Here is a 72,089-nt window from a genome sequence, read left to right as displayed (position 1 = left end):
TTTCTTGTTTTTTGATGTGAGCTTCTATTGCTATATATTTTCCTCTTATTACTGCTTTTGCTGCATCCCATACATTTAGGATATTGGTGTCCTCCTTGTCATTCAATTCAAAGAATTTTTTAATTTCTTTTTTGATCTCCTCGTTAGTCCGGTGGTCTTCCAGTAGTGTGGTTTTTAATCTCCATGAGGTAGGAGAGTTCCTTGCCTTCTTTTATGGTTTATTTTTAGTTTGATGCCTTCATGGTCAGAAAAGATGGTTGGTATGATTTCAATCTTGGTGTATCTGTTGATGTTTGACTTGTGCCCCAGTATGTGATCGATCCTGGAGAATGATCCGTGTGCGCTTGAGAAAAAAGTGCACTCTGTTTTTTTTTGGGTTTAGTGTTCTATAGGTGTCTGTTAAGCCCAAATGCTCTAGGTCCTTATTTAGAGCTTTAGTTTCTTTACTTATTTTTTGTCTTGTTGATCTATGTATTGTTGATAGTGGTGTGTTGAAGTCTCCCACTACGTATGTGTTTTCTCTGATGTCTGTTTTCAGAGAGGTCAACAGTTGTCTGACATATTTTGGTGCTCCTTCGTTTTGTGAGTATATGTTAATGAGTGTTATTTCTTCTTGAAGTATTGTCCCCTTGATCATAATGTAGTGACCATTGGGGTCTCTTTTTATTTTTTTGAGTTTGAAGTCTGTTTTATCTGATATAAGTATAGCTGTTCCTGCTTTCTTTTTGGGTCCATTTGTTTGTAGGATTGTTTTCCATCCTTTAACTTTGAGCCTATTTTTATCTTTTGTAGTTAAATGTGTTTCCTGGAGACAGCAAAATGTTGGGCTTTGTTTCTTAATCCAAGCTGCAACTCTGTGTCTTTTTATTGATGAGTTTAGTCCATTTACATTTAGAGTTAATATTGATATGTTAGCATCTGTATTTGCCATTGTGTTTGTCTTTCCTTTGATTTTATTTATTTATTCTTTTAATAACTTTTTTTTTGGTCTTCTTTCATTGTTATTCGTCCCTCTGAGGTTCTGGCTTTAGGATTCCTTGTAGTATTTTTTGGAGTGGGTGTTTAGTTGTAATGAAATTCCAGAGTTTCTGTTTGGGAAGGTCCTTATTCTTTCTTCATAGAGGAAGGAGAGCTTTGCGGGATAGAGTATTCTTGGTTGGCATCTGTTTTCTTGGAGTCTGTTGACTATGTCCCTCCACTCTCTCCTTGCCCGTAGTGTTTCTTCAGAGAAGTCTGATGTCAGCCTGATTGGTTTTCCTTTGAATGTTATCTGTTTCTTCCCTCTTGTCAGCTTCATTATTTTTTCCTTGTCCTGGATTCTTGGGAGCTTTACTATTATGTGTCTTGCTGTATTTTTCCTTTCGTCGTGGAAGTTTGGTGTTCTTTTTGCTTCTTGCATATCAATTTTCAGCTCCTTCTTCACATTTGGCAAGTTCTCTTCAATTATCTCTTTGAATATTTTCTTTGTTCCTACATCTCTCTCCTCTCCTTCTGGAATTCCTATAACTCTCATATTTCCTTTCCTCATGGAGTCAGATAGTTCCCGAAGTCTTTCTTCTTTCTTGTTCCTTTGTACTTCTCTTTCCTTTTCTGTTTTGGTTCTTTTTATTTCTGTGTCTTCAAGAGTACTTATTCGTTCTTCCATTTCATCTATTCTGCTTTCTTTGCTTTTCCCAGAATTCTTTAGTGCCTCCATTAATTCTTTGATCTCCTGCATTTCTTTTACTTCCCTCTTTAGGGACTCAATTTCATTCTTCTGATCGTTGATTATTTTTCCTTTATCATTGTTTTCCTTTATGACTTCTGTCAGTTTTTTAATCACGGCAATTTTAAATTCTCTTCTGGAAGGCTCAGAAGTTCTTCCAAGTTACTGTCGTTGCAATCTGGGGGCTGGTTTTCTTATTGTGGTGTGCTTTTTTCCTGAGGAGTTGCTAGGTTTCATGTGGTTCTTCTACTCCCTACTGTCTGTTTTCTAATTTGCTGTATGCATTGGGACACTGTGTTGCTGGGACTGGCCGGCATCTTGGTGAACTTCTCTGCTCCCCGCTGGTTCCTCCGGGAGCCATCTGTCAGTTTCAAGCAGTGTTTACTGAAGAAAGTTCCCTGTTCTAAAATGCCGATGTGGGGACACACTCCCCTGTGCGCCTGGTCTGCCCCAGCGGTGGGTTCCCGCTCCCCCTCTGGGCTTGGACTGCAGGTCAGAGGGGTTCTGGCGTGGGCTAACTTCCCCCGCTCACCTCTGGCTCCTGAGGGAGCCTTATGCAGGCAGTCTTTACTGAAGAAATGTCCCTGTTCTAAAATGGCGATGCGGGACACACTCCCTGCGCGTCCAGTCTCAGGCACACTCTTCTGCGCGCCTGGTATGCCCCGGCTGTGGGTGCTCGCTCCCCCTTTGGGCTCAGACTACTGGTCAGAAGGGGCCCGGCATGGGCTAACTTCCCAGCTGGCCACTGGCTCCTCCAGGAGCCTCTGCTGGTTTCAAGTCGCTAGGTGGCGCCAGAGATCTCTCCTAGAGCCCTTGGGGAGCTGGTTTTTTTTTCACCCAGTGGGACAGGGAATAGAGCGGGAATGGTAGGGTAAACCTCAACGGCTTTGGGGTGCTGTGTCTGCCTTGTGCCCCACCGTCGTGGAGAACCCACGCCCCGAATTTCGTGCCCCGGGTCTCAGTTCCAAAGCCCTCAGGTCCAGGAAGCGGGCTGTAGCCCAGTTCAGTGTCCACAGAATGGCGTCTTTTGCACCCCGCTCCCGTGCCTGGGTGCCTGGTTCCTGGTTACTCAGTGAGGGACTTTCACCTCAGTGAGGGTCTTCGCGAGCGTCTCCCCGCACGCCTAGGTCACAGGCGTGTGGACCTGGGCAGCCGCGATCCGGATCCGCATTTGCTTTTCAACTGCGCTGCTTTTCCCAGCGATCCCGATCCCGATCCACGTTTGCTTTTCCAGTGCGCCGCTTTTCCATGCAAGCTTACCGGGAGGTCTGGGGCTGTGTGCTGGTGCTGGTCTCCTCCTGGGGGAGGGGGCTCTGTTTAATGGCGCCAGGTGCTCACCTCCGCGGAGAATCCTGCAGGGTTCTCTGCAGCTCCAGTTCACAGGGTGTGGTGGCTGCAATAGTTCCTTTCCACTTACAGTCCCACTTGCTGCGTAGTTTGTTCTTGTTGGTCATTTTAGTTTGTTTTTTCCCTCCTCTCTGTTGGTGGGAGAGTGCCCACTCTGTGGGTGGGGGAGGGGAGCAGGGTTCTGTGCTTTCCTCCCTTCTAGTCCTCTTTTATGGCAACTTTCTTCATTGGGTAGTTTGCTGGAGTTGTCCTTTTATCTTCCGTGTGCCAGTTCTCACTGGGACCTGCCGCTTTTCCTCCCTATTAACTTTTTTTAATGGGAGATCTTACTCGCAGCGTCTCCTCGCCGCCATGTTGCTCCGCCCCCTGTACCACATCTTCTTGATCCAGTCATCTATTTTTGGGAATTTGGGTTGTTTCCAAAGCTTAGCTATTGTAAATAGTGCTGCTATAAACATAGGGGTGCAGGTGCTCTTTGGAATTGATGTTTCTGTGTCCTTTGGGTCAATACCTAGGAGTGGAATTGCTGGAAGCTCTATGTTTAGTAGGTCCAGAAATCTCCACACAGCTCTCCATAGTGGTTGGATCAGTTTGCACTCCCACCAACAGTGCAGGAGAGTTCCTTTTTCTCCACAACCCTGCCAACATTTGTTGTTGCTAGTTTTTTTAGTATGTGCCTTTCTCACTGGTGTAAGATGGTATCTCATTGTAGTTTTGATTTGCATTTCCCTGATTACAAGTGATGTTGAACATTTTTTCATATGCCTGTTGGCCATTTGCATTTCCTCTTCAGAGAAGTTTCTTTTTAGCCTTTGTATATTATTAATGGGAATGTAAATTATTGCTACCATTATGGAAAGCAGTGTGAAGATTGCTCCAAAAATTAAAATAGAATTTCCATATTATTTATGTATCCTGAAAACTTTTTAAGACATTAATTTAAAGAGATTTATGCCTCCCTTGCTCACTTCAGCACTATTTAAATAGCCAAGGGTTGGAAACAACCAAAGTGTCCATCAATGTATCAGTGGATATGATGTGTATGTATATATACAATGAAGTCTCACTCAGGTATAAAAAAAAGAACAATATCCTGCCATGTCCAAGGACATGCATGTGACCTAGAAGGTATTAAACTAAGTGGAACAATTCAAATGTAAAAAGAGAAACACCATATTATTTCACTTTTGTGTGGAATATAAAGAATGAAAACTAATAAATGAATTCAGTAAAACATAAATACACTTTTAGACTATAAGACCCAATTAGGATCACCAAAAGAGAAGGGGAAAAGGCCATTGGGTACAAGGGGTGAATTGTAAGGTGAAGGATAAAGTGGACTTTTAGTGGTGAACTTAAGGTAGTATATACAGACATTGATTTACAGCAGTGCACAACTGAAATTTAATGCTATAACGCAATGTTGCTTTAATTAAAAAGAAAACATACCTACAAAAAAGCAAATAATTTTTGTGGTAGCAAACAGGGCATTAAAAGAGGATAGAAAGAAGAAACAAAGAAAAATGTATGTGAGACATGAGAGTAAAGGTGGGACTTCCTCTACATGCACAGTGTTTGTGGTGTCAAAATCCTGGGTAGAGTGTGTTAAGAAGCCTGGGCTGTTCACAGTGATGATAGAGATCAGAGGATAATTAGATTTGACTTTTTTTATCCTTTTTTATTGGCAGTTTTCCCCTAATTACAAAAGCAGCACATGTTTAATATAATTGTCTAGAGAATTACCAGGTAGAATATCATTCACGATGATCACTTTAAACATTTTGATATATACCCTTCTACTCTTAGCCTCTTAGTCTATTAGTATCTATTATCTCTCACCTATACACATGGAGATAGGCACATACTATTTCAGCACTTCTAATACATTTGGTTTATAAGTTGTGTTTCCTATGCATTACTTAATGCAATCCTGAGAACACATTGTCTTCACTGTTCAGATTATAATAGGAATCTACACAACATACAGTATCTATTAAGTTTATTAGCACTATTCCTGGTTTTATTATTAATTAGAACAATATTGTACTTAAATAATTTAAAGTAGATTCTGAAGGAAGGATGTCTTAACATAACGTGAGAAGAAAAGATGGGGCTTCAATGAATAGACATAGGTACTAATAAAAATTGTGATGTTGGTAGTTGAAGGATAAATTAGTGCAGTAATCTGCATTCCAATTTCCCAAATATAGAAAAATGCATCTCACACATATAGAGGCACAGACATTCAGACTTACCTTGTATCTCCACAGTCCTCCAATGTCATCGCTTACTTCAAAACAGGTGGGCTCCAGTCCTACCTCCAGACAGTTTTTTATTTTTAAAGATTTATTTGTTTATACAAGCACTGGGTACAGTCAGAAGCACGGGAGGGCGAGAGAATTCACCAGAGCCAGAGTGGGGAGTAGAGCAGGCAGAAGGACCGAAGTACATTGCTCAGGGGAGCAGCGGGCGGCAGGAGAGGTCTGCGCGCCGTGCGGGACCCTCCTCTGGTGGCCGGGGAGCAGATGGGGATCGAACCGGTGCTGCAGAGGCTGCAGGCAGCCTCGCAACCCAGCGCTCAACCGCTGCACCACCGGGGAGGTCCTCCAGACAGTTCTTAATGGCACCTAACCCACTGACCCCTGCGCCAATGACTGCAATTCTTTTGCCTGGCATTGTGTCTTGTATCAGGAGGTTATTAGGAAAAACTCAGATGTTTGTCACCCTGTAATTTGTTCATGTGGTGCAATATCATTAGTTTTCTCTTAAAATCACTCAATTTAAACATTCAAGGAGCCGATCACTCAAAGCTGTGAGGTCATTGATTGAGTGACAGAAACTCCTACTTCACACAGGCTTTCTCATTTTCAAGTAGATTGTCTTCGCCTAAAAAAGGTTTGACTCTTAATTTATTTCTATGACTTCATTTTCACATATCTGTTTCTATAGTTCCTTCTATCTAATGCATTTGGCTGCGCGCGCGCCATACACACACACACACACACACACACACACACACACACAGAGCTCTGAAACACCTCTCCATGCACAGATTTTGCTCAAACTCACTCTTTTTATTTTTAAAGATTTAGTTTTTTTTTGTTATTTGTGCAGACAAGAACTGGGGTGCAGGCCAAAGGTGCAGGGGTGAGAGGATTCACCAGAGACAGAATGGAGAGGAAATCAGGCAGATCTATTGAAATCCTCTGCTCAGGCAGAGAGGAGAGGTTTGCTGGCCTTGTGAGTTAGCTCCCTGGCCAGGGATGGACTCATGCTGCAGTGGCTGGAGATTACTTGATAGTGCTGAAACTCTAACCCCTGCATCACCAAAGGGAGGCCCCCAAACTCACTTTTAATTCCCTCCCTTTCTACTCTCTCCTTGTTGAAACACTGATATTTCAATTCTCCTTGTTGAGAATCTCATGGGCATTGAAACAAGTCATGTTATTGCAAAACTTACCTTTTGTTTAGACCAGACAATTCCTACTTTTACCCCATGATAGGTTTTCAAGTTCAGTAAAAAAGAAACCCTGGTAGAGCATTTCATTGTGTAGGTATTAATAACGTTGGGGCAGAGTGAGAACTATGTAGGCTTAATTGATCTTCAGAAATGTAGCTCAAAAGCCTTCATACAAGAGATTAATTTTTTGAGATTTATCCATTCAATAAGTATTTACTGGTTACATACTATGTATCAGACAAGGCTTCAATGGGACAGATATAGCTGTGTGAAGGACAGAGACAGTGCCTAAAGAATATTCCAAAGAGGTGTAATCTAGGCAAATAAGTGAACACCTGGTAAGCCAGATAGTATATACTAAAGGAAACTTTATAGGAGATAATGATACGGACTAGGAAAAAGCTAAAGGGAATCCGGTAGGGAGGGTATTCTTTTATGTAACAGGCAAGGGCTTACTTTAAATATTTAAGCAGAAAGTGAGGGACCAAATCATGTGTATATCTGAAAGATCATTTTAGGCAGAATATGACAGGTACACACTGAACTTTTGAAGAAACAAGGGAAGCACAGTGAGTGGGTGGAAATGGTAAAAGTTATGTATAATGAGGCTGGAGGAGTATTAAGCAACAGTGTCATATAGAGTCAGAAAGTGTCAGCCAGCTGAACAGGCAGTGAGATTTTTAAAAAAATGGAACAAAAATAATCGATGGCATCACGGTATCAACAAGTATTACTACTTCTCTCCTCTCCTACATATTCTTACAAACTTATGTTTCATCTTCTCCCTCTCAGCTGAACCATAGGGTAATATTTTCTTAAGAGATGAATATTTTCTTTATCATCTGCTGATATATATTGCTCCCTGTATCTTTGCTCTCTACCTGAATGGAAGGCAAAGCTGAAGGAATTCTGTACTGCATTTTATAGCATATGGGCGTCTATTCTAATGGATTAGACAATTATTAGCATGAGACTATTTTTCAATCTAAAGCTCCTTGGTAATTTCTTTTAATTTAAGACCTATAACATCACCCTGGACCACTCTCTGATGCTACTTGAAAATGTCTGGAGAAGGCATAAGGAATGCATTTACCCCGCGCCCATGCATGCACCTAAATAACCCTGCCCAGCCTGAGCACATCAGTGATTGCACAGGTTTTCCAAAATTTTATCTGGATCATAGTGTCAGCCCACATCCTGGACTGCACAATGGCAGAATGAATCTCTATAAACAAGGAACAGAAATTGCAGAAACACATTGATAAAGAATATTACATTATTAATTTTGGAAAGTCAACCCGAATCGTCTGTTTTATGATGCCAAGGCTCCTTTTGTTTCCATATAGATATATAAATTTGCTTGAAAAACCACCTTTCAAATGTCAGAAATGTCTAATCAAATCCTTTTCTTCAGGGTATGTGGCTGTTGAAACACACACAATCTGCGCCTCGGGTATTATAGGTGTGTCCTTGATCATTTGTATGCTCCTGCTCCTCCAGCAGCTCCCCTCCACCTCCTGTTTGCCATCATCTGCCCATTTAGTCTGTCTTTTGAAAAAGCTCAAATAAAACTTCAGTGGGTCAAATCTCTCTCCACACATGCAGTGGACATTCTTCCCAACCTGCCTTCTGCTCTGTAGGAAATGGTAATGAATTGCTTTTTTGACGACTTCTGCTCTGTTTTTCCTTCCCTTGTGAATATTTCAACTAATTACTGTTTCTTTTGATTGTCTATATAGAACACAGGATATTTTTCTAATAGTGACTGCATGGCATAAAGTAGACATTAAAAAATCCCATTAAGCCCCTGGGGTCTTAGAGGTAATAAAGGTCATAAACTAACCTGTAGCAGGAAGAAAAATAAACGCAGATTTGCTCTGGGCGTCCCCAGGTGCTGATGTGAAGAAATGAACTCCAGAAAGCTTGTCTCCCAGAGAGACTACTGGTCTCCTCCTTGCTCTTTCCTATGCTGAGGTACCCACCAAGTTGAGTTTTATGCGATGGCTGATTTACCAAAGCTCCTCCCTGCTTTTCTCTCCTCTGCCTCTGGCTTTAAAATTGGGATTCAGGTAAAGTAACTGGCATGTGGTCAAAATTTTTTATACATAGTAATTGTTGGTCTCACAAAGTCTAAATCAAAGGTGCAAAGAAGCCTGGAGGGAACTCTAGAGACTGAATCAAATGGCTTTTAGGAACAATTTTCTAGATCTTTGATACATTGTCTCCCATGAAAATATTGCAAATTCATTATGAGTAAAAATGTTTGGGAAGACCATTTTCCTCCTCTTATTAATTACATAAATATTCCATTTTCTTAATGGAATTTGCAATGTTTTGAATGTTATTGAGTGTAAACTGCTCATACATTTTTGATCCATTAGTTTTTCTTCTTTAGGTGAATCTGATAAATACCCTTCCTACACTTTTCTATTCCTTTTGTTGAAAGAAATCTTTAACATGAACTTCATGCATTTCCCACATATTTTTTCTCATTTTGTCATTAGGTTTAAAAAAGTTGCAAGATTTTACGTACATTGCTGTCAAATGAAATATATTTTTCCCTCTCTAGCTACTGGCTCCTGGGCCATATATACTCATAGTTTTCCCTACCTCAAGATTGAAAAATTTTTCTTCTACACCAGTAATTTTTTGTATGTTTTAACGCATACAAACTCTGGCATCTCCAGAGTTTAATTTTGGACACTGTGAGGCAATACTTGAGTGTGACCCTTGGGTTTGGTGGCTCCCCAGGTGCCTCTGCCTGTTGTGGTGAACACCACCTTCAAGTCACCTTAATAATTAAACACTTGATTTTACTGTAGGTATTGATTTTCATTTTCACTGATGCCTCTTTATATTCAGATCTCAAAACCATTCTGTTTATTGCTACTTTAAAAGATTTTTTGCATTTCTATGTGTAGGCCCTCATTCTTCTTCTTTTTCTAGATTTTCTTGACTTTTTCTACCAAGTTTGTTTTTCTTGGTGAAACTTGGATTAGCTTTTAAGTCACAAGAAATACAATTTTATAAAACTTTTCAGTTAAATATGTGTATTTAGACAGTGTTCTATCTCAGGGTTTAAAGATATAATATTCCTTTGATCATTTTTTTACCAATGTGTATAGTTAAGGTTCAGATTTCCCTCTTTTTTACTTATTATCTTTTTTCTTTTCTTTTTTTTTTTTTTTTTTGGTGGGACCCTCGCCGGTCGCCAGGGATCCAACTGGCGCTGCAGAGGCTGTAGGCAGCCTCGCAACCCAGCACTCAACCGCGGCACCACCAGGGGAGGCCCCACATTTTTCTCTTTTATCTAAATTTTTTGCCACATCATTTACAAAATTTCATTTTGTTATTCTTTTGCTCTTTATTTCTCTATACACATCCAAAAATATTGCTGAGATATTTCAATGTGCTGCTATTTAATGAACAGTTTCTTTGAAGCATATGCATTTTTTATTTTATGTATGTAAATCATGAATTTTAGAAAGAAAGTTTTTCTAGGTCATTAAACTCTACATATTATTGTCTTTAATAATATTTACAAATACCTAATTTTTCTAATTTAATAATCCCTATTATCAGTTAAGATATAAAATATTTGAGTGTTTTTGCTAATATTTTCTGTATGTCAGTATCTGTTTTAAATTTGTTTCAGATTTTTCCTCAGATTTCTTGATTCTGTTATTCAGTACACAGTCACAATTATGACTGAAACCTCTCCATTGTAGATAAAGTTCTTTATTAAAATAAAATGTCCCATCAATCTTTTACCCTTTTTGAATGCATTCTACTTTACACAGGCTTTTGAAATGAATTGTTTACTTTTGTTCATATATTTTGCCTAAGTCTTTACATATACCTTTTCTGAGTCATATTATGATTATGGCATATTTGTTGTAAACAATTTATCCAGGTTGTTGGTCTGTAGTGTTTTAATTTGCGTTTCCCTGATAAGGGAAGACTGGAATTTCTTTCATGTACTTATTTGGCCATTTGCATGTCCTCTTTTTGGAAGTGTCTGTCTAAACCTGCTGTTCTTTTAATTGGATTTCTTCTTACTGATCTCTAGAAATTCTCTATATATTCTAGATATGAATCCTGATATTCTTATCACAAATATCTATTAGTCTGTGACTACTCATTTTTAAATGATATCTTTTGATGAACAACAACAGAAAAGACAGGGTAGAATGAAGCAAGACTGAGGAAGACAAGTCAAGATTCTTTTTCAACAATTTAGGAAATGAATAACTAGGATGTGAAATAATAATAATAACAGCAAGCACTTACATATTGTGTTGCAGGTACAGTTTTAAGTGCTCTGATTTTTTAAATCCTCACATCAACCCTGTGACATAGCTGTGCTATTCTTTTCCGTATTTTACAGATCACTAAATCAAGACTAAAGAGATGAAATGCTTGCTCAAGGTTGTCTACTGCTAATAACTGGCAGGAGGGAAAGAATTGGAGAGAACTAATTGATTGCTTAGGAATGATGTAGGAGAGTAAGAAGCCTAGGGTGACTTAAGGATTTTGACTTGGGATACTGCATATGACTTTAGGGGTCACAATATAATTCATTACAGGTCCCTCAAGCTCCTTGTGAAGAGATTTCCAGCAGTGAGGCCTAGGAGGTGGGATGCCTCCACATCTTAGCCTGGAACTCCTTGGCCCCTTATTAGATTCAGCACTTGAAGCCCAAGGAATGTCTCCCTTTTATAAAAAGAAAAAAAAAAGGAGCAAAATCTTCAATTAATAGAGAAAATTATTTATCGTCAATATCTGGCCTTCTCCATGACTGGATAGTGGACAGTTGACTGAGCCTCATGTTGTTCAGTTCAGGTGTCCTTATTCCCTGCAGGTGAATCCTGAAGGCCCACACCTGCGATTTGCATCTCTTCTCAGGAATGACAGCCTATACCCTCCTTCTGAGTGTTACCCCCACTCTTTGCACAACTCTGTAGTCATCATGTTTATGATGCCTTTTCACAGTTTCATCAATTCATCCCCAAGTTTCTGCATCCAAAATACTTCATCCAGCAACCACAAAGAGGTATGAATGACCCAATCTAACAGCTCATTTAAGCATTGGTGGCTCCACTCTGTTCTAACTGGCATTTTAAAAGGGTTATATAATGATGGTGAGACGAATTCTGCTCCATTTATTACTCAATCTTGAAAAATCCCCTCTCAGTTGTGACCAGTAACTATAGAGGTTAGCTAGAGAACTCACTTACCACACGTTCCTTGCTGAGGTTCCAGGTTCGGGTGCCTGTTTGGGCTCCACTGCCTCAGATAGTCAGACAACCGATGAAGTTCTCGGCTATTAACAAAAACTTGGAGTCTAAATGGATTTGCAGCAGGGGGAGTCTGGGGAGAGAGCCATCGAGAGCAGGTCTGCCTTTCACTCTCCTGGCCCAGGCTTTTATAAAAGATATGAACAATGGAACAAGAAAACAGTACACAATTGTGTTTATGCTTACACACATTAGTAAGTTAGAGCTGGAACAAAATTTTGTAGTTAGTAGGGACATGCACGCAAACCATACCAACCTCAGAGAACAGGAGTCTATTTTGGAAGAAGATCTATTTGCAGAACTTCTGAAAAAACAGAACTTCTAATCTGGAACTCCATATGCAAAGTAAACAGATATTCTTGAAGACTCCAGCTCTCTTAGGGTGACCCGCTGCCAACATAAAAGATCTAAAATAACCAGGGAGGAAGCCTGAAGGTGGCCGTAATGGGGGATGCACAAAACAACCCCAAAACGGATGAAAGAATAATATAGTAAAGGGATTTATAGGTGGGGAACTAAATGGGCAGTGGAGAGGTTGAGGCAAGAGCCTAGTGAACTGGCTCCTTAAAGGATGAGCAGGCAGCAGCACGCTTCCCTTAGACTTTCCTTCTGTGTCACCTGCAACAGAGCCCCAGCTTCCGGGAGAAGCCCTGACTCATCAGGGAGGATGCAGAGTCAGGTTCCCTGTGACTCTTCCAGCTCATATCCTCGCCATTGTAGTACGCGAAAGGGTGGATGTGTGCGTGGGGACTCAGCACTTCTTTAGTGGGCTGTCTGGTCAGCTTCTCAAGTTTTCAAGGCTGAAGTGTGGATGAGCAGGGGAAGGTGGAGGTGGGTGGGGGGGAAGGGTGTGTCAGAGAGTGGATGGAATGTGGATCACAGGAAGGCAGAGGTTAGATGGAGGTCGGATGTGGAGGTGAGAGGAAGCCTAGGAAGGCTCCAGGTGTACTTTATTACCACTAAGACACTTGCCTGTTTAGAGGGGCAGCAGCCAGATAGTGTTTCCCACTCAGATGATCTTTCTTGGTCTAGTGGGGTAAATTGTAAACCTAAACCTTGAATTGCTTCTTGTGTTGGACTGGCTCACAGGGTGTCTAAGTGATGATTGATAATGGAGGTGATGGCAGTGCTTTCAGGTAGAGGGAAATAGTAGGGAACCCATGGTTACTGTGAGGAGAGATCTGGATGAAGGACATAGTTAGCTAAGAGCAAACTGGCCAGCAGGACAACGGTCTTTGGAAGTCCATTCACAGGTTCTCCAGACTAGGTTTGATTTAAAGTCTTCCTTTTCTGCCATTTCATATGTTATAAATTTCAGTCCATTGTTGTTATAAATTCCAAGGTGTTGAAACAAACTCAATTCCAACAATAGGTGGGTTGCTGAAACAAGTTTTGGAAGTCTCCAAAAAAGTGCTATGGTATGTTCTAGTATTCACAGAAACATTGTTTGGGTATTGAAGCACATCAACAAGAGTCAGAGAGACTAGACACCAATCTGCTCTCAGTCGTTGTCTTCCTGACTTCATTCAGGTTTCTGCTGAAATGTTCTTCTTCAGAGACTCCTTCCTGACTATTCTGTTTAAAAAGGCAAGCCCCTTACTCCCCCATCTCCACCAAAGATCATCATCAATTGCCTTGTCTTGCTTTATTTTTCCTCTGGACCTTTATTCTCCTTGGCTTTGTTTCTGACTATCTGCTTAGTGTCGGTCCCTCCCCAGGCTTTGTAGTTTCACAAAGGCAGGGACTTTGGCTTTCTAGTTTCCTACTATATATATATATATATATATATATATATATATATATATATTAAGATTTATTTATTTATTTATACAAGCACTGGGTACAGTCAGAAGCACGGAAGGGTGAGAGAATTCACCAGAGTCAGAGCGGGGAGCAGAGCGGGCAGACTTGACGAAGTACACTGCTGAAGAGAGCAGCGGGCAGCAGGAGAGGTCTGCGCGCCATGTGGGACCCTCGCCCTATGGCTGGATATCGAACTGGCGCTACAGAGGCTGAGGGCAGCTTTGCAACCCAGCCTTCAACCTCTGAGCCACTGGGGAGGTCCTTCCTACTGTATTTTAGTGCCCAAGACAGGGACCTGAGTTCAGGACGTGTTTGTTGTGCTGGTGAATGGATAAATGAATGACCAAAATTATATAAATGGAAAGTGCTGCCAGCACAGGGTTCTGAGTCGGTTCACAAGTGAACTGGTTTTATCTGATAATTAAGCAAGATCCCAAAGTCAGCTAAGGGAAAGATTTTCTGAGCAGAGAAGAGCCTATTCATGATTTAAATTCTGGGGCACTAAGCTATGTGCCACCTATGGTAACTCCCAGTTAAAACTTGGGATCTGGGATTCCCTGTCACAGAAATATCCTTGCCTGAGTGAGGAGCTGCCCTGTGAAGGTCATTGCAAGGCAGCTGGTGCCCCCTCCCACAGGACTGGAGTCACTGATTGACGCTGGTTTCCCGCAAGGCTTTGGAACGAGTGACAGCACACTGTAATTCCACCATTGATTCCTCTGGATGTTCCTGGTTGTTAATCCCTGCTCACTGTGCTGCCTCAGGCCAGCCAGCTTCACGTATCTGTTTCATCACCCCTCACATGAAGGCAAATTAATGTTTCCTGGCATCTAAGTAGTGTTCTATAGAGTCATTGGTTCATGTTTCAAATCACTTCACTTTTATAAGTGTTATTATTTTGAAATGGATTCCTTTGAAGACGCAGGGAAAACCACAAGTCCAAAGTACTAAGCTGTAAGGTATCTCCTTGCTCATTCCTCCCCTCCAGCATGGGCCTGCTCCCCAGTTTGTTGATCTTTTACTGGGTGCAGTGTCTGCTGGGTATTGTCTGAGAGAAAAGAGGGTGTGAAGGCTTTCTCATGACTTACAAAAGGATCCATTTGTTCTGAGGGGTTCCCTGGAGCAGACCCAGCCAACTCAGTAATAAATGCAACTGATTGTATGAACTTGTTTGGGGCTTCCTAATGGAGTCTGAGAGTTTACTCATCTGAAAGGACAGATCCTAGAGGCCATTTCTAACTCTGGGTTTACAAAAATCTTGAGTACCTCCTTACCCTACAGCCTGAGACAGCTAGAGAGAATCAAGGGCAATAGAATACTCCTTAGAAGATCCCTGATTTCACACAAGGCTGCTTTGTGAAAATAAATGCTTTCGGACCTGAAAAGATGGGGATTTGATCCATGTCTTCCTTTTCAATAAAATCTTTATTTCTGGGGAATTTAAGGAATTTTTGTTTTCTTAACTTTCCTAATACAACTTATCAAGATTAAACATTTTTGATGGGCATTTTCAGTGTCCTAGAGAACTATAACTTTGGGAGAATAACTAGGACTCAGAAAACTGTTTGAGTAATTCCTATAAGTAGTCAAATTATGCATAGTGTAAAGCAAGTTAAAGTGTTTTTTGCTGGGCATTCCCAGGTTAGGCTGGATAAGCAGACGCATGTCCGGTGGGGTTCTGTGGCCCATGCCATCTCATAGTGTCATGCAAGCCATTTGTCAGACATCAAGATTGGAATTGCCTTTCTGACCTCCTCAGGAGAATAGGAAGTCACCATTTACATTTTTGGGAAATGAGAGTGAAAGAAGAGTTAAGGATGATGCTAGTACAGCTTTACTCAATGAAGGGCTGAGATGGGGCAACTGAAAACTATTTAAGAGGTAGCCTATACTGTATGAATTTTTGCTGTAACATAATGAGATATTAAACTATTATTTACTGTAGGTGAATAAGGAAATTCAAAAGGCTCACAAAAGAAAGAAAAAAGGGATACTTACCACCAGCCAATGGCACCAGGAGTTCTGTTTCAAATGGCACTGGCTTTCATGAGCTCCTCCTTCCCTTTTGCCACTCTGACTTGAAGACCTACCAGTCGCATTTTATGGTGCTTTTGAGGTGTCTAAGGTGTTCCCCATGCTTCTTTTTCTCCACTGATTCATAAATAGTAATTCTCAGAAAATAGTGGATTTGAACTGATATTCATGGGGAACTGGATGCTTGGGGTGGTGTCTAGAGTGAAGGATGGTACCCCAAGAAGTGTGGTATCCACAGAACTCAAGAGGGAGGCAAAAATACGCAGACATTCTTGACTTGTAGTTTCTCGTATAATTCATTGATTCAGCTCATCAGTGTTGGAAATCAGAAAAAAAGATGACAAAGTAGACTAAATTTTTACATTTTTTTCCCAAAGTGATACCTTTCGATTTCATTTCCACCATTGACTATGATTTTCCATTTTTTAAGTTTTCTATATTTTTATGTGAACAATGCTTTCTTTGCTGGTCTTTCTTTGCCATTAGAAAGTTGTATATATTGCTTTTTATTGTTGTATTGGGTAAATTATTCAGAAGTATTTTGTAACCTATACTTGTGTCCTAGCTCTCAGAGTCATTCAAAAATGTTCCAGTTCTTGGACATAAGACCTGAAACCAAAAAATATATAAAAGGAAATATAGGTAAAACATTACAAGGCATACATCTCAGAAGCATCTTTAAAGACTCATCACCCAAAGCAGTGATAGTGAAAGCAAAGATAAATACCTGGGATTACATCAAACTGAAAAGCTTCTGCCCAGCAAAAGAGACACTAACCAAAACAGAGAGTTACCCCGCTGATTGGGAAAAATCTTTGCACTCCATTCAACTGAGGAAGGGTTATCACAAAGATACACAAAGAACTCACACAGCTCAACAAAAACAAAATAAATAATCCAGTCAAGAAATGAGCAGAAGAACTCAAAAGACATTTCTCGAAAGAGGAAATGCAAATGACCCACAGGCATATGAAAAAATGTTCAACATCTCTGATAATCAGGGAAATGCAAATCAAAACCACACTGAGATACCACCTTATACCAGTGAGAATGGCACATATAAAAACAACAAGCAACAACAAATGTTTGCGAGGATGTGGTGAAAAAGGAACTCTCCTACATTGCTGGTGGGGGTGCAAACTGGTCCAACCACTGTGGAAAGCTGTCTGGAAGTTCCTCAGTCTACTAAAAATGTAGCTACCATGGGATCTGGCAATTCCACTACTAGGGATCTACCCAAAGGACACAAAAACAGTGATTCCAAAGAGCACCTGTGCACCTATGTTTATTGCAGCACTATTTACAACAGATAAACCTGGAGACAACCCTAATGCCCAAAAATAGACGACTGGATCAAGAAGATGTGGCATATATACACAACGGAATATTATTTAGCAATCAAAAAAGATAAACTCATGTCATTCCCAGCAACGTGGATGGAGCTAGAAGGAATTATGCTCAGTGAAATAAGCCAGAAGGAAAAAGAAAAACATCAGATGGTTTCACTTATAACAGGAATATAGGGGAAACAAATAAGACATCAGTGTAAATAAAAAAAATAATAATAACAGTACAAAGCACAAGCAAAAACAGACAATTGTAAGTCAGACACATACTGCAGGGGAGGAGGAGGGAGAGGGATCAGAGGGAGGGAGGGAGGAGCCCAGGGGAATGAGGTGATGGTGCACGGGTGCCTTGGGGAAGGAAATTCTATGGGGACTCAACCGCAGGGGGTGGGGGAAGCAAATATTGTTTAAAAAAATTTTTTAAAGGATAATTGTTAAAATAAATAAATAAAAACAAAAACAAAAATGTTCCAGTTCTGGCCTTCCTGGAAAATTATTTTATCTGATGGCAGTTTGTTCATCTCTTCTCCTTTGATGCTAGGTGTGGCCCGTGCTTGTTTGGGGCAATACTCTTTGAATGGTGGAGACACGTGTCACTTTCAGGAGGCGAGTGAAGAGTGACTGCATGGTTTCCCGTAACTGCTTTTTCCTGTCTCAACAATTTTGGAAGATGTGAAGAGGAGAAGCTTCCATAGACCAGGGTCATGAGTGGCTGAGATGTGTGGATACCTCCTGCTGACCTGCCTCAAGTAGAAATAAACATTTGTGATTCTGAGTCAGTGAGGGTTGGGGTCTGTTTGAACTCAGCAAGATTCATTTTACCGTGGGTCCCAGAACAATTGAAGTGGGATGCTGCCATGCCAAAAATCTACAAAGTGTTATTGATCCAAGTTAATCAAGGTTGGAGTTTTTTTGTAAAATGTTCAACTGTGATAATTTGGAAGGAAATGAATAACTGCTAAATCTAAATCAGAGTTAGCAAACTACAGCCCAATGGGCCAGATTTGGTCCATTGTGTTTTTTTGTTTGTTGACTCACTGTTTTTTTTTTTTTAAAGATTTATTTATTTATGCATACAAGAGCTGGGGTACAGGCCAGAGATGCAGGAGGTGAGAGAATTCACCAGACAGATGTACTCAAATACACTGCTGAGGGGAGCAGCGGGCAAGACAGGAGAGGTCTCCTGCACCATGTGGGTTGGTCCCTGGCTGGCGGCCGGATAGTGAACTCCTGCTGCAGAGGCTGTGGATTGCTTCATAGTGCGGTGCTTTACCCTTTGCGCCACCAGGCAGGCCCATTGACTGACTGTTTTTGTATAGCTTGGAAGCTAAGAATGACAATTATAATTTCAAATGATTACAAAAATAAAAATAAGATGCTATTTTATGAAATGTGCAAATTGTATGGATCTGAATGGCTGCAGAGGTCAAATATTTAATATCTCCACCTTTACAGAAAAAGTCTGCTGATTCCAGCTTGGACTTTAGAGAATGAGGAGGGGAAACAAGGTAAGGAGTGTGTGTGTGTTGCCAGGGTTGGTTAGTACTGCAGGAAAGAAGGAAAGCACAGACAAGGTTTGGCCAGCTTGCAAACAAGTATAAAAGGTAATGAGAATCTAACAATTGGGACTTATGGGACTAGAAGATGTTACTGTTTCTTAAAACAAGTCAAATAAAAATAATTGGGGAGATAAAGGTGGTCCGGGTGGAGTTTTAGGGCACAAACAACCACCAACCTTCCAGAAAGTAGTATCAGGGCCTGACCAATATTCCCGGGGAATTTCACAGTCACCAAAGTGTGGTCACAAGGAAATGATTAATTTATCCAGACAGGGTACTTAGCACAAGTTAGCCTCCCTTCAGCTCCTTCAGCTCAACTTGCCTCTACATGATTTAAGATTTTAGATCTATTTAGATTGATTGTTATATTTCAAAAACCATTGTCATTATGTAATATGTTTTTCCAGAAAATAGCACTGATTTCTCTCTTTCTGAGTTCCTAATTTAAAAAAAATTAATTTCTTCAAGTAATGTGGAGGAATTGTGAGTGAGCAGCTGTTGGTTGCAGGCACAACAAATAACTCTTAAGAGTTCTAGGTTTTTAATCTCCACACCCACCAGTGACTCAGTGTGCAGCTTCAGGCCAGACAGCTTAGTGTATCTGCTTCATTTCTTGAGGATGAAAGGATATTAAAACTTTCTGCCTCTGGAGGATTTTGTACAGAGTATTATCTGGTGTCAAAAATTATAACTTGCATGCAATTACTGTTTTTGAAATAGACACCATCAAAAATCCAGCATGAATATTTGGCAGGAATCAAAATTTGAAAGTACATTCCATTTGCACCAAATTCCTCCACAGTGTGGGGGTTCAGTGAAAATTGATCTTTCGGGTGTATTTATTGTGGGCTTTCACGGTGGGAGTTCTGTGTGAGTGTTGTGTGCAGCCGCTGATAGAGTTGGGGTTTTGTTGTCACTCATGGGCCATGTATAAGGCCAACTTCAGGCACCTGGCTGTGATGAAGGGGTCACCCCTCTCTGGGCCTTCCAGGTGAAGGTTAAGATGGAGAAGACCTCTTTGCCTCACTTAAAGAGGGTGCGGGGTTCTCCCTGGGTTCTGGAGGGTCTGGTATCTTCCATTTCTGTGAAATTGCTCCACAGTGAGTGAGAAGAATCTGCCACTTCTTAAGAACTTCCATGTTTTGACATTCTTGGATGAATTAAATTCCTAAGGACATCTAAAATGAGTATAGAACTTGGTTGTGAACATGACTATAAGTATTACAGAGCAACAGTGCTCAATAGCTTTTAAAAATCTTTCTAGGGAATTCTTGTGCACACTGAATTTTGAAAATCATTCTTGAAAAAGATTATTTGTTCTGAGGCCAGACCAAAATTATTAAAATGTGAAAACACAACTAAAAATTTCCTCTATGCATGTAATTACTCTTATGTGATTATATTTGTGTGATGAATTTCCTCATATGTGTGGTTACTGGTGCAATGTGGGGACATCGGACAAATGTATCTGATTAAAATTTGAATTCTAATACTGCCTTTTTGGATCAATAAAGCAAAGCAAACTGCTAATAGAAGAAAATTTCACTTCACTCACAACTTATAAAAAAGAAACTTTAAACTCATGCTAAGAGTTTGGACTAAGTTCCACAGACAATGAAAAGAGTATTTGGTTTTAAGCAGGGGATGATGTGACCCGATTGACACCAAAATTTGACAGGGTGGTAGTTTGGGAGACAGGATGTTGTGGAGGAGAAGTAGGGTAAGGGGAGCTCTGATTCTGGTTCTTTGGAACCAAAGGAGTGGAACACGTGTGGGGGGACAGAGGTTCTTCCAATAATGTGGCCAGATCACCTATTCAGATTCATCTCTGTGATTCACTCCTATATGCTGTGCTGTGGTCACTCCTGAGCATTTTGGCATTCCAGGTTGTTCTAGTCACCCACACATTGCATATTAGATCTTTCAGTTTTTCTTTTTACCTAGACAATGCCAGAGGGCTGCATATATAGAGAACTGCATGTTTCTTTTTGAAAGAGTGTTTTCAGTCTCCGGTAAGTACCCTGACATGGGATTATTGATTTTGTGGTAGTCCTATTTTTATTTTTTGAGGAAGGTCAGTACTGGGGTGACCCCACCTCCACACCAATCCCCTACACTGTGCACATACACAGAGACACCAAAGCAAGGTTCAGAACAAACCTGGAGGTATTGAATTTCTGGATTTCAAAGTCTTTTGCAAACTACCATAATCAAAATGGTATGGTACTGACATGAAAACAAACATATATACCATGGAATAGAATATAGAACCCAGAAAGTAACACATGCACAGAGTCAACTAATCTTTGACAAAGATCCCAGGAATGCACAATGGGGAAAGTGGGTAGCCTTTTCAATAAATGATGCAAGAAATCCTGGATATTCACATGCAAAAGGATCAAGTTGGACGCTTATCCTACCCCATAAACAAAAATCAATACAAAATGGATAAAATGTCAGATATGAAGCTATAAAAATCCTAGAAGAAAACATAGGGGAAAATACAATTTTTAACTCCAATTACACCAAAATAAATATGGGTAAAAAAGCAGAATATCATGTAGAATATTAGGTTAATTTCAGACATAACTTGATGATTCAGGTGACTGAATCAGAGATCACAATATTTCATCTCTGATTAATTATAAAAGTCTCTGTGAATGTGTTGTGAGTATTTATCCCCATTTTTCTTATTATTCTCCTGAGTCTTTTTTTATAGAATTTTGTAAGCTTACTAGAGTATTCAGTCCTTCTACTTTTTTGATTTCCTTAAGTTTATTAGATTTTTTTAAATTGAGGTTAACAATATTATGGAGGTTTCAGGTATACAGCTTTATAAATCAGTATCTTGTATAAGCTACATCATGTTCATCAACAAATGTCCTGTTTCCATCCTTCACCATACAATGATGCCCTTTTACCATATTTACCCACCTTCCCATTTTGCTTCCCATCACACTGTGTCTTCTGGTAACCACTAATTTTGTTTTAGAGGCTAAATGTTTGTTCATTAGTTTTGTTTCCTTCTTTCACTATGAGTGAAATCAAAGTGTTTGTATTTTATCTCTGATTTGTATCATGAGCATAATACCCTCTAGCTCCATTGATACTATTGCAAAAGGCTGGATTTCATCTTTTTTTTGAATAATAGAATGTATAATTACCCTAGGTATTTGTTAAATACAACATTATGATTATTTCTTGACATAGTTTATTTCAGCTTTTTCTCTGCAGGGCACTATCCATACCCTAAGAAAACCCTTCATAATACCTAAAATAACTTGCCATTTCAATACCTATGGTCTATAGATATTACCCTAGTGGAAACATTTTGATAAAGATGGCTGTTCATTGTTAACTCTTCTAGACTACTTGAAGAGATATTTTTCCCTAGCTTGAGTTTTAGATGCACAAACAAGGACTTGCCAGTTGCAAGTTGCTGACAAAATGTATGTTTACCATAGAGGGAAGCCAAAAGAACACATGTACCTGAAAATACATGTTAAGCTAAAGAAGTTAAATGATCCTTCTCAGGTTAAGTTTTACACAAACCACTTCATTTGAAATCTCCGTGGAAGAACTGTCCAATTTTGCCAACATATATGTGCACAAGAAATTCTGGAATTATTCGAAAATTCATGGCACTAGTCTAATCCCAAGCCAGCCCTAAACACTCGCATGCACAATCTCTTAACTAGCATGTGCCACTGTAGTGAGCACAGAATCACTGTTTAAGAATGACTACAATGAGAACAAGGATGAGAAGGGCAATGCAGACACTTTTAAGCCTGCATGGCCCCGAGCGCCCAGGGTGGGCACAGGCCAGGCTGCGGGTCCGCAGGGGCTTGATGATGCGCTCCCTCTGCGTCATGATGGCTTTCCGGGCCCCAGGCCAGCTGCCTGGCCCCTGCAGGCGGTACTGGTACGGTGTGCATGGTCCAAAGAAACTCCTCACAGCCAGTTTGGGATCCCGCAGAAGGAGGGAGAACAGGTTGGGCTTCACCCCTATTTCAGAGGCAACGTCGTCCATGTAGTCGACATAGAACACTCTGCGCGTGTCCCGGGGACTATTCAGGAACCTGAAACCCAAATGTGGACAAATCAGAAACTTCAACTCAGATGACCCCCCGCATCCCTCCCTCCGAGCACAGTTAACATCTAAATAATGGATGACGCTTGCATGAAAGCGTCATTTTTGTCATTTTTGTAGGCTGATAATGAGGACTATGACAGACAAGTCTTGCAGGCCAGTTATTTAGGTGTGTGTGGTTAATTTGCTGTATTACTTAATGTATTTCAGTATTACTGAAATTCAATTCCTGATCCACTTTCTTAAAACCAAAGTTACTCTTCTTAGGATGAAGCCTTTTGATCTCTGAGAACATACTGTGACACTGACATTGTAGGTTCTCAACACGCATTTGTTGAATAGAAATGGATTACTTTCCCAGCCTGAATGGTTGAAAATAAGTTTCCATTAAGAAGATTTGGCACAACCTACAAACTTCTGACATCCCATGAGAATTTCAGTTGGATTTGGTAATGATTTGCCAACTCAAACCCCACAAGATTTATTAGCCCAACTTCATAAAAGAATGAAACAATCCTTCATTTCATTTTACATTTTCACATGCTTTACATCTCTGAGACTATGATGTGACATAAATTCATAATTATATGTTGTACCTAGTGTTCTACCAATTTTAACCAAATTCTGATGTTTTCTTAGTGGACCATTCTGCATTAATTCCATCCATAAATATCCCACATATGACATTATGCTTGGGTAAGAGGAAATGGAAAATTTAAAAGTTGAAACCCCATTAGGCAAAGAGACCCAGATTCTCTGATAAGAAAAATATGAAGAATGCTTGATAGGCAGAGGGCTGCACCTAACACTTTTACTTGACTTTCAGCAAGAAGTATCTTACTCTGCTTCAATTTTTTCCCTCTTCTTTGTTATATCAGCCATCATGTCGCTCACTGAAGGCAACTTGTTCAGTCCTAGGAAAGAAGTTCCAAATTTGAACAATCTTAGAAGATAGGATTTCAGGAGGACCTGGATATCCTGAGGAGTCAGTTTGGTGGAACATCGTCAGTGAGGTAGCACAGGTGTGGGGGAGGTGGGTCCAGGAGCTACTCAGGTTTGCTCTCAGCTCCTTGTTTTATCAGGTGCACATACAAGATCATGTCCTTGGAACACATGTCTGATGAGTTCACATCTTGACCTCAAGGCCCACCAAGAAAGAGGGACTGAAGAGTCTCACCCAATGGATAAGACACAAAGTAGCATGAGCGTGGTCTCATTATCAGAGTATTTGTTTCCCTCGCCTTCAGATAGTAAGGTACACTTTTCATTTAGCTTATAATGTAGTTTACAAGTATGTGTTGTGGCTACTAGTGGTGACTTGCCGTCTTCTGATTGTTTTCACTAAAGAAAGATTCATTCTTAATTTTCCATCTTAACTCAGAGTGCCCACCTTTCTATAACTGTCCTTCATTTCTAGAATCGATAACTCCTAAATTTTTAAAAACACAGATGTTCCATATAAATTGGGAAAAATTTAAAAAAATAAACAAACAAGCAGAAATATTACAATGTGATTGGCATAATTTCATAAAGGTGGGTTTCAAATCTGTCTTCATTCATGTATTCTCAATGTTAGAACCAAGAAGGAATTATACTAAAAATGGTACTCATCATTTAGTCAATATTTACTGAATGCCTATGAATACCTTCAAAGGTGAAGGTGCATCATTGTTCATTCTTTGCAACCCTGAAAGACACATGTAAGTATTCCCATTCCAATGAGGAAATTGTAAGATCCAGTAATATGTCAAGATCACCTGCCAGTATGTGGAGGACCTGTAATTTAATTCTTCTTTTATTTGACTCTAAAAGCCTTGAACTCTTAATGAGTCATGGTGTGGTGCACTGTGACTCTTGTCCGTTTTATATTTTGAACTTGAGAGACAGGTAAAAATGTTCCCTTTGATAAAGACTGATTCCAGAGTGATATTAGCAGTCTTGTTAAGAAGGATAACTGTTGTTCCCCACTTTTCTCTAGGTTCTGATATCTTATTGGTCTTACTTTCTATGCCATGCTATGCTATGCTATGCTATGCTATGCTATGCTATGCTATGCTATGCTATGCTATGCTATGCTATAGTACACTATACTAATACTATACTATACTACACTAATACTATACTATACTATGCTAATACTCTAGTCTACTATCCTATACTAATGCTATACTATACTTTCCATATGATACATACCTTATACACTACACATTACTTTCTATGAATTACTGGTCTCACTTTCTATTATCTCCTTGCTATGCTTAAAGTATTACTTGCAAATACGCTGTGTTTTGGTGATAGCTTGAGTTACAGCTTTTTTCATCTTCAGTTTCATGCAGAAATCCTGAAGATTAAATAGCCATCAAACACCAAAGTAACAAATCTCAAGTGGCAGAATTTCCGAAAACTGTAAATGTCCATTTCACATGTGTTTTGCAGTGGAAGACCTTTGCAATACCTCTGAAATCACACCATCTTTAGATTTTTTTTTCACTATGCACAAGGTCAGCACGTACCTTTAAATATATGGGCAGCCCATCGGCTCTGGATTTCTGAGGTGGGGATGGTGGCGCCCACTGGCTGAAGGATGCCAATGAAAGCTAATGTTGGCTTCTCTAGCAGAGGCGGGAACACATATTTATACATGGTGCGCTTGCTGTCCAGAATTGCTGGGTCATTTTCCAAAAAAGGGAAAGAGAACTTGTATCCTGTGGCAAATATAACAAGATCAATATCTTCTTCTGTGCCATCCTCAAAGGTGACTGATGTCTCAGTGAATTCTCTTATATTTGGTTTCATCACAATTTTTCCAGAAATTATGTGATTGGGTAGATCATCACTGATAGTAGATTGGTGGCTCAGAAATCTGAAGAGAAAATTGAAGTTCAGAAAAATTTATCTAGATCTTCTAGGAGAGGAGTTGAGCCAAGAGAATGCTTAAATAGTTTTTAGTTGAGCCAAAATAAGTGAAAGAATTACATTTTTGTTTTTAAAAAGATCTTTCCTTTTCTCTAAATTATTTACTGATTAAACATTCTGTATATATCAGAATACTAATGATATCTTAATGATTATGCAAGGAGAATATTTTGAAATTTGGAATATAAGCTTATACCAGTTTTATTTAATATTCAAAATTCTTTAATAACAATTTTTGGAAGGGCCTCCCTGTTGGTGTAAGATTGAGCACAGCTCTGTGAAGCCGTCTGCAGCCTCTGCAGCAGGAATTTGATCCCCAGCCTGCCCAGGAGTTACCCACATGGCGCAGCAGATGTCTTCTGTCTCGCCCGCCTGCTCCCCTCAGCAGTGTATTTCTGTCAGTCTGCCTGTTCTGTTCCCCACTCTGTCTCTGGTGAATGCTCTACCATGCACAACTCTGGCCTGTAACCCTGACCTGTACCCCAGCTCTTGTATGCATAAATAAATATATCTTTAAAAAAAATTTGTAGAGATTTTGAAAGCAATGCCATGTGTTCCTTTTGGAAATGAAAATTGGATCATATTCACATTGCCATTTTATTTGGAGACCCTACATGCCATTTTAATACATTTTACCAACATTATTTAATTTTCACACAATTAGCGTCATCTTTGACTCCCTACTATTTCTTATATATACAGCCACATCTAAGGACTAATTGCTTTGACCCTAACCTCTACTGTGAGTTTGAAAATCATCTCTCCTGATGCCTGCTATGTGTCTCTGTATCCCAAACACAAAATTTTAAAAAAAGTTTTATTTATTTATTTATCCATGCAAGAGCTGGGGTACAGGTCAGAGGTGTGGGGGGGGGGGTGAGAGGATTCACCAGAGACAGAATGGGGAACAGAACAGCCAGACTGACCAAAGCACACCGACGGGGGTGGGGGGGGAGCAGTGGGTGAGTCAGGAGAGGTCTGCTGTGCCATGTGGGTCTCTCCCCAGCCAGCTGGGAATCAAACTCCTACTGCAGTGGCTGCTGACAGCTTCATAGGTTGCATCTTAACCCTTGCGCGACCAGGGAGGCCCCCAAACACAAATTTTTAATCTTACATTATAACCAGCTTCTCCAAATCTTTTAAAATTGCTTTCCTTCTGAATTCATTACGTTTGTGGATTCATTACCTTTGTTGACGATTATGCTCTCAATCACTCAGTTAGATACCGGATGTCAGTGCATTAATTATATTATTACTTCTATCTTATGATATTTCAACATATCAAAGAGACTGCTGGCTGGGTCGAGGCTGCCCCTATCAGTGCTAGCTAGTTTTCAGGAATAGCAAAGGGCTTAGCACATCTTTCATTCGCAAAATAACCAGTACCCTGTCTACAACTCAAAACACCTCCTCATGTAGCTCTCAATCAACTAATCAGTATTTCCCCTGTTCTAAAACATCCTAAGGACAGATGCCAGTCTGATGAAATTGTTCACCCTAGCCAATGCTGAGCTGTTTACTCTGCTCTGCAATGCATTTCCCATGGAAACCCAGTAAAAGTTGTGGTTGCATCTTTCCTTTCACTCCTGCTTCCCCTGACCACACCTAGTGCTGCCTACATGTCCTGAGGGGCATGGCACATCTCTCAGGAAGTGCAAGTAATATGTTCTTCTCTCTATGGCATTGACCTCTCCGTGTCATCAATCAGCCACTTCTATAAATTGAAATCCTATTAGACAATTTTAATGCAGTTGGAAAATTAAGACTATAATAAACCCACACAAAAGTGTTGAGCATTTGCCATGTGCTGAGCACTAGTAGACTATATATGTCTTTTTCTCCTTAATGCTCTAAACAGCACTCTGCATTGGTGCTAATGTGATCCCCATTTACCTGCAAGGAAAGTGGGAAAAGTTGTTAAGTAAATTTGACATCACACAGCTAGTAAGTGATAAAGCCCTACTTAAGCCATTGTTGCTGGCCTCAGAGTTCTGTTCAAGGTCAAGTAAGCAGGTGTGGCATTTTTAAGGTCACCCTTTGCCCAGGGTCTCCATCTTATCACTGGATATCACCAGACTCCTGAATCTTTCTTTTGACCTGGAAGATGGAGCTGAATTTTATGACCTAACATACAATCTGCTGCCTGTCCACCATGTGAAAGTGTTAGTGTCTAAGAGAGAAAGTAGCCTGAAACCATGAAGGGTGGGGACATGAAGCCTCCGCCACATTCCTAAAGTTCAATATTTTCCTCTAAGGTGAGTAGAATAGTCCAAAGAAACATAAGGATGGAAGCAATGATGATGATGTTCAACTACGACAGCTGAAGTCTATTTTCAAGGTGGTAGAACATGAACTCTACTCATCTTTATCATCAGAGGCAAAATTATTTTTTAAAAAATCCTAGATCATACCTGTGCTTAGGTTGCAAACCATAGACATCATGGTTAAATCGAGCATTTAACTTTTTCTCTATTAGTCTGTTGGTTAAGGATGCAGGCAGCAAGTTGTCAAGGAGAGTGTTAAAACGAGTGAAGAGAACAATGTCCAGGGGCATCCCACTATCCCAGACCCGGTTCCAAATCCAGGAACCTGTCCTTGTGCTGAGAAACACCTAGAAGAGAATGCAAATAAGTGAAAAATAGGGCCTCACAATGTAACTGTTTCTTCTTATAGGCTCCTGTTCTCAGAACTTCAGATATGTGTCTTTGCTTCATCAGGTGAAATGGGCAAGCATTCCCTTGCCTTTTTAGCTAGAAGAGTCCCCTGATCCTCAAAGACAGATATATCAACAGATACATTTGTACTGTTTCAAATACACACAAGCATACATCTACATGTTGTTTATGTCTCTAGGGTCTCCCCAAGCCTCCCTCTGCATTGCACCCATCACCCCTTTGATCTTGCTCCAGAGCAGTGGTTGACATCTGAAACTTCTTAAATCCTAACTTCTGGGAAACACAATAATGAAGAAGATAGAGCTCAATAAATTGACACATAAGATTCCACTCATCTGCTAAAGACTGTTTAAATATCAGGAACACTTAATTCATGTTAATTCATGTCCCTAAATATAAGTATGAAAGAATCGGTATTGGAGATCATGTGAAGTGTCATGTCAGTGAAATATAGAGGGATTTGAAAAAAATGGTACTTAAAACCTTTTGGTTCTCCGGTATTTTCATTTTTAAATCTCTTAGCTGAGCTGATAAACCCTACATGCTCTGGTAAAAACAAACAATATGTCACTCACTAAGCTCTGAAATAATAATTTAATTCTCAAATTGTATAGTTTTTTTTGGAATGTGTTTCCAAGATGTCTACGAAGCATCAAGTGCCGGGGTAGATAACAAAAAGGACTGAAGCAGTGTGTGCACACACACTACACACACTTCACACAGTGCTCCATCTCAAAGAGCACGGGTCAGGTTGCACCTCAGGAAAGAGTATTTTAGGATCCAAACCTGTGGGGTTACACGACTGAGCTCACTTGCCAAGTCAACTCCAGAATTTCCAATACCGACCACAACGATTCTCTTCCCCTGAAATTTCTCTGGACTCTTGTATTCCCAACTGTGCATATATTCACCTTTGAACCTCGTGATCCCTGTGGTAAAGAAGAGAATTGTTCAAACTTTCGTCCTTTTTTTATTTTATTTTAACTGCTGGCATCCTCGGAAACTTATTACTGAACTCAAAGACCATCCTACTTAAATCTCAGTTGCTGGCCCTCTGATGCCAGTTCTGTGGGTGGTGCTCAAATCTCCTGATAGAACAAATCCTTCTACAGTGTAGCTTCAGAATATAAATTACATGATCAAACATATCCAAGGGTTCCTAAGAAGATCATATCTGTTTTTACTTCTCTATATTTTGCCAAGTCTTCAAAGAGGATCTCAGCTCCTATTGAGGTAATCCTTGTCAGCCATTGCTGTTTATTCAACTACTGCTGTGGACCCAATTCCCTCTCTTGCTTTCCCAAACGAAATTTCTTGTGTGTCTGGCTGATTTCTACTTCTACTGGGATCAATACACCTTCCTGCTGGCCCTACTCACTCATTCTCCTACTACAAATAAATATTCCAATATAACCTATAAGATCTCATGCTGACAGGTGTAAGGACTTCCAACTTTTACCCACGAATTTTGCTCTGACTTTAACAAAATCTCATATGGCAGAGGCTTAAAGCTGGTGGAGGTTTTGCAGTATTTCATCTTTTAAACAGTGTTCGTGTAGGGCAGGAACAGACATGGTGCAGGTTTTCTAAGATCCAGCAGACCAGGTAAAGGAGGAGTCAGAGTCCTGGAGCCCTCAGTGGCTTTTTGCAGGCTTTTATTGAGGTTTACACGTACACAGAAGGCAGGAGTACTGGGAGGCCGGGAGGCTGGCTATCCTCCCAGCCCCCAGCAAGTCTTCACTCTATCTGGGCTTCCAGTGTTCTCTGCTTCTCTCTTGGCTTCTGCTGCTTCTTTCTTGGCTTCTCTTTTGGCTTCTACTGGCATTCCCGTGACGCCGCCCTTAAAAGCCCAGTCTTAACCCAGGTGAATCCCATCTACCTATGCCCACACCCTACTCCAGCCATCAGGCATGCATTCAGGACCGCAAGGATCCATCATCTATCCTGATGGCGGGAGGGCAGAAAAACCTGACATTTTTCCTTACCCTACAGTTCGGATCTGCACGTCTGGGTTTCTTTGCTCCTCCAGTAACACTAGATGGTCTTGACTGTGGTTTGGTTGGCCCTGTTTCCTTTTCTCCTACAGAATATGTTCCAAAGCTTTATTTCCTGGAAGCAGTTCTTCAATCTTTACCTAGAAATTTCCTGGTGTGGATCTAATATCATTGCTCCCAAATCCCATTATTGCCCACTTCAATTATCCATGGGTAGGACAGAATCCATATGTGAGTCCTACCTGAAGCTCTTTCAATTATTTCGCTGTTTTCCCTCTTACTCCCTTGATAATATTTTCTGCCCCCTCTCTCATTTTTATAAAACAACAGTATTTTTATAAAGGTCCTAGGTGACTTTCTCTATACCTAAAAGGTACTGTGGTTTTGTTCCTCAAAGCTCTGTCTCCTTTTCCCATGAGAAATGTTTCTCTTCCATCTTAAAATGAACTCTTTGCCCCCTGGTCAGTGTGGCAGGAGACCAGAGGTCAAACAAACTTATACATGAATCTCAATTTTTTCAGCACTAGTGATATTTATGATGTAAAAAAAGGGAAACTGCTTTACCTACTATATTGGATTGTGTAGGGTAAGGACAAATGTCAGGCTTTTCTGCCCTCCCGCCATCAGGATAGATGATGGAACCTTGCGGTGCTGAATGCATGCCTGATGGCGGGCACCTGGAGTAGGGTGTGGGCCTAGGTAGATGGGATTCACCTGGGCTAAGACTGGGCTTTTAAGGGCGGCGTCACAGGGATGCCAGCAGAAGCCAAAAGAGAAGTCGAGAGAGAAGCAAGAGAAGCAGAAGCCGAGAGAAGGCCGGAGAGCCCAGAAGTGAAGGCCTGCCAGCCTCCCCGCCCCCCAGCACCCCTGCCTGCCATATGCCTGGTGAACCCCAATAAAAAAACCTGCAAAAACCACTGAGGACTCTGACTCCTCCTTTACCTGGTCTGCTGGATCAGAACACCTGCACTGTGTCCATTCCTGCTCCTTACAGATTGCTACAAGCATCCTTTAAAAGTTTCCTGTAACATAAGAAGTGTTTGAAAAATAAGTTTAATGCTGTCCTCTGACTGTCTTTGCTCCCATTCCTCTCTTTCATGTTTATGGAAGAACTGGGGATCTTGTCGCATTCGGCCTCAATCATTCTCCCTCATACAGGCAGAATCTGCCTTTTTTCCTATCTCTGGAAATGGCAACGCCATCGCGCAGCCAATAACATTAGAGTTAGCCTTAGGTCTTGTCTTTTGGACATATCTGACATCTGGTCCATCAGCAAATTCTGTCATTTCTGTGTTCAAACTATATTTAGGATGCATGCAACTGGGAGTATATCAGCAATTTTCATTTTCATTTTATCACATTTTGAATAATTGGGCTGGTCTTTGAAAGAACATGTATTATTTGATTTTATTTTATTTGTTTTATTTGAAAATTTTAATTTTTTTATTATTTTTTAATTAATTTTTAAAATTTTTTACATCATTGCTCATTTTTTAAAAATATTTGCTTCCCCCACACCCCCTCGCCTTTAACCAGGAATAATACTATTGATTTTGAAAATAAGGTGACTTTTAGAACAACAAACTTTCTTCAAAGACAACAGGAGCATCAATGGTAAAACCTCCAGAAACCAGTGACTTCCCATTTATTACAACATACCTGGAAAGCTCTCCAGTGGCAAGACAGGCTCAGAATAAAGGCCAGTACACACCATGATCCCGTCAAAGACATAGGACTCCTGCTTCCCCTCAGTCTCCACCACCACATCCCACTGTCCTGTGCAGGAGAAGTCGGGACGCTTCCTCACGCTGCATACCCTCGTCTGGGAATGAGGCAAAGAGACTCGTGACCACCCTTCCCAGTTGCCCTCCTGCCCAAGAACTCTTGACCTCAATAAGTAAGATGGACTATACCTACTCTCCTCTGGGACTTCATAACAGCATTCCATTAAGTTGGTTTCCATATGTTTAAGCTGAGACATGGTCCACTTGGTTCCCAACTGTCTTCCTGAGTGTGGTTAGTGCCAAGCCAATTCCAGCTGCACAGTCAACCCACCATATTTGTCTCCTGAGGGAGGTGAAGCGAGAAGCTCTCGCTACCTTTCCTGGAGGCATAGGAAAGCTAGCTCCCAAGGCTGAGTGGAGCTTCTCTGAACTTTGCTCTGGCCTGGCTCCCTTCCCTACCGGGGGGGGGGGGGTTCTGCAGTACAGAGTGTTCTCTGCCCACTTACCAGAAGCCGGATGTGCTTTATGAGGTGAAAGTGTCTGACGTACATCCTGATGTACTCCATGAGTTTGGAGTGGTGCATGTAGTTGGGAAAGTGATCAGGGAATGGGAAATCGCTGTAGGCTGTCATCTCCTTGGATGTGTTGCTCGTGGCAGAGCTGTAGATACTTGGCCGGCCCCCTTCAGTCTTCTCCTGCCGAGAAAAAGGACAGTCACTGGCTTTAGAATCAAAAGTATGAGGGTATCCAAATATTACCTCAGTTAAAAATTTCTTTAAAGTAAAATAAGTGGAATTAAAGGTACAGTTAAAAAATAACCCCCTTTACATGTCAAATTAGGAAACTCCTGCAATTAATTCTTTCAAGCACAGTGTGCCTGTTTTCCATTCCTTTCATTAGGAGAGACTTGTGGTAAAGAGAACCCTCGCATATAGTAGATGGGAATGTAAATTGTTGCTACCGTTATGGAAAGCAGTGTGAAGACTGCCTCAAAAATTAAAAATAAATTTCCATATTCTATTATGTATGCCCATATTCTGTTACATATTTATGTGTCCCCTGAGAATTACTAAAACACTGATTTGAAGAGAGTTATGCCTCCACATGTTCACTTCAGCACTATTTACAATAGCCAAGAATTGGAAACAACCAAAGTGCCCATCCATATATCAGTGGTTAAAGATGTGTATGTGTATATTCAATAGAGTATCACTCAACTACAAAAAAAAAGAGAAAGGAATCCTGCCATGTGCAAGGAGACGGATGTCCATATGAAGCAAGACGATGGAAAAGAAGCATACCATATAATTCCACTCTTATAAGGAATAGAAAGACAGAAAAAATAAATGCATTTGTAAAACATAAATAAACTTTTAGAATTTAAGACCAAATTAGGATCTACCAAATTGCAAAGCAGAAAAGGCATTAAGTCATTGGGTAAAAGGGGTGAATTGTAAGGTGAAGGATAAAGTGGACTTTCAGTGGCGAACTTATGGTAGTATATACATTCATTTACAATAATGCACAACTGAAACTTATGTAATGCTATAATGCAATGTTGCTTTAATTAAAAACAAAACATAGCTACAAAAAACCAAATAATTTTGGGGGTAACAAACAGACATTAACAGAGGATAGAAAGCACAAACATAGAGAAATGTATGTGAGACGTGAGAGTAAAGGTGGGACTTCCTCTGTAGGCACAGTGTTTGTGGTGTCAGAATCCTGGGCAAAGGATTTTAAGGGTTCTGGCCTATTCGAAGTGATGATAGGGAAGAACGGAGCATAATTAGATTGGACTTTCTTTGTATTCTTCTTTATTATTGGCAATTTCCCCCTAATTACAAAAGCAGCACATGTTTAATATATTGTATAGTGAGTGAAAGGGTACAATATCACTCACGATGATCACTTTAAACATTTTGATGTATATCCTTCTAGTCTTAGCCTTTTAGTCTATTTGTATCTCTCTATTATCTACTCAACTACACACATAGAGATAGGCACATAACATTTCAGCATTTGGCAGTACATTATGGTTTATAAGTAGTGTTTCCTATGCATTACTTGGTCCAAACCTGAGAAGCACATTATCTTCACAGTTCAGGATATAATAGGAACCTACACAACATAAAGTATCTGTTAAGTGTATTAGCACTATTCCTGTTTTTGTCTTTAATCAAGACTAGACTATACTTAAATAATTTAAAGGAGACAATGAAGGAAGGAAGACTGAATATCAGTTGGGAAGAAGAAAGGATGGGGCTTCAATGATTAGATGCAGGTACTAATAAAAATGATTACATTGGTAGTTGAAGGATAAATTAGTGCAGTAATCTGCATTCCAATTTCCCAGATATGGAATATAGAGGTACATTCAGACTTACCTCGTATCTCCACAATCCTCCAATGTCGTCGCTTACTTCAAAACAGGTGGGCTCCAGTCCTACCTCCAGACAGTTCTTAAGGGCACCTAATCCACTGACCCCTGCGCCAATGACTGCAATTCTTTTGCCCGGCATTGTGTCTTGTATCAGGAGATTATTAGGAAAAACTCAGATTTTTGTCACCCTGTAATTTGTTCATACGATACAGGATCATTAGTTTTCTCCTTATTTTTGTCCATATGTCACTACCCATATGCCCTAGAGTTGTCTTGGAAGATCAAATGAGAGAGCATGAGTAGGATGCATTGTATACTTTTGCAAAGGCAGCTACGAAAGGCATTTTTTACCCTGTAAAATTGCTCCTGCCTCAGAATTCTGCCACCAGGTAGAAGGGCTATGTCAGCTGTGAAGACACATTTGCAGAGATTTGTACAAATCCTTTTCCACCCACCTGCCGCTTCCTTATTCTTCTTTTTCTAAGTCTCTTTCCAACCTGGAACAAATCCTGCAGCTTCACAATTCACAACATTCCTGTTCTGGAAAAGAAAAGAATAAGTTTTTATCCAAATGACTTGAATATGACAATTCATATTCCGTGTGCTAATGGATACTTTCTGAGATATGTTTAAGTCAAATATTTATATTCTGGTTTGTATTATTTATATATTTACTTACAAAATTGAAGATTTCTATGTTTACTTGAACTTGTGGCTGTTCATCCTTAGGTAAAAGAGTCCAGGTAGCTATATTTTATGAGGTGTGTGTGTGTGTGTGTGTGTGTGTGTGTAGTGAACAGAAAAAACTTTGCAGCAATCTAAGTGCAGTGGACAGAGTGAGAGAGCTTATGAAGTTCTCTGCTATTAATGAAGACTTGGAGTCTAAATGAATTTGCAGTAGGGGGAGGCTGGGAGAGTGACACTGAGAGCAGCTCTGCCTTTCACTCTCCCAGCCTAGGCTTTTATTAAAGATATGAACAAAGGAACAAGAAAATAGCATGCAATGGCATTTATGCTTATACAAATTAGTAAGTTACTGCTGGAACAAGATTTTGTAGTTGGTAGGGAACATGTGCACAAGCCATTCCATTCTCAGAGGACAGGTGTCAATTCTGGGCAGAAGTTCTGTTTGCAGAACTTCTAACCTGGAACTCTGTTTGCAGAGTAAACAGGTATTCTCAGAAGACTCTGGCTCTCCTTAGGGTGACAGGCTGCCAATATGTTCCCCTTTTTATTTTATTTTTTTAGAGATTTATTTATTTATGCATACAAGAACTGGGGTATAGGCCAGAAGTGAGTGTGTGGGGGTGAGAGGATTCACCAGAGACAGAGTGGGGAACAGAACAGGAAGATTGACTGAAATTACACAGCTGAGGGGAGCAGCAGGTGAGTCAGGAGAGTAGCTCCCTGGCCAACCAGGGATCGAACTTGTACTGTGGAGGCCCGGGATTGCTTCATAGTGTGGCGCTTAACCCCTTACGCCACCAGGGAGGCCCCCCTTGTTGCTTTTGATGCAGAGTAAGCATAACTAGCTTTTCCAAAGCCTGTTCTTGACGAATCAATCTTTGCCCTCTGGCTTGACAGACCGTACATAACAAAAAAGAGAAGCAGCAGCAATATGACCATTTCCAGTAGGCCATACACATATGTACAAAAATATTTACAAGGGTTTAATTTAGAAATACCATCAGCCAATCCTTCCCAAATGTCAACGTTTTCAAAGGTGGGTGTTTGGCTGTGGCCATAACAAGAACTTGTGACTGTAAGTGTAATTTTTTTTAAAACATTGTGAAAAGGGTCCATTCCTTATAAATGGTGTTTAATCTGATTTGAACCAATTTAAGATTCATTCTATTTGGTGTGAGTAACAAAAAACTGAGTGACACTATGAGACCATCATAGATCCTGACCCCATTCAATCAACCAACGAGTAGAATCTTTTAATTGCTGAGTTTCACCTAAGATTTCTTTGCCGACAAATACCTGGGTTTCCCAAGTTTCTGTAAAATATTTTTGAAAGTTTTGCAAGTATTCAGAGGTTTGTACTTGCTCATGCAGGCCCACGGCAGCAGTAGCTGCAACAGCAATGATGCTGGCTAGGGTGACAATGCCTGCAATCAACTACCCTTTGAATCTTTTAGTGTGGTATTTTATGTAATGGAGTAAATGCTGCATGAATGTGCCAGAAGGGGTCCCTTGCCATGGTTCTTGGAGTTCAACTGGAACCCAAGTGGCTACTGGCTGTCTCAATAATAAGAATGGGATATTTGGATCAAATTTCCAATTTGTCTGATTTTTGCAGATAACAATCACTGAAAGTACCATGATACATGGAAAATAGAATTAATTATAAGTAATATGAACATTTCCTGACAACCAAACATATAGATTAAGCACACAGGCAGAAACAAAAATTTCCTTTTGGAAGGTAATGTTCATACTAGTATGATTTCTTTCTTCAATATGATGTTAGCTGTCTCTCACACGTAGGGGTCATAGCACAAGACACAGCTTCCAGATGGAGTCCTGCATAGGTCTGTGTCCCATTTTTAATGCTGGGGGTGATAATCCACCTTGGGACCAAATCATTGTATTGTCAGAGTGTAGAATGTTGTGAAAAGTGTTGTGAAGTTTTTGTCTATTTTCCAACCCCCATCCCAGGGTGCATGTTTCACCGTCTCTTAGTTCTTGCCCAGCTGCACTCATGTTTCGGGGATGTATGGGATGTAGATGCATGCTGAAAGTCGGAGCAACAAGAGTGTCAGCATATGGGTTGTCTTTAGTGAGTGCGCCTGGCAGAGGAGAATGGAGTGTATATGTGTGATATAAAGGGGTGAACAGTAATTTCTAATAAGTTGCTGTATGTCAATGAACAGGGAGAACAATTGTTTACTGGGATTTTTAACATGAGCGGTTTCAAGAACAGATATGGCCCCAACAGCACACTTGGAGTCAGAAGCAATGTTAAGAGGGTCAGGAAAATATCTAAATACCATAAACAGTGCATAGGGTTCAGCTTTTTGAGCTTGAATTTTATGTGTACTAGGAATCCAATATGCAGACTTAACGCAAGATGTGCCATCTCTAAACACCATTAATGCAACACAGAGTGGTTGTGGGTCAGTTACATGTAGCACCACAAGCGGCGTTACCATAACAAATTATTCAAACTTATGAGAAGGATAATGTAATGTTAACTCTCTAGTGAACATGGCCATGGAAATTTATCATTAGATATCAAATGTCCATAAGGTACATAAAGAAAATCAGGGTCTTTACCAATTAGCTGCCGTAGGCATTCATGTGTTTAAGCAAAAAGGATGGAAATAAGTGTAATATAAGGAGTTAACAAATACCACGATTGACTATTCAGGAAGAGAGAGGGGTCAAAACTTGGGAGGGAAGCAAGTTGGCAAGAATTACCAAATCAGGGAGGAAATGTGTAAGTAATCCTGTGGGCAGCTGTGAAGTAGTCAAAACAATAGCATGTATAGTCACCTGGGCCTTTTTAGTCATGTAACAGGGAGATGAGGGATCAGCATCTCCATGCAGAATGTCAAACAAAGGTCATAACTGGATGGTGTTTATTTCAAATAGAGGTCAAATCCAATAAATGTCACCAAGTAACTTGAAAATCATTAAGAGTACTTAATCTTTTAATGTTAATGGCACCTTTGAGGCCTGATGGTATGTGGGTCCATTAAATATCCAAAATAGGAAAACTGTGGTTGTTTCTCAATTTTTTAGGAGCTGCTCTAAGACTATATTCTGAAATGCTTTGTTTAGTGATCTGAAACACATACTCATTTTCCTTAGAGATTTAGAAGCAATGAGTATGTCATCCATATAGTGAATGATGTAAGATTGGGGAAACTGATTTCTGACTGGGGCTTATGCTAATGCAACACAATGTTGACACATAGTGGGTTCATTCATTATTTCCTGAGGCAGAAATTTCCATTGATATTTGAACAGGCTCTTTTTTAAAATTTTTTCTCCAAATTTATTTCCTTACATTATTGTTCATTTTATAAAGTAATTGGCTTCTCCCCTCAAGTGTCATCCCCGAAGTTCTCCCACCACCAGAGCCCCTGTGATCTATCACACAGTCCCTTATGTGCTTCCCTCCTGGGTTTTGACCCCTCTTTCTTCCTGTTCTTCTCTTTCTTATTACTGGCCAGATTGTTCCTTCTGTCAGAGAGTCCAGAGTTTTCTCTTTACCTCCATGCTTCCAATTTCTTTTCCTTGGTTTTCTCATTCCCATTAGTTCTTTTAGGTAAAACCTCTTTCCTGACAATTCCAAATTGGGTTTGTAAACTCTCAAAATGACTTGAATTATTTTAAAAGATGATATAGAATTTTGTTTTAAAGAGCTTCTGTACAGCAAAAGAGACAGGAACCAAAACAGACACCCCACTGATTGGGAGAAAATTTTTACACACAACACTGATGATGAAGGACTGGTCACAAAAGTTTACAAAGAGCTGATGAGACTCAACAAAAACAAAGTAAATAATCCAGTCGAAATATGGGCAGAAGATCTAAAAAGAAACTTCTTCAAAGAGGTAATGCAAATGGCCACCAGGCATCTGAAAACATGTTCAATATCACTTGTAATCAGGGAAATGCAAATCAAAACCACAATGAGATACCATCTTATACTGGTGAAAATGACACATATTAAAAAACTAGCAACAACAAATGTTGGCAAGGATGTAGAGATAAAGGAACTCTCCTGCACTGCTGGTGGGAGTGCAAACTGGTCCAACCACTATGGAAAGCTGTGTGGAGATTCCTCAACCAGCTAAATATGGAGCTTCCATATGATACAGCAATTCCACTCCTAGGTATTTACCCAAAGGACACAGAAATATTAATTCAAAAGAGCAACTGTTCTCCTATGTTTGAACAAGCTCTTTATTGATTAGAACTGGGACAGAAAAAGCAAATCTTTCTTTATTTTGGGGTGCCAAGGGAATGGTAGAAAACAATCCTTAAGATCTATAACAATGATATCCCATTTAGTGGAATGTAGGTGGGCATGGGAAGCCCCATTTATAATGGCCCCATAGGTTGCATGATTTTATTTATATATCTAAGATCCTGGAGCTATCTCCTTTTATCAGACCTTTTGGGAACATATGAAAATAGGAGTATTACATTTGACGTCACCAACATGGCGGTGAAGGGATGCTAGGCTTAATTTTTCCTGTAAAAACAACCAATGAGGAAGAAATTGCAACAAGTTACTGGAAGGACCCAGACATTTTGGACAGGCATGGTGACCCAACAGAATCAGGGGGAAGATGAAAATGATGTGGGAAAGGAAGCGAACACCACTTTCCAGAATGTATGTAATGTAGCAAAAGCAGTAATAAGAGGAAAGTATATAGCAATACAGGCTCACATCAAGAAACAAGAAAGAACTCAAAGAAACAACTTAGTCTACCATCTCAAAGAATTAGAAAAAGAACATCAAAACCCCAAAATCAGTGAAAGAAAGAAAATAAAAATCAAATCAGAAATAAATGAAATAGAAATTAAAAAAAAAAAACAATCCAAAGATCAATGAAACCAAAAGTTGGTTCTTTGAAAAAATAAACAAAATAGACAAACTCTAGCCAGGCTCACAAAGAAGAAACAGGAGAAAATATAAATAAATAGGATCATAAACTAAAGAGGTGATATTACAACACACTCAGTAGAAATCAAAAGAATAATAAGAGATTATATGCAAACAAGTTCAACAATCTGGAGGAGATGGACAAATTCCTGCAGATTTACAATAATCTAAAGCTAGATAAAGAAAAAATAGGACACCTAAACAGACCAATTGCAAGCAGCGAAACTGAAACAGTAATCAAAACCTTCCCTCCAAAGAAAAGCCCAGGACCAGATAATTTTACAAATGAATTCTACTAAATATTCAGAAACGAACTAATGCATATCCTACGCTTTCATAAAATTGAGAAGGAAGGGATACTACCAAAAATGTTTTATGAAGTCAACATTATAGTTATACCAAAATTGAACAAGGACAGCACAAAAAAGAAAACTACAGACCAATCTCTTTAATGAACATTGATGCAAAAATCCTCAATAAAATCCTAGCCAACAGAATCCAACAATGCATCAAAAAGATAATTCACCATGACCAAGTGGGATTTATTCCAAGGGCACAAGAATGGCTCAACATCCAAAAATCAATTAATGTAATCCAACACATCAACAAAAAGAAAAATAAAATCCATACGATCATATCAATGGATGCTGAGAAAACATTCAACAAAGTACAGTATCCATTTGTGATAAAGGCTCTCGAAATTCTCAAGATAGAAGGAACATCCCTTAACATAACAAGGGCCATATTTGACTAACTCATAGACAATATCATTCTCGATGATGAAAAGCTGAAAGGCTTTCCCTTAAGGTCTGGAACAAGACAAGGATGTCCACTCTCGTCACTGCTTTTCTAGATAATACTGGAAATCCTAGCCAGAGGAATAAATACAAGAAAAAATATACAAGGAATCCAAATAGAGAAAGAAGAAGTAAAACATAACTATTTGCAGACAATATGATAATATACATAAAGAACCCCAAAAACTCCACAGAAAAACTAAACAAAATAATCAACCAGTTTAGCAAAGTAGCAGGATATGAAAACAACATGCATAAATCAGTAACCATCCCTTTTATAACTGAAACAAACAAACAAAAAAACAAATAGGGGCCTCCCTGTTGGTGCAAGGACTTAATTGTCAGCACTATGCAGCAATCTGCAGCTACTGCAGCATGAGTTTGATCCCCGGCAAGGGAGGTGACCCACATGGCGCAGCAGACCTCTCCTGTCTTGCCTACTGCTCTCCTCAGTAGTGTATTTCAGTCAGTCTGCCTGTTCTGCTCCCCACTCTGTCTCTGGTGAATCCTCTCACCCCAGTCCCCATACCTCTGGCCTCTGCCCCAGTTGAATGCATGAATAAATAAATCTTTAAAAAATCAAATAATTGGTAATAAACCTAACAAAATAGGTGAAGGATCTATACAAAGAAAATTATAAAACATAGTTAAAAGAAATAGAAGATACAAAGAAATGGAAAGACATCCCCATTCATGAATTGGAAGAATTAACATTAACAAAATGGCCATCCTACCAAAACCAATGTACAGATTCAATGTTATTCCAATAGAAATCTCAATGATATTCTTCAAGGAATAAAACAAATGTTGATTTAATTCGTTTGGAGCCACAAGAAACTTCGAATAGCCAAAGGTCTCCTGATTAAAACAAAGGAAAATGGAGGTACCACACTCCCAAATCAAACTATGCTACAAAGCCATAATAATTAAAACAGTATGGTACTGGAACAAAAATCGTTACACAAACCAATGGAACCAAATAGAAAGCCCACACATATATGGACAACTAATCTTTGACAAAGAAGCAAAGAATATGCAATGGAACAAAGATAGTTTTTCCAATAAATGGTGCTGAGAAAACTGGACCACCACATGCAAAAGAATGAAACTAGACCAGTCCCTCCCTGGGAGACTCAAAAGGGATAAATGTGTCCAGACCTCAGTTGTTGCTGCACCAGTTCTTGTAAATTGTGCAGCTTTTTCCTTTTATGGGCCACTGGTCAATCCAAACGGGTCTATCACTTAACCATTTTATGGGCAAAGCATGCTTCAGGATTGACAACAGTAAAGTGGCCACTAGATAAATTTTGATTGTCCACCCTAAGCCTTCCCTTCCTATCCTCACTTGTATGCTAATGAGGGTGAATATAGGGGGCGAATGCTCCATGATGCCCCTCATGATCTCTTCAAGTTAATACTTTAGAACTCTTAAAAACCTCAGTGGGAACTCCTAACCCTATCAACCCTTGAGTAACTTCTGTGCAGCCCATTTTTTTTGGCCATGAGTCCCATGATAAAATGGTAACATCAGCCCCAGTGTTCAATAAACCAGAAAAACATTTGTCTTCAATATATAACTGTAATGTGGGTTGGGTACTAGTAATACTTTGAGACCACATAACTTGTGGTGCATTTCCAGTGCTCCCAAAACTACCTGGTGTAAGGTGGTATCTCAATGTGGTTTTGATTTGCATTTCCCTGATGATAAGGGATGTTGAACATTTTTTCAAATGCCTGTTGGCCATTTGCATTTCCTCTTTGGAGAAATATCTTTTAAGTTCTTCTGCCCATTTCTTGGCTGGATTATTTATTTTGTTTTTGTTGAGCTGTGTGAGTTCTTTGTATATCTTTGTGATCAGTTCCTTATCAGTTGAATGGAGTTCAAAGATATTTTTCCCAATCAGTGGGGTGTCTCTCTGTTTTGGTTAATGTCTCTTTTGCTGTTTAGAAGCTTTTCAATTTGATGTAATCCCAGGTGTTTATCCTTGCCTTCACTATCACTGCTTTGGGTGATGAGTCTTTGAAGATGTTATTGTGATGAATGTCTTGTAGTGTTTTCCCTATATTTCCTTCTATATATTTTATGATTTCAGGTCTTATGTCCAGTTCTTGTACCCATTTTGAGTTGGTTTTTGTGCACAGTGAGAGGTAGTGGTCTAGTTTCATTTTCTTGCATGTGAAAGTCCAGTTTTCCCAGCACCATTTTTGGAACAAACCATCCATGTTTCATTGCATATTTTTTGAACTGAGCTATTTTTTTGCCCTTGCATAATAGATAGCATACTTTTTACTGACATTAAAACTTGAATTTCCCCAGTTTATTTTTATTTATTTATTTATTTATTTATTTATTTATTTATTTATTTATTTTTATGATAAATTTTATTTTTATATTCCCCATACAATTGCAACCCCCTTATTTTGACCCCAATCCCTCCCCTCCCGCCCTCTACCCCCCAAAGAGTGTCTCTGGTTCATAGTTTTTTGTTGATTTTGATTTTCACTTTCTTATAGTTATTCATTTTCCTGGTCCCTTATTTAAGTTTTCTAGATTCCTGCTATGAGTGAGACCATCCGGTATTTTTCTTTTTCTTTCTGGCTTATTTTGCTGAGCATGATCCCTTCCAGCGCCCTCCATGTTGCTGCAAATTGCATGTGTTTATCTTTTTTGAATGCTGAGTAATATTCCATGGTGTATATGTACCACATCTTCTTGATCCAGTCATCTATTTTTGGGCATGTGGGTTGTTTCCAAAGCTTAGCTATTGTAAATAGTGCTGCTATAAACATAGGGGTGCAGGTGTTCTTTGGAATTGATGTTTCTATGTCCTTTGGGAATTTCGCCAGTTTAATCATCATCTGTTACTCCCAGAATGACGGTCACTCCTTTTGCGTTTAGCCCACTTTGCCCCAGGATTAACCCTACTGTTCCAGTAGGTGGAGGACCACAAATTACTGTTGGCACTATTTTTTGTGCCCATGGCCATTGTTAAGACCATGCCATGGGCAGCAGGTAATCTAATCCTGTACTTCCTCTGGTGGATGCAGCAAGCTTTGCAACTTTCCATTGCTAACTGGCTATTGCATGACTACCAGGAAAACGCCCACTGTTTTAGGGGACTGGGAGAAGTCCCTCTGCCCATTTCCTGACTGATCCAAGCAGTTGCCATCCTTATCAAATTTTGAGTTATTTAGATTGGCCCACTGATTGCTCTTTTTGTACCATAGACAAAAGCCAGTGCAGTTCCCCCTCTGCCACCAATAGTCCCATCTTCTTGCTTGTGTTTTCTGAGGGCAATCTCTTTGTAGGTGTCCAAATTTCTTACACGTAAAGCATTGTGCCCTAGTCATTGAGCAGAAAGAACTCTTAAGGGTTGCTGCGCAAACCCTTTGTTTATTCTTGGGTGCCTATGTTTTGAGTAACTCGAATATAATCACTTAAGCTCTTTTGCCTTATAGGAGCGAGGGCTTTTTGAACATTGGTATTTGCATTGTCAAATGTCACTTGTTTAATCAAAATGTCAGCCATCTGACTGTGAGTAACCTGATGTCTTATGGCTTTTGTCAGTCTATCCAGGAAATCAGCCAAAGATTCAGAGGGCCCCAGCAATACACACAAGAAAGAGCGATCTGGTTCCCTGGATTAGGGCAAGCTCTGCCAGGCACTACTCGCTGCTGAAGTGACCTATTGATATGGCTGGTGGTCACATAAAGTTTGTTGGTTTAAATCTGACCATGCACCACTGCCTGTAAGTTGTTCAAAAGAAATACTGATGTTATTTTGCTGATTAATCTTGGCTTCTTCTTGTGCATAGTCTCCGAAACCCTTCTTCCATTGTAAGAATGCCCCACCAGTCAAACTTGCTTTTGCAACCATGTGCCAATCAAAAGGAGGCAGCCAAATTTGTTGAGAAGTATCTAGAAAAGCTGAAGCGAAGGGGGCTTAGATTCCATTTTCTTGAACATTGTCTCTTAGTGATTTTAAAAGTTGGAGTTCAAAAGATTGATATTGCCCTAGCACTTTATGAGAGTTATTAGGGTCAGGCATTTCCTGTACTGGAAAATCCATCAATATAGAAGCCATTTCTGGATCAACTGCAAAAGTTGTCTTTTGTTCTTTCATAGTTTTGGCTAGGGGAGTTAAGGCAGCAACGGATTCCTTCTGAAAAGGATTATTATGGGAACGTTTATTTTTAGGTCTTTTACTTTCAGGGTATTTTTCCCTTTCATTTAGTTGTACGGAAGGTATTGAAGGCTGAGGAATATTAGATACCTCATATTTATATCTAGTTTCCTTTTTTAAACTTTTCTGGAAGGATTCCAGAGGTGTTTGTACAAAGCCAATGTTGAAAAAAGTACAGTAGGTATCTTCATACCTTGTTTATGATGCCTTTTCAAAGTTTCACCAATTCATCCCCAAGGTTCTGCATCCAAAATACTTCATCCAGCAACCACAAAGAGGTCTGAATGACCCAATCTAACAGCTGATTTAAGCAGTCGGTGGAGAAGTGGCACCCTCTGCTCTAACAGGCATTTTATTTTTTTATTTTTTTTAAATAATAAAGTTTATTTTTATATTCCCCCATACATTTGCAAACGCCCCATTCTGACCCCAATCCTTCCCCTCCCGCCCCCCACCCCCGAAAAAGTGTCTCTGGTTCATAGTTTTTTGTTGACTTTGATTTTCACTTTCTTATATTCATTTTCCTGGTCCCTTATTTAAGTTTTCTAGATTCCTGCTATGAGTGAGACCATCCGGTATTTTTCTTTTTCTTTTTGGCTTATTTCGCTGAGCATGATCCCTTCCAGCGCCATCCATGTTGCTGCAAATTACATGTGTTTATCTTTTTTGAATGCTGAGTAATATTCCATGGTATATATGTACCACATCTTCTTGATCCAGTCATCTATTTTTGGGCATTTGGGTTGTTTCCAAAGCTTAGCTATTGTAAACAGTGCTGCTATAAACATAGGGGTGCAGGTGCTCTTTGGAATTGATGTTTCTGTGTCCTTTGGGTCAATACCTAGGAGTGGAATTGCTGGATCATATGGAAGCTCTATGTTTAGTAGGTCCAGAAATCTCCACACAGCTCTCCATAGTGGTTGGACCAGTTTGCACTCCCACCAACAGTGCAGAAGAGTTCCTTTTTCTCCACACCCTCGCCAACATTTGTTGTTGCTAGTTTTTTTTAATATGTGCCATTCTCACTGGTGTGAGATGGTATCTCATGGTAGTTTTGATTTGCATTTCCCTGATGACAAGTGATGTTGAACATTTTTTCATATGCCTTTTCTCCATTTGCATTTCCTCTTCAGAGAAGTTTCTTTTTAGCTCTTCTGCCCATTTTTTGACTGGATTATTTTCTTTGTTGTTGCTGAGTCTCATCAGCTCTTTGCAGATTTTTGTGATCAGTCCTTTATCATTAGTGTTGTGTGCAAAAATGTTCTCCCAGTTGGTGGGGTTTCTCTTTGTTTTTGTTATTGTCTCTTTTGCTGTGCAGAAGCATTTTAAAAGGGTTATATAATGATGGTGAGATGAATTCTGCCCCATTTATTACCCAGTCTCAAAATATCCTCTCTTAGTTGCGACCAGTGACTATAGAGCTTAGCTAGAGAACGCACTTACCACACGTACCTTGCTGAGGTTCCAGATTTGGGTGCCTGTTTTGGGCTCCACTGCCTCAGTGGAGTCAGACAACTGATGAAGTTCTCTGCTATTAACAAAGACTTGGAGTCTAAATGGATTTGCAGCAGGGGGAGTCTGGGGAGAGAGCCATCGAGAGCAGCTCTGCCTTTAACTCTCCCGGCCCAGGCTTTTATAAAAGATATGAACAATGCAACAAGAAAACAGTATGCAATTGTGTTTATGCTTACACAAATTAGTAAGTTAGAGGTGGAACAAAATTTTGTAGTTAGTAGGGACATGGACACAAACCATACCAACCTCAGAAAACAGGAGTCTATTTTGGAAGAAGATCTATGTGCAGAACTAACATCTGAAAAAAACAGAACGTCTAATCTGGAACTCCATGTGCAAAGTAAACAGATATTCTCGAAGACTCCAGCTCTCTTAGGGTGACAGGCTGCCAAAATAAAAGAACTAAAATAACCAGGGAGGAAGCCTGAAGGTGGCCATAATGGGGGATGCATAAAACAACTCCAAATTGGATGAAAGAATAATATAGTAAAGGGATTTATAGGTGGGGAACTAAATGGGCAGTGGAGAGGTTGAGGCAAGAGCCTAGTGAACTGGCTCCTTAAAGGATGAGCAGGCAGCAGCACGCTTCCCTTAGACTTTCCTTCTGTGTCACCTGCAACAGAGCCACAGCTTCTGGGAGAAGCCCTGACTCATCATGGAGGATGCAGAGTCAGGTTCCCTGTGACTCTTCCAGCTCATATCCTCGCCATTGTAGTACACGAAAGGGTGGATGCGAGTGTGGGGACTCAGCACTTCTTTAGTGGGCTGTCTGGTCAGCTTCTCAAGTTTTCAAGGCTGGAGTGTGGATGAGCGGGGAAAGGGTGTGGCAGAGAGTGGATGGAATGTGGATCACAGGAAGGCAGAGGTTAGATGGGGGTCGGATGTGGAGGTGAGAGGAAGCCTAGGAAGGCTCCAGGTGTACTTTATTACCACTAAGACACTTGCCTGTTTAAAAGGGCAGCAGCCAGATGGTGTTTCCCGCTCAGATGATCTTTCTTGGTCCAGTGGGGTAAACTGTAAACCTTGAATTGCTTCTTGTGTTGGACTGGCTCACAGGGTGTCTAAGTGATGATTGATAATGGAGGTGATGGCAGTGCTTTCAGGTAGAGGGAAATAGTAGGGAACCCATGGTTACTGTGAGGAGAGATCTGGTTGAAGGACATAGTTGGCTAAGAGCAAACTGGCCAGCAGGACAACAGTCTTTGGAAGGGCGATTCACAGGTTCTCCAGACTAGGTTTGATTTAAAGTCTTCCTTTTCTGCTATTTCATGTTTTAAATTTCAGTCCATTGTTTTTATAAATTTCAAGGTGTTGAAACAAACTAAATTCCAACAATAGGTGGGTTGCTGAAACTAGTTTTGGAAGTCTCCGAAAAGGTGCTATGGTATGTTCTAGTATTCACAGAATGCGGCAGCCTCTGCCGCTGAACGCCAGTAAACTGACTGGAAAGAGGAAGGCCAGTAAACTGACTGGAAAGAGGGAGGCCAGTGAACTTACTGGAAAGAGGGAGGCTTTCACTCAGACACATCAGAGTGAGTAAGACCCCCTTCCCCTGTGCGCTGGACTGGACAGTCAATGACGGGTAAGATCGGGGGCAGACTAAAGAAGGCACTGGCCAGCCTCATGTCTGTGACTCCTGACGACCTAAGACAGGCGCAGTCCCCGAGGGGCTTTATTATGATAAACTTTGGCGTTCAGATCAAACAAGGTCCACATGCCTATAAGCCTAATTTAGGCAACAAGCCCGCAGTAATTGACCCCTCCTTTGATGGAAACAAGGCTGCTAAGAACGTCACCTGCAAACAAGCCTGATGGAATTACCGACAAAGCAGTTTTACCATTAGTCAGATAGCCATTGTTTCAGAATAAGTAGCAACCTAGCAACCTGTCTATAATCATACTACTTTTTCACTTACTTTGCCTTTTCCTTATATGTGTACAATCAGTTTCAGGAAATGCATGATAAAGAAAATAGTGTGTGGCAATGGTAGTTTTATAATAATCATAATACTTCTCACATGAGACAACACCATAAAAATCAAAATGTTTACGTAGAGAACATATTGCTCGTGATTACTAAAAGTAGGAGGTGCCAGTAGGTAAATATTAATGCCTTTTGATCATTGTGGTTTTGGGATACGAATCAAGAAAAGCTAGCTTAAAGAATGCTGTTCGGTGTAGGCAAAAGTGATTGTGTAGATTCAGTACCTGGAGATTGTTTACTGTGCCATGTCATGGAACAGCGATCACATGCACGTGAATAATAAAGTAAATGTCTTATGCCTTACAAAGTATTTTATGCTGAGAAAGAATTAAATTGTATGAAATCATCCATTGTTAAAATAGGTATAAAAGTGTATGATGATTTTGAGCAAATTACATTCAGATCTTCACTCTTGAAGTGTGTCTGTTTGTCATTTGTGTGTCTGTCTGTCATTTATGCGCCGATTCCTTGAGCATCCTCACAGTTTCTCAAATCCTGAGACAGTCCTGCAAGTCTACCGCTGCGCTGGTCCGCGGCAGGTGGCGCCCAAACGTGGGGCTCGAGCTCAGTTAAGAATTTAAGAAAATTTAAGAAGAGAAAATTGCGCCTGAGAGAAGGTGAGTAAAGAAGAAACTGTTTGGATAAGCTATCTCTCTCCTTTTTGTTTCCTTCAATTTACTTATTAAAAAAATCAAGGATCGGATCCTCGCTGGAGCGCCGCGGGCTCGCTGATAAAGGGTAATCAGTAAAGAATGGCCAGGAAAATAATACAGATGTAAGTGTGTACGTGTGTATGTGTGAGTGCTTGTAATTGTTGGCTCCACAGCCTTAGCTACGGAGTCTGAGTGAGCTGCACCCGGATTCTCGCGGGGCGTCGTACGGCATAACGGTCATCTGTTCCTTGGAACAGCCTGGTCCGGGGTTTATACGGACAGACCTTAGCTATGACGTCCCTAAGTTCCCGCGAGGGACGTGAGTCGGACAGCGCCAGTGAGTGGCCCAGTGCATTTATTCCCAGAATCATGGGACAATCTCAAACAAAGAATAGAGACCTCTTTCTCTCTATCTTAAGCCATATGCTTGAGGGGAAAGGATTGAAGGTAAGTAAAAAATCACTTGTGGAACTATATGAGTTTATTTTAAAAGTTAGTCCATGGTTTCCAGAGGAAGGGAGTTTATCTCTAGAAAATTGGAAAAAAGTGTGCAAAGAAATAAGAAAATTTTATGACCAGCAGGGGCCCACGGAGGTCCCCCCTCACTGTGCTCCTCTTAATGATAAGGATTTTTCTGCTAATTCAGATTATGAGGAAATTTTAGATCAAAAGGATCAGACTGATTTGGAAGAACAAGCAGCTAGATATCAGTTAGATGAGTTCTGGGATCACCATCCTAGTAAAGGAATTTTTCCCATTGTTAGAAAGCCTAAGCAACAGCCTAAGAAAGTATTACGGCCTCTTCCTCCAGGGGGCTTCCTTGGAGCAGCAGATGAAGACAGAAAGAATGGGGATTTTTCTTTTTCCTTCCCTGTGATTAGTGTAAATTAAAATTCAGGGGCGAGCCCTCAGCCCCGTAAAAAAAAAAAAATGAGGGACATTAGTAATCAATAATAATAATAATAATAATACACAGACAAACACAAAATTAGAGCTTCAAGTGAATACTCATGCCCTGCCTCGAACTACCCCTGGTAGTGCTGGCTTAGATTTGGCTGCTACTAAAAATGTAATACTTTTTTCTATGGATGGTGTTCAGTTAGTGGACACCTACTTAAAAGGACCCTTACCACAAGGCACTGTAGGATTGATAATTGGACGTAGTTCAAATTATAAAAAAAATTTTGAAGTGTTACCAGGAATAATTGATGCTGACTTTATGGGTCAAGTAAAAGTTATGATTAGATCATTAAAAGAAACAATTCAAATTCACAAAGATCAGCGTATTGCTCAAATTCTTGTTCTAAATTATATAAATTTACCCGATCCAGTCCTAAAGGACAACCGAGGTGAAGGTGGATTTGGCTCCACTAATGTAATAGCATGGGCTCAATCAATTGCCAAAGATAGACCTCTACAAAAAATTTTTATAAATGGCCGCCCTATTATGGGCCTGTTGGATACTGGGGCTGACCGCTCCTGCATTGCAGGAAAAGATTGGCCTTCAACATGGCCCGTTACTAAAACTTCTTCCACATTGATTGGCTTGGGTATGGCTAACAATGTGGCACAGAGCTCTCAATTGCTTAATTGGCAAATGTGCGATAAATCAGGCAGCTTTCAACCATATGTGATTGCTGCTCTGCCGTTCTCTTTATGGGGTCGTGATATTATGGAATCAATGGAAGCACTGTTGATTACCCCTGATTCAATAGATGAACAGGCTTTTTCATAGGGGCCATTGAAGAACATTTACATGCTGATAAAATTGCTTGGAAAACAGAGGATCCTGTCTGGATCGATCAGTGGCCCCTGACAACGGAAAAGATCCAGGCTATACAAACTATAGTACAAGAATAAATGCAAAAAGGACATTTAGAACCATCCACTAGTCCATGGAACACTCCAGTTTTTGTTATAAAGAAAAAATCTGGAAAGTGGAGGCTGCTTCAGGACTTAAGAGCAGTAAATGCTACTATGCAAGATATGGGTGCTTTGCAACCTGGCTTGCCTTCCCCTGTGGCTGTTCCTAGAGAAAATCACATTATTATTATTGATTTACAGGACTGTTTCTTTACTATAAAATTGCATCCAAATGATTGCCCAAAATTTGCATTTAGCGTCCCATCTAGTAATTTTCAGAAACCCTGGCAGAGATATCAATGGAAAGTTTTACCACAAGGGATGAAAAATTCACCCACTTTGTGTCAAAAATTTGTGGATCAGGCTTTGCAAGCTACAAGAACTCAGTTTCCTGAGGCATATATTATTCATTATATGGATGACATTTTACTAAGTCATAAGTCTAAAGACTTACTTGAACAAATTTTACAACATTTAATTCAAGATATGACGGCTTTTGGCCTTGTTATAGCTCCAGATAAGATTCAAAGAAATAGACCTCTGAATTATTTGGGTAAAATTATTCATGATGATTTTATCATGACTCAGAATATTCAGATTCGAGTAGACAAACTCACAACCTTAAATGACTTCCAAAATTTGTTGGGAAATATAAATTGGATTCGGCCTTATTTAAAAATTACTACTGGAGATTTACATCCTTTATTTGAAGTCTTACAGGGAGATCCTAACCCACGATCTCCTAGAAGCTTAACTCCTGAAGCATTGCTGAAATTAAATCGGGTTGAGCAAAAAATATCGGAGGCTAAAGTTGTTCAAGTGAATTATGAGTTACCATGGGATTTATTAATTCTCAAAACTGTCTACACTCCTACAGCCTGCTTATGGCAAGAGGGCATAATTGAATGGGTGTATCTAGCACATTCACAGACTCGCGTGGTTACTGCTTATGCAACCATGTGTGCTTTTCTTATAATGAAAGGTCTCAATAGATCAAAAGAACTATTTGGCAAAAGTCCTTCAAATATTGTTATTCCTTATAACAGGACTCAGTTTGATTATTTACTACAAAATGATGATGATTGGGGGATTGCTCTATTAAATTTTACAGGACAAATTAAATTTCATTTGCCTCAACATCCATTATTAAAATTTGCAGAAGAAATGGAACTTATCGTTCCAAAAATTATTAGTTTTGAACCAGTACCCAATGCAAAGGTTGTTTTCACTGATGGCTCTTCATCTGGTGTCTCTGCAGTTTACAGTCCTGGAGATGAACCTTCACAAAAGGTTACTGAAAATGTTTCTGCTCAACAGGCTGAAATAATTACAGTCATTATGGCACTTGAGCAGTTTGCTCAACCTTTAACTTTGTTTTCTGATTCTAAGTATGTGGTCTTTTTATGGTTTCCCCTTCCAAAGTTTTGCCATTTATTCTTTTAAAATGAATAAATATTTCTAAATAATAATATTTAAAGTTCATTTACTATTACTAAGGTAATAAAAAATGGTTAAATATAACTATATAATATAACTAAAGGTTTTTATAAAAATATTATAAACCCACTGCAGCAAATGGGTGGGGGCTGCCCCTGGTCTCAACAAGCAGCTGCCTGGACTTTTTCTCCAGTGTTGGGAATCACTGGCAAGTCTCTACTGCCTTCCTGCTGTGGAGGACTGAACTGTTTTGGTTCATTCTAGGAAAAAAGTTTTATTTCCCTATGTTTTTTCTGAATTTTAAAGTCTAAACTGTCTAAGGTAAAAACTGCTAAGTTATTTTGGATTTACTAACAAACTATACAAAATGCTTATTGGTTAAATAAAAGTTTTTAAATCTACTTATTGGACCTGTAAAAAATTCAGTTCCTTATTAAAATTAATTTAAAGTAATAATACAAACATATTTGAGCTAAATTCAAACCTCAAATTTTAATAAAAGCCTAAAAACATGCAAACTGTAAAAATTTCCCTCTTCTCCTGTTATCAAAATAACAGTGTTCTTTTTTGTTATAATATATACTTGCTCTCAGTATAATAAAGCATTGACAACCTAAAGCCAAAAAAAAAAAAAATCACTTCTTAAAAATATAAACTCAAAAAATATTCTCTCATCTAAAAAAGTTAGTAAAAACTGCCTGATGGTTGTGGTCTCAAGCCCAACGACTTTGATAATAATTAATATTAAATACTTATTCTCTACACAGTTTTTAACTCATTAAAAAACCTCAGTGACGTCACAAAAATTAATAAAATAACTCTTTCTCTTAAAATATATACATATGGCCAAAATTTTAAATGTATATCAAGAGATCTCTGTATCTGTTTGTTTGTCTTTGTGTTTTGTTTTGTTTTGTGTTGTTTTGTTTTTTATCTCTAGAGAACTAATTATAAATGGCGCCTATATAAATTTTCATAAACACAAATCTTACAATCATTTTTGGTAAACAAGAACTAGTTCAAATTTTATAATTCAAAGCATATATGCCTTAAAATTATGTTAAGTATTAATAATTTGCTTTGTTTAGATGTGTTTATTTCAAAAGTCTGGTATAAAAGGTATTTTTGTCTTTCCTATTAAGTCACCTGTATGTAAAAAAGGTACAAAGCTCTAATTTTTTTTTTGTTTCCGTTTATTAATTTGTCTAATGCTTGTTTAATAACGCTAATTCACCCATCCGGTTCCTGATAAATTAAACCAACACCTTGGTTCCTCCTCTTCACTGACTGAAACCTGAAAAGTCACAAATCACCCACTTCTTCACCACTTCCAATGGGACTCGTGCTTACTTGAACTTTTTCGTCTTTTTGCTGCTGTGAACACTATCGAGCTTTTTAGCACCAGACAACATATCTACGCCGAATGGAAAGACAATCTTCGTGCCTGCGTTGGGTACCCCTATGCATTGCTTTTTGTATCTGCCAACACAATGAACATTTCCCGTCACGGGAATTCCTATTCTGTCACCTGTTCTCAATGTGTGCTGTCTAATTGCCTGACTCCTGATATTGTTCATAATTTTTCTACTATGGTTATGTTAAAAAGACCTTCTTATGTTATGTTACCTGTTGATTTACAAGATACCCCTTGGTTTGACAATTCTGTTTTGCAAATTATTCAGTAAGTCAATGCCTTAATTTGTCCTAAACGTTTTGTTGCTGCACTTTTTCTAGGTATTTTACCTTTAATTGTTATTGTAACTTCTCTTACTGTTTCTTCAGTAGCTTTGGTTCAGGAAGTTCATACTGCCCATCATGTTAATGATCTCACTAGAAATGTGTCTCTGGCTTTGGCCACTCAACGGGATATGGATCAGAAAATAGAACAAAAATTAAATGCCTTGGAAGAAACGGTCTTGGCTCTTGGTGAGGAAATTCAACTTATTAAGAGACAGATGTCTACCCGTTGCCATGTTCAGTTTCGTTTTATCTGTGTGACCCCTAAGGTCTACAATTCTTCCCTTAATTGGAATCTTACCAAAAATCATTTATTAGGCATTTGACAGGACAATGATCTTTCTCATGATATTTCCACTTTGCAATCTGAGATTTCTGCTATCAGTCATTCTCATCTCTCTGAACCTTCGACTTCTTCTTTTGCTCAATCGTTTGCTGAGTCCCTGCAGTCTCTCACTCCGTCACACTGGCTTCACTTTCTGATTTCTTTTGGCATTCTTGCTCTAATGGTTCTTGTTCTTTGTGCCTGTCTTCCCATCATTTCTCGCCTTTGGTAAAGACGATTTTTGGAATAAAACGTGACATGTACGCCATGCAGCTTAAACTTAAAAATAAAGGGGGAACTGCGGCAGCCTCTGCCGCTGAACGCCAGTAAACTGACTGGAAAGAGGAAGGCCAGTAAACTGACTGGAAAGAGGGAGGCCAGTGAACTTACTGGAAAGAGGGAGGCTTTCACTCAGACACATCAGAGTGAGTAAGACCCCCTTCCCCTGTGCGCTGGACTGGACAGTCAATGACGGGTAAGATCGGGGGCAGACTAAAGAAGGCACTGGCCAGCCTCATGTCTGTGACTCCTGACGACCTAAGACAGGCGCAGTCCCCGAGGGGCTTTATTATGATAAACTTTGGCGTTCAGATCAAACAAGGTCCACATGCCTATAAGCCTAATTTAGGCAACAAGCCCGCAGTAATTGACCCCTCCTTTGATGGAAACAAGGCTGCTAAGAACGTCACCTGCAAACAAGCCTGATGGAATTACCGACAAAGCAGTTTTACCATTAGTCAGATAGCCATTGTTTCAGAATAAGTAGCAACCTAGCAACCTGTCTATAATCATACTACTTTTTCACTTACTTTGCCTTTTCCTTATATGTGTACAATCAGTTTCAGGAAATGCATGATAAAGAAAATAGTGTGTGGCAATGGTAGTTTTATAATAATCATAATACTTCTCACATGAGACAACACCATAAAAATCAAAATGTTTACATAGAGAACATATTGCTCGTGATTACTAAAAGTAGGAGGTGCCAGTAGGTAAATATTAATGCCTTTTGATCATTGTGGTTTTGGGATACGAATCAAGAAAAGCTAGCTTAAAGAATGCTGTTCGGTGTAGGCAAAAGTGATTGTGTAGATTCAGTACCTGGAGATTGTTTACTGTGCCATGTCATGGAACAGCGATCACATGCACGTGAATAATAAAGTAAATGTCTTATGCCTTACAAAGTATTTTATGCTGAGAAAGAATTAAATTGTATGAAATCATCCATTGTTAAAATAGGTATAAAAGTGTATGATGATTTTGAGCAAATTACATTCAGATCTTCACTCTTGAAGTGTGTCTGTTTGTCATTTGTGTGTCTGTCTGTCATTTATGCGCCGATTCCTTGAGCATCCTCACAGTTTCTCAAATCCTGAGAGAGTCCTGCAAGTCTACCGCTGCGCTGGTCCGCAGCAACAGAAACGTTGCCTGGGTATTGAAGCACATCAACAAGGGTCAGAGAGACTAGACACCAATCTGCTCTCAGTCGTTGTCTTCCTGACTTCATTCAGGTTTCTGCTGAAATGTTCTTCTGCAGAGACTCCTTCCTGACCATTCTGTTTAAAAAGGCAAGCCCCTTACTCCCCCATCCCCACCGAAGATCATCATCTATTTCCTTGCAGTGCTTTAGTTTTCCCTCTGGTCCTTTATTCTCCTTGGCTTTGTTTCTGACTATCTGCTTAGTGTCTGTCCCTCCCCAGGCTTTGTAGCTCCACAAAGGCAGGGACTTTGGCTTTCTAGTTTCCTACTGTATTTTAGTGCCCAAGACAGGGACCTGAGTTCAGGTGTGTTTGTTGTGCTGGTGAATGGATAAATGAATGACCAAAATTATATAAATGAAAGAGCTGCCAGCACAGGGTTCTGAGTCGGTTCATGAGTGAACTGGTTTTGTCTGATAATTAAGCAAGATCCCAAAGTCAGCCAAGGGAAAGATTTTCTGAGCAAAGAAGAGCCTATTCATGATTTGAATTCTGGGGTAGTAAGCTATGTGCCACCTATGGTAACTCCCAGTTAAAACTTGGGATCTGGGATTCCCTGTCACAGAAATGTCCTTGTCTGAGTGAGGAGCTGCCCTGTGAAGGTCATTGCAAGGCAGCTGGTGCCCCCTCCCACAGGACTGGAGTCACTGATTGACGCTGGTTTCCCGCAAGGCTTTGGAACGAGTGACAGCACACTGTGTAATTCCACCACTGATTCTCTGGAAGTTCCTGGTTGTTAATGCCTGCTCACTGTGCTGCCTCAGGCCAGCCAGCTTCACATATCTGTTTCATCACCCCTCACATGAAGGCAAATTAATGTTTCCTGGCATCTAAGTAGTGTTCTATAGAGTCATTGGTTCATGTTTCAAATCACTTCACTTTTATAAGTGTTATTATTTTGAAATGGATTCCTTTGAAGACGCAGTGAAAACCACAAGTCCAAAGTACTAAGCTCTAAGGTGTCTCCTTGCTCATTTCTCCCCTCCAGCATGGGCCTGCTCCCGGGAGTTATTCAGTTAGCAGTTTGTTGATCTTTTACTGGGTGCAGTGCCTACTGGGTGTTGTCTGAGAGGAGAGAGAGGTGAAGGCTTTCTCATGCCTTAAGAAAGGATCCATTTGTTTTGAGGGGCTCTCTGTAGCGGACCCAGCTATACTCAGCAATAAATACAACTGATTGTATGAACTTGTTTGGGGCTTCCTAATGGAGTCTGAGAGTTTACTCATCTGAAAGGACAGATCCTAGAGGCCATTTCTAACTCTGGGTTTACAAAAATCTTGAGTACCTCCTTACCCTACAGCCTGAGACAGCTAGAGAGAATCAAGGGCAATAGAATATCCCTCAGCACATCCCTGGATTCGCACAAGGCTGCTTTGTGAAAATAAATGCTTTTGGACCTGAAAGGTGCTTGGGGATGTTGATCCATGTCCTCCTTTTCTATAAAATCTTTATTTCTGGGGTCAGTTTAAGGAATTTTTGTTTTCTCAACTTTCCTAATACAACTTATCAAGATTAAACATTTTTGATGGGCATTTTCAGTGTCCTAGAAAACTATAACTTTGGGAGAATAACTTGGACTCAGGAAACTGAGTAATTCCTATATGAAGTGAAATTATGCATAGTGTAAAGCAAGGTAAAGTGTTTTTTGCTGGGCATTCCCATGGTAGGCTGGATATGCAGACACATGTTCGGTGGGGTTCTGTGGCCCATGCCATCTCATAGTGTCATGCAAGCCATTTGTCAGACATCAAGATTGGAATTGCCTTTCTGACCTCCTCAGGAGAATAGGAAGTCAGCAAAATCATATTGACCATATTAGTCATAACAGCTTCTAACACTTATAAGACACAGTGCTAAGACACACTGCTCAAGCTTTATTCATTTTATCTTCACAGTTTCTCTTTGAGGTACTGACTATTAGCCACCCGTCACGGAGGAAGACACAGACACTTAGCTGGGTGAGGCGACTCGCCCTGCATGACATATCAGTGAGAGGTAGGACTGGGATTTGAACCAAGTCCATCTGTCTTTGGAGCCCGAGGCTTCCAGCAACTGTGTACATGTAGATCCCTCTCACCATTTACATTTTTTTGGGAAATGAGTGCGCATGAAGAGTTAAGGATGACTCTACTACAACTTTACTCAATGAAGGGCTGAGATGGGGCAACAGAAAGCTATTCAAGAGGTAGCCTATACTGTATGAATTTTTTTTCTATTTTTATTTTATTTTTTAAAATAAATTTTTTTCCCCATATAATTGCAATCCCCCCATTCTGACCCAATCCCTCCCCTCCCGCCCCCCACCCCCCAAAAAGTGTCTCTGGTTCATAGTTTTTGTTGATTTTGATTTTCACTTTCTTATAGTTATTCATTTTCCTGGTCCCTTATTTAAGTTTTCTAGATTCCTGCTATGAGTGAGACCATCTGGTATTTTTCTTTTTCTTTTTGGCTTATTTCGCAGAGCATGATCCCTTCCAGCGCCATCCATGTTGCTGCAAATTGCATCTGTTTATCTTTTTTGAATGCTGAGTAATATTCCATGGTGTATATGTACCACATCTTATTGATCCAGTCATCTATTTTTGGGAATTTGGGTTGTTTCCAAAGCTTAGCTATTGTAAATATTGCTGCTATTAACATAGGGATGCAGGTGTTCTTTGGAATTGATGTTTCTGTGTCCTTTGGGTCAATACCTAGGAGTGGAATTGCTGGATCATATGGAAGCTCTATGTTTAATAGGTCCAGAAATCTCCACACAGCTCTCCATAGTGGTTGGGCCAGTTTGCACTCCCACCAACAGTGCAGGAGAGTTCCTTTTTCTCCACACCCTCGCCAACATTTGTTGTTGCTAGTTTTTTTGATATGTGCCATTCTCACTGGTGTAAGATAGTATCTCATGGTAGTTTTGAAATGCATTTCCCTGATGACAAGTGATGTTGAACATTTTTTCATATGCCTGTTCGCCATTTGCATTTCCTCTTCAGAGAAGTTTCTTTTTAGCTCTTCTGCCCATTTTTGGACTGGATTATTTTCTTAGTTGTTGTTGAGTCTCATCAGCTCTTTGCAGATTTTTGTGATCAGTCCTTTATCATTAGTGTTGTGTGCAAAAATGTTCTCCCAGTCGGTGGGGTTTCTCTTCGTTTCTGTTATTGTCTCTTTTGCTGTGCAGAAGCTCTTTAATTTGATGTAGTCCCAGTTGTTTATCTTTGCCTTCACTATCACTGCTTTGGGTGATGTGTCTGTGCATATCACGTAGTGTTTCGCCTATATTTCCTTCTATGTATTTTATGGTTTCAGGTCTTATGTCTAGTCTTTAATCCATTTTGAGTTGATTTTTGTGTATGGTGTGAGGTAGTGGTCAAGCTTCATTCTTTTGCATGTAGCGACCCAGTTTTCCCAGCACCATTTATTGAACAAACTTTCTTTGATCCAATGCATAATCTATTTTTTTTAAATAATAGATTTTATTTTTATATTCCCCCATACAATTGCAAACGCCCATTCTGATCCCAATCCTTCCCCTCCCGCCACCCACCCCCCAAAAAGTGTCTCTGGTTCATAGTTTTTTGTTGATTTTGATTTTCACTTTCTTATATTCATTTTCCTGGTCCCTTATTTAAGTTTTCTAGATTCCTGCTATGAGTGAGACCATCCGGTATTTTTCTTTTTCTTTTTGGCTTATTTCGCTGAGCATGATCCCTTCCAATGCCATCCATGTTGCTGCAAATTGCATGTGTTTATCTTTTTTGAATGCTGAGTAATATTCCATGATGTATATGTACCACATCTTCTTGATCTGGATTTTATTCTAATTCTGCAGTTTATTTTTTTTTAAATAGTAAATTTCATTTTTATATTCCCCCATACAATTGCAAACGCCCCGTTCTGACCCAATCCTTCCCCTCCCGCCCCCCACCCCCCCAAAAGTGTCTCTGGTTCATAGTTTTTTGTTGATTTTGATTTTCACTTTCTTATATTCATTTTCCTGGTCCCGTATTTAAGTTTTCTAGATTCCTGCTATGAGTGAGACCATCCGGTATTTTTCTTTTTCTTTCTGGCTTATTTCGCTGAGCATGATCCCTTCCAGCGCCATCCATGTTGCTGCAAATTGCATCTGTTTATCTTTTTTGAATGCTGAGTAATATTACATGGTATATATGTACCACATCTTCTTGATCCAGTCATCTATTTTTGGGCATTCGGGTTGTTTCCAAAGCTTAGCTATTGTAAACAGTGCTGCTATAAACATAGGGGTGCAGGTGCTCTTTGGAATTGATGTTTCTGTGTCCTTTGGGTAAATACCTAGGAGTTGTATTGCTGGATCATATGGAAGCTCTATGTTTAGTAGGTCCAGAAATCTCCACACAGCTCTCCACAGTGGTTGGGCCAGTTTGCACTCCCACCAACAGTGCAGAAGAGTTCCTTTTTCTCCACACCCTCGCCAACATTTGTTGTTGCTAGTTTGTTTAATATGTGCCATTCTCACTGGTGTGAGACGGTATCTCATGGTAGTTTTGATTTGCATTTCCCTGATTACAAGTGATGTTGAACATTTTTTCATATGTCTGTTGGCCATTTGCATTTCCTCTTCAGAGAAGTTTCTTTTTAGCTCTTCTGCCCATTTTTTTACTGGATTATTTTCTTTGTTGTTGCTGAGTCTCATCAGCTCTTTGCAGATTTCTGTGATCAGTCCTTTATCATTAGTGTTGGGTGCAAAAATGTTCTCCCAGTTGGTGGGGTTTCTCTTTGTTTTTGTTATTGTCTCTTTTGCTGTGCAGAAGCTCTTTAATTTGATGTAGTCCCAGCTGTTTATCTTTGCCTTCACTATCACTGCTTTGGGTGATGTGTCTGTAAAGACGTCTTTGATGTGCAAATCCCGTAGTGTTTCGCCTATATTTCCTTCTATGTATTTTATGGTTTCAGTTCTTATGTCTAGTTCTTTAATCCATTTTGAGTTGATTTTTGTGTATGGTGTGAGGTAGTGGTCAAGCTTCATTCTTTTGCATGTAGCGACCCAGTTTTCCCAGCACCATTTATTGAACAAACTTTCTTTGCTCCAATGCATAGTCTTTGCTCCTTTGTCAAAGATTAGTTGACCATAAATCTGTGGGTTTATTTCTGGATTTTCTATTTGATTCCATTGGTCTGTATGTCTGTTCTTGTTCCAATACCATGCAGTTTTGATTATTATGGCTTTGTAGTATAGTTTGAAGTCTGGGAGTGTGATGCCTCCATTTCCTTCTTTTTTTTTCAGGAGAGCTTTGGCTATTCGGGGTTTTTGGTGATTCCATATGCATTTCATCAATAATTGTTCTATTTCTTTGAAGAATGCCATTGAGATTTTGATTGGAATAGCATTGAATCTGTATATTGCTTTTGGTAGGATGGCCATTTTAATAATGTTTATTCTTCCAATCCATGAGCAGGGGATGTCTTTCCATTTCTTTGTGTCTTCTTCTATTTCTTTTAATAGTGTTTTATAGTTTTCTTTGTATAGGTCCTTTACCTCTTTTGTTAGATTTATTCCCAAATATTTGATTTTTTTTGTTTCGATAATAAAAGGGATGGTTTTTTTGATTTCTTCTTCTTCAGATTTGTTGTTTGTGTATAGGAAGGCTACTGACTTTTGCGTGTTGATTTTGTGTCCTGCCACTTTACTGAACTGATTGATGAGTTGAATTAGTTTTTCTGTGGAGATTTTGGGGTTCTCTATGTATATTATCATATCATCTGCAAATAGTGATAGTTTGACTTCTTCTTTTCCTATTTGGATTCCTTGGATGTCTTTCTCTTGTCTTATTGCTCTGGCTAGGACTTCCACTATTATATTGAAAAGCAGTGGTGAGAGTGGACATCCTTGTCTTGTTCCAGATCTTAATGGAATTGCTTTCAGCTTTTCACCATTGAGAATGATACTGGCTGTTGGCTTGTCATAGATGGCCTTTATGATGTTGAGGTATGTTCCTTGTATCCCAAGAATTTCAAGGGCTTTTATCATGAATGGGTGTTGCACTTTGTCGAAAGCTTTCTCAGCATCTATTGATATTTTCATATGGTTTTTATATTTCTTTTTGTTGATGTGTTGGATAACGTTGATTGATTTTCGGATGTTAAACCATCCTTGTGCCCCTGGAATGAATCCAACTTGGTCATGGTGTATTATCTTATGGATACATTGTTGGATTCTGATAGCTAAAATTTTATTGAGGATTTTTGCATCAGTGTTCATTAGGGAGATTGGCCTATAGTTTTCCTTTTTTGTGTTGTCCTTATTCGGTTTTGGTATTAGTGTAATATTGGCTTCATAGAACGTGTTTGGTATTGTCCCTTCCTTCTCAATTTTTTGGAAGAGTTTGTGAAGGATAGGCACTAATTCGTCTCTGAATGTTTGGTAGAATTCATTTGTAAATCCATCAGGTCCTGGGCTTTTGTTTTTGGGGAGGATTTTGATTACCATTTCAATTTCGCTGCTTGTAATTGGTCTGTTTAGGTGTTCTATTTCTTCTTTATCTAGCTTTGGGTGATTGTAGAGTTGTAGGAATTTGTCCATCTCCTCTAGATTGTTGAACTTGTTTCCATATAACTGTTCATAGTAGTTACTGATTATTCTTTTGATTTCTGCTGTGTCCGTTGTGATTTCTCCTTTTTCATTTATGATTCTGTGTATTTGTGCTTTCTCCCTTTTTTCCTTTGTGAGCCTGGCTAGGGGTTTGTCTATTTTATTGATTTTTTTCAAAGAACCAGCTCTTGGTTTCATTGATCTTTTGGATTGTTTTTTTAGTTTCAATTTCATTTATTTCTGCTTTGGTTTTTATTATTTCTTTTCTTCTACTGGTTTTGGGGTTTTTTTGTTGTTCTTTTTCTAGATCTTTGAGCTTCGAGATTAGGTTGTTTCTTTGAGTTCTTTCTTGTTTTTTGATGTGAGCTTCTATTGCTATATATTTTCCTCTTATTACTGCTTTTGCTGCATCCCATACATTTAGGATATTGGTGTCCTCCTTGTCATTCAATTCAAAGAATTTTTTAATTTCTTTTTTGATCTCCTCGTTAGTCCGGTGGTCTTCCAGTAGTGTGGTTTTTAATCTCCATGAGGTAGGAGAGTTCCTTGCCTTCTTTTATGGTTTATTTTTAGTTTGATGCCTTCATGGTCAGAAAAGATGGTTGGTATGATTTCAATCTTGGTGTATCTGTTGATGTTTGACTTGTGCCCCAGTATGTGATCGATCCTGGAGAATGATCCGTGTGCGCTTGAGAAAAATGTGCACTCTGTTTTTTTTTGGGTTTAGTGTTCTATAGGTGTCTGTTAAGCCCAAATGCTCTAGGTCCTTATTTAGAGCTTTAGTTTCTTTACTTATTTTTTGTCTTGTTGATCTATGTATTGTTGATAGTGGTGTGTTGAAGTCTCCCACTACGTATGTGTTTTCTCTGATGTCTGTTTTCAGAGAGGTCAACAGTTGTCTGATATATTTTGGTGCTCCTTCTTTTTGTGAGTATATGTTAATGAGTGTTATTTCTTCTTGAAGTATTGTCCCCTTGATCATAATGTAGTGACCATTGGGGTCTCTTTTTATTTTTTTGAGTTTGAAGTCTGTTTTATCTGATATAAGTATAGCTGTTCCTGCTTTCTTTTTGGGTCCATTTGTTTGTAGGATTGTTTTCCATCCTTTAACTTTGAGCCTATTTTTATCTTTTGTAGTTAAATGTGTTTCCTGGAGACAGCAAAATGTTGGGTTTTGTTTCTTAATCCAAGCTGCAACTCTGTGTCTTTTTATTGATGAGTTTAGTCCATTTACATTTAGAGTTAATATTGATATGTTAGCATCTGTATTTGCCATTGTGTTTGTCTTTCCTTTGATTTTATTTATTTATTCTTTTAATAACTTTTTTTTTGGTCTTCTTTCATTGTTATTCGTCCCTCTGAGGTTCTGGCTTTAGGATTCCTTGTAGTATTTTTTGGAGTGGGTGTTTAGTTGTAATGAAATTCCAGAGTTTCTGTTTGGGAAGGTCCTTATTCTTTCTTCATAGAGGAAGGAGAGCTTTGCGGGATAGAGTATTCTTGGTTGGCATCTGTTTTCTTGGAGTCTGTTGACTATGTCCCTCCACTCTCTCCTTGCCCGTAGTGTTTCTTCAGAGAAGTCTGATGTCAGCCTGATTGGTTTTCCTTTGAATGTTATCTGTTTCTTCCCTCTTGTCAGCTTCATTATTTTTTCCTTGTCCTGGATTCTTGGGAGCTTTACTATTATGTGTCTTGCTGTATTTTTCCTTTCGTCGTGGAAGTTTGGTGTTCTTTTTGCTTCTTGTATATCAATTTTCAGCTCCTTCTTCACATTTGGCAAGTTCTCTTCAATTATCTCTTTGAATATTTTCTTTGTTCCTACATCTCTCTCCTCTCCTTCTGGAATTCCTATAACTCTCATATTTCCTTTCCTCATGGAGTCAGATAGTTCCCGAAGTCTTTCTTCTTTCTTGTTCCTTTGTACTTCTCTTTCCTTTTCTGTTTTGGTTCTTTTTATTTCTGTGTCTTCAAGAGTACTTATTCGTTCTTCCATTTCATCTATTCTGCTTTCATTGCTTTTCCCAGAATTCTTTAGTGCCTCCATTAATTCTTTGATCTCCTGCATTTCTTTTACTTCCCTCTTTAGGGACTCAATTTCATTCTTCTGATCGTTGATTATTTTTCCTTTATCATTGTTTTCCTTTATGACTTCTGTCAGTTTTTTAATCACGGCAATTTTAAATTCTCTTCTGGAAGGCTCAGAAGTTCTTCCAAGTTACTGTCGTTGCAATCTGGGGGCTGGTTTTCTTATTGTGGTGTGCTTTTTTCCTGAGGAGTTGCTAGGTTTCATGTGGTTCTTCTACTCCCTACTGTCTGTTTTCTAATTTGCTGTATGCATTGGGACACTGTGTTGCTGGGACTGGCCGGCATCTTGGTGAACTTCTCTGCTCCCCTCTGGTTCCTCCGGGAGCCATCTGTCAGTTTCAAGCAGTGTTTACTGAAGAAAGTTCCCTGTTCTAAAATGCTGATGTGGGGACACACTCCCCTGTGCGCCTGGTCTGCCCCAGCGGTGGGTTCCCGCTCCCCCTCTGGGCTTGGACTGCAGGTCAGAGGGGTTCTGGCGTGGGCTAACTTCCCCCGCTCACCTCTGGCTCCTGAGGGAGCCTTCTGCAGGCAGTCTTTACTGAAGAAATGTCCCTGTTCTAAAATGGCGATGCGGGACACACTCCCTGCGCGTCCAGTCTCAGGCACACTCTTCTGCGCGCCTGGTCTGCCCCGGCTGTGGGTGCTCGCTCCCCCTTTGGGCTCAGACTACTGGTCAGAAGGGGCCCGGCATGGGCTAACTTCCCAGCTGGCCACTGGCTCCTCCAGGAGCCTCTGCTGGTTTCAAGTCGCTAGGTGGCGCCAGAGATCTCTCCTAGAGCCCTTGGGGAGCTGGTTTTTTTTTCACCCAGTGGGACAGGGAATAGAGCGGGAATGGTAGGGTAAACCTCAACGGCTTTGGGGTGCTGTGTCTGCCTTGTGCCCCACCGTCGTGGAGAACCCACGCCCCGAATTTCGTGCCCCGGGTCTCAGTTCCAAAGCCCTCAGGTCCAGGAAGCGGGCTGTAGCCCAGTTCAGTGTCCACAGAATGGCGTCTTTTGCACCCCGCTCCCGTGCCTGGGTGCCTGGTTCCTGGTTACTCAGTGAGGGACTTTCACCTCAGTGAGGGTCTTCGCGAGCGTCTCCCCGCACGCCTAGGTCACAGGCGTGTGGACCTGGGCAGCCGCGATCCGGATCCGCATTTGCTTTTCAACTGCGCTGCTTTTCCCAGCGATCCCGATCCCGATCCACGTTTGCTTTTCCAGTGCGCCGCTTTTCCATGCAAGCTTACCGGGAGGTCTGGGGCTGTGTGCTGGTGCTGGTCTCCTCCTGGGGGAGGGGGCTCTGTTTAATGGCGCCAGGTGCTCACCTCCGCGGAGAATCCTGCAGGGTTCTCTGCAGCTCCAGTTCACAGGGTGTGGTGGCTGCAATAGTTCCTTTCCACTTACAGTCCCACTTGCTGCGTAGTTTGTTCTTGTTGGTCATTTTAGTTTGTTTTTTCCCTCCTCTCTGTTGGTGGGAGAGTGCCCACTCTGTGGGTGGGGGAGGGGAGCAGGGTTCTGTGCTTTCCTCCCTTCTAGTCCTCTTTTATGGCAACTTTCTTCATTGGGTAGTTTGCTGGAGTCGTCCTTTTATCTTCCGTGTGCCAGTTCTCACTGGGACCTGCCGCTTTTCCTCCCTATTAACTTTTTTTAATGGGAGATCTTACTCGCAGCGTCTCCTCGCCGCCATGTTGCTCCGCCCCCTGTACCACATCTTCTTGATCCAGTCATCTATTTTTGGGAATTTGGGTTGTTTCCAAAGCTTAGCTATTGTAAATAGTGCTGCTATAAACATAGGGGTGCAGGTGCTCTTTGGAATTGATGTTTCTGTGTCCTTTGGGTCAATACCTAGGAGTGGAATTGCTGGAAGCTCTATGTTTAGTAGGTCCAGAAATCTCCACACAGCTCTCCATAGTGGTTGGATCAGTTTGCACTCCCACCAACAGTGCAGGAGAGTTCCTTTTTCTCCACAACCCTGCCAACATTTGTTGTTGCTAGTTTTTTTAGTATGTGCCATTCTCACTGGTGTAAGATGGTATCTCATTGTAGTTTTGATTTGCATTTCCCTGATTACAAGTGATGTTGAACATTTTTTCATATGCCTGTTGGCCGTTTGCATTTCCTCTTCAGAGAAGTTTCTTTTTAGCCTTTGTATATTATTAATGGGAATGTAAATTATTGCTACCATTATGGAAAGCAGTGTGAAGATTGCTCCAAAAATTAAAATAGAATTTCCATATTATTTATGTATCCTGAAAACTTTTTAAGACATTAATTTAAAGAGATTTATGCCTCCCATGCTCACTTCAGCACTATTTAAATAGCCAAGGGTTGGAAACAACCAAAGTGTCCATCAATGTATCAGTGGATATGATGTGTATGTATATATACAATGAAGTCTCACTCAGGTATAAAAAAAAGAACAATATCCTGCCATGTCCAAGGACATGCATGTGACCTAGAAGGTATTAAACTAAGTGGAACAATTCAAATGTAAAAAGAGAAACACCATATTATTTCACTCTTGTGTGGAATATAAAGAATGAAAACTAATAAATGAATTCAGTAAAACATAAATACACTTTTAGACTATAAGACCCAATTAGGATCACCAAAAGAGAAGGGGAAAAGGCCATTGGGTACAAGGGGTGAATTGTAAGGTGAAGGATAAAGTGGACTTTTAGTGGTGAACTTAAGGTAGTATATACAGACATTGATTTACAGCAGTGCACAACTGAAATTTAATGCTATAACGCAATGTTGCTTTAATTAAAAAGAAAACATACCTACAAAAAAACAAATAATTTTTGTGGTAGCAAACAGGGCATTAAAAGAGGATAGAAAGAAGAAACAAAGAAAAATGTATGTGAGACATGAGAGTAAAGGTGGGAATTCCTCTACATGCACAGTGTTTGTGGTGTCAAAATCCTGGGTAGAGTGTGTTAAGAAGCCTGGGCTGTTCACAGTGATGATAGAGATCAGAGGATAATTAGATTTGACTTTTTTTATCCTTTTTTATTGGCAGTTTTCCCCTAATTACAAAAGCAGCACGTTTAATATAATTGTCTAGAGAATTACCAGGTAGAATATCATTCACGATGATCACTTTAAACATTTTGATATATACCCTTCTACTCTTAGCCTCTTAGTCTATTAGTATCTATTATCTCTCACCTATATACATGGAGATAGGCACATACTATTTCAGCACTTCTAATACATTTGGTTTATAAGTTGTGTTTCCTATGCATTACTTAATGCAATCCTGAGAACACATTGTCTTCACTGTTCAGATTATAATAGGAATCTACACAACATACAGTATCTATTAAGTTTATTAGCACTATTCCTGGTTTTATTATTAATTAGAACAATATTGTACTTAAATAATTTAAAGTAGATTCTGAAGGAAGGAGGTCTTAACATAACGTGAGAAGAAAAGATGGGGCTTCAATGAATAGACATAGGTACTAATAAAAATTGTGATGTTGGTAGTTGAAGGATAAATTAGTGCAGTAATCTGCATTCCAATTTCCCAAATATAGAAAAATGCATCTCACACATATAGAGGCACAGACATTCAGACATACCTTGTATCTCCACAGTCCTCCAATGTCATCGCTTACTTCAAAACAGGTGGGCTCCAGTCCTACCTCCAGACAGTTTTTTATTTTTAAAGATTTATTTGTTTATACAAGCACTGGGTACAGTCAGAAGCGCGGGAGGGCGAGAGAATTCACCAGAGCCAGAGTGGGGAGTAGAGCAGGCAGAAGGACCGAAGTACATTGCTCAGGGTAGCAGCGGGCGGCAGGAGAGGTCTGCGCGCTGTGCGGGACCTTCCTCTGGTGGCCGGGGAGCAGATGGGGATCGAACTGGTGCTGCAGAGGCTGCAGGCAGCCTCGCAACCCAGCGCTCAACCGCTGCACCACCGGGGAGGTCCTCCAGACAGTTCTTAATGGCACCTAACCCACTGACCCCTGCGCCAATGACTGCAATTCTTTTGCCTGGCATTGTGTCTTGTATCAGGAGGTTATTAGGAAAAACTCAGATGTTTGTCACCCTGTAATTTGTTCATGTGGTGCAATATCATTAGTTTTCTCTTAAAATCACTCAATTTAAACATTCAAGGAGCCGATCACTCAAAGCTGTGAGGTCATTGATTGAGTGACAGAAACTCCTACTTCACACAGGCTTTCTCATTTTCAAGTAGATTGTCTTCGCCTAAAAAAGGTTTGACTCTTAATTTATTTCTATGACTTCATTTTCACATATCTGTTTCTATAGTTCCTTCTATCTAATGCATTTGGCTGCGCGCGCGCCACACACACACACACACACACACACACACACACACACAGAGCTCTGAAACACCTCTCCATGCACAGATTTTGCTCAAACTCACTCTTTTTATTTTTAGAGATTTAGTTTTTTTTTGTTATTTGTGCAGACAAGAACTGGGGTGCAGGCCAAAGGTGCAGGGGGTGAGAGGATTCACCAGAGACAGAATGGAGAGGAAATCAGGCAGATCTATTGAAATCCTCTGCTCAGGCAGAGAGGAGAGGTTTGCTGGCCTTGTGAGTTAGCTCCCTGGCCAGGGATGGACTCATGCTGCAGTGGCTGGAGATTGCTTGATAGTGCTGAAACTCTAACCCCTGCATCACCAAAGGGAGGCCCCCAAACTCACTTTTAATTCCCTCCCTTTCTACTCTCTCCTTGTTGAAACACTGATATTTCAATTCTCCTTGTTGAGAATCTCATGGGCATTGAAACAAGTCATGTTATTGCAAAACTTACCTTTTGTTTAGACCAGACAATTCCTACTTTTACCCCATGATAGGTTTTCAAGTTCAGTAAAAAAGAAACCCTGGTAGAGCATTTCATTGTGTAGGTATTAATAACGTTGGGGCAGAGTGAGAACTATGTAGGCTTAATTGATCTTCAGAAATGTAGCTCAAAAGCCTTCATGCAAGAGATTAATTTTTTGAGATTTATCCATTCAATAAGTATTTACTGGTTACATACTATGTATCAGACAAGGCTTCAATGGGACAGATATAGCTGTGTGAAGGACAGAGACAGTGCCTAAAAGAATATTCCAAAGAGGTGTAATCTAGGCAAATAAGTGAACACCTGGTAAGCCAGATAGTATATACTAAAGGAAACTTTATAGGAGATAATGATACGGACTAGGAAAAAGCTAAAGGGAATCCGGTAGGGAGGGTATTCTTTTATGTAACAGGCAAGGGCTTACTTTAAATATTTAAGCAGAAAGTGAGGGACCAAATCATGTGTATATCTGAAAGATCATTTTAGGCAGAATATGACAGGTACACACTGAACTTTTGAAGAAACAAGGGAAGCACAGTGAGTGGGTGGAAATGGTAAAAGTTATGTATAATGAGGCTGGAGGAGTATTAAGCAACAGTGTCATATAGAGTCAGAAAGTGTCAGCCAGCTGAACAGGCAGTGAGATTTTTAAAAAAATGGAACAAAAATAATCGATGGCATCACGGTATCAACAAGTATTACTACTTCTCTCCTCTCCTACATATTCTTACAAACTTATGTTTCATCTTCTCCCTCTCAGCTGAACCATAGGGTAATATTTTCTTAAGAGATGAATATTTTCTTTATCATCTGCTGATATATATTGCTCCCTGTATCTTTGCTCTCTACCTGAATGGAAGGCAAAGCTGAAGGAATTCTGTACTGCATTTTATAGCATATGGGCGTCTATTCTAATGGATTAGACAATTATTAGCATGAGACTATTTTTCAATCTAAAGCTCCTTGGTAATTTCTTTTAATTTAAGACCTATAACATCACCCTGGACCACTCTCTGATGCTACTTGAAAATGTCTGGAGAAGGCATAAGGAATGCATTTACCCCGCGCCCATGCATGCACCTAAATAACCCTGCCCAGCCTGAGCACACCAGTGATTGCACAGGTTTTCCAAAATTTTATCTGGATGATAGTGTCAGCCCACATCCTGGACTGCACAATGGCAGAACGAATCTCTATAAACAAGGAACAGAAATTGCAGAAACACATTGATAAAGAATATTACATTATTAATTTTGGAAAGTCAACCCGAATCGTCTGTTTTATGATGCCAAGGCTCCTTTTGTTTCCATATAGATATATAAATTTGCTTGAAAAACCACCTTTCAAATGTCAGAAATGTCTAATCAAATCCTTTTCTTCAGGGTATGTGGCTGTTGAAACACACACAATCTGCGCCTCGGGTATTATAGGTGTGTCCTTGATCATTTGTATGCTCCTGCTCCTCCAGCAGCTCCCCTCCACCTCCTGTTTGCCATCATCTGCCCATTTAGTCTGTCTTTTGAAAAAGCTCAAATAAAACTTCAGTGGGTCAAATCTCTCTCCACACATGCAGTGGACATTCTTCCCAACCTGCCTTCTGCTCTGTAGGAAATGGTAATGAATTGCTTTTTTGACGACTTCTGCTCTGTTTTTCCTTCCCTTGTGAATATTTCAACTAATTACTGTTTCTTTTGATTGTCTATATAGAACACAGGATATTTTTCTAATAGTGACTGCATGGCATAAAGTAGACATTAAAAAATCCCATTAAGCCTCTGGGGTCTTAGAGGTAATAAAGGTCATAAACTAACCTGTAGCAGGAAGAAAAATAAACGCAGATTTGCTCTGGGCGTCCCCAGGTGCTGATGTGAAGAAATGAACTCCAGAAAGCTTGTCTCCCAGAGAGACTACTGGTCTCCTCCTTGCTCTTTCCTATGCTGAGGTACCCACCAAGTTGAGTTTTATGCGATGGCTGATTTACCAAAGCTCCTCCCTGCTTTTCTCTCCTCTGCCTCTGGCTTTAAAATTGGGATTCAGGTAAAGTAACTGGCATGTGGTCAAAATTTTTTATACATAGTAATTGTTGGTCTCACAAAGTCTAAATCAAAGGTGCAAAGAAGCCTGGAGGGAACTCTAGAGACTGAATCAAATGGCTTTTAGGAACAATTTTCTAGATCTTTGATACATTGTCTCCCATGAAAATATTGCAAATTCATTATGAGTAAAAATGTTTGGGAAGACCATTTTCCTCCTCTTATTAATTACATAAATATTCCATTTTCTTAATGGAATTTGCAATGTTTTGAATGTTATTGAGTGTAAACTGCTCATACATTTTTGATCCATTAGTTTTTCTTCTTTAGGTGAATCTGATAAATACCCTTCCTACACTTTTCTATTCCTTTTGTTGAAAGAAATCTTTAACATGAACTTCATGCATTTCCCACATATTTTTTCTCATTTTGTCATTAGGTTTAAAAAAGTTGCAAGATTTTACGTACATTGCTGTCAAATGAAATATATTTTTCCCTCTCTAGCTACTGGCTCCTGGGCCATATATACTCATAGTTTTCCCTACCTCAAGATTGAAAAATTTTTCTTCTACACCAGTAATTTTTTGTATGTTTTAACGCAATTCTGGCATCTCCAGAGTTTAATTTTGGACACTGTGAGGCAATACTTGAGTGTGACCCTTGGGTTTGGTGGCTCCCCAGGTG

The 72,089-nt window shown here is 39.8% G+C and overlaps 1 protein-coding gene across 1 annotated transcript; it reads right to left on the bottom strand.

Annotated features, from left to right (window-relative positions):
* Positions 1-22,275: 22,275 nt before the first annotated feature.
* Positions 22,276-34,472, bottom strand: LOC311181639 (flavin-containing monooxygenase 5-like; the record flags this gene model as incomplete). The annotated part of the gene is made up of 8 exons (XM_084250083.1): positions 22,276-22,630; positions 23,483-23,555; positions 25,155-25,504; positions 27,969-28,168; positions 29,019-29,161; positions 31,886-32,048; positions 32,457-32,645; positions 34,338-34,472. The coding sequence occupies 8 exons, from the start codon at positions 34,470-34,472 to the stop codon at positions 22,276-22,278; spliced, it is 1,608 nt and encodes a 535-aa protein (XP_084106209.1).
* Positions 34,473-72,089: the final 37,617 nt, after the last annotated feature.

The sequence above is a fragment of the Talpa europaea genome, assembly GCF_964194135.1.
Source record: "Talpa europaea genome assembly, chromosome: 12".
Taxonomy (NCBI): Eukaryota; Metazoa; Chordata; class Mammalia; order Eulipotyphla; family Talpidae; genus Talpa; species Talpa europaea.
Note: the sequence above shows the minus strand (reverse complement) of the source record. Positions and strands in the feature narration are given on the sequence as shown.